The 72,089-nt window shown below is 35.0% G+C and overlaps 1 protein-coding gene across 3 annotated transcripts; it reads left to right on the plus strand.

Moving 5' to 3' along the window:
• The first annotated feature begins 2,944 nt into the window (after positions 1-2,944).
• VGLL3 (vestigial like family member 3) lies at positions 2,945-49,788 on the plus strand. 3 transcript variants are annotated; one of them, XM_016145821.2, is made up of 4 exons: positions 2,945-3,102; positions 14,813-15,092; positions 23,755-24,288; positions 43,767-49,788. In XM_016145821.2, the coding sequence occupies exons 1-4, from the start codon at positions 2,977-2,979 to the stop codon at positions 43,808-43,810; spliced, it is 984 nt and encodes a 327-aa protein (XP_016001307.1). In that variant the 5' UTR covers positions 2,945-2,976; the 3' UTR covers positions 43,811-49,788. The 3 variants fall into 3 exon arrangements, with proteins under 3 accessions (XP_016001307.1, XP_016001308.1, XP_016001309.1); XM_016145822.2 differs by having other exon boundaries at positions 14,816-15,092; XM_016145823.2 differs by having other exon boundaries at positions 14,975-15,092.
• Positions 49,789-72,089: the final 22,301 nt, after the last annotated feature.

The following is a 72,089-nucleotide window of genomic DNA, read 5'->3' on the forward strand; positions in this document are numbered from 1 at the left end:
TAAGCTCCTCTGTGAGTTTTTTTCTCCCTTTTTCATGCTTTATTTACTCAATGAATGTTTATTAAGCCAGATATTATATGATTGAGATTCTCAAACAGCCATGGTTATGTTGAGGAAATAAGCAAATAAGCCATTTCAAATCAGGTGGTTGTTTATTAATATGGTGAGAGCAGTATTCATGGGGTGCTGGAGTTGCCGAGTAGGGGCATCGAAGCTGGTCTTCAAAGGCTGCTGTGCAAGAGAACAAGGAGTTAACAAGTGAAGAAGCTGGAGAGAGGGGTATTAGTGCAGATGTTCTGGTCCTGTGTCAAAAGGCATGGGAAGAACAGACACCATGCTCTTCCCTAGAAAGGGGGTTCTCAATTCAGATGGCTGAATGGACAGTTGCGAGAGATAGTGACATAGGCAGGGCCAGAATTTGAAGGTTGAGACTTCAGACTGTGGGGGGCTACTGTAAAATTTTTTAAAGAGTGAAGCATCATGGATCTGTTGGATTTGCAGTGGCTAGGACAGAAAAGAGTAGAAAGATATGTTGTAAAGAATGAATCAGAGGAGGGCTCAACTCGAGGCCTAGAAATTGGGTAGCAGCCTCCTGCAGGAGTCTGAGTATAAGATACTGAGTGAACTAAGGATTATAGCAACAGAAATAATGAGATGAGGGGAGAGAACTAGTAAAAATGTAAACGTTATGATCAAGTGGACTCTAAGATCTGACTGTGGGGACTATGAAAAGAGAGATGGAGTGTTGTATAATTTCCAGAGTTCTAGCTCAACAGCTGGTGAATGGGAGTTTCAATACTTGAGATGTAGGTTAAGAGAAGAGGATCAGGTTGGGAATGTGAGAAAAAATATTAGTGCTGTTATCACTGACATCCCTATGAGATATCTATGTGGAGCATCTAGAGAGAATCTGAATAGATGAATCTGGAACACATGTAAAGGATATAACTGGGGAATGTTAATTTGGGAAAAGGCAGTAATAAACATTTTAAATAAATTCTTATGTATCTGATTAATAGGAATACTGCCCCGCTACAAACGGTACATTTAAATTTCAAACTCTGCCAACCTTTAATATGTGTACTTTTAATGTTCAATGGATGAAAGAAATGAGTGAGTGAATAAGAGCTGTTATGAGTAGCAAAGAGATCCTATCCAATTATTATAGTTTGTGTTTAAGTGTATGAATTTGTGTATGTGTGAGTGTATATGCATTTATGTATGCGTGTATCTGTGTTGTCCTACATACATACTTACATAAAAGTTTGTATTAGTACAATACATCTACATTAGTCTGATAGCACTACCACAATAAAATAACATAGACTGTGAGGCTTAAATAACAGAAATTTACTTTCCCACAATTTTGGAAACTAAAAGTCCAAGATCAAGGTGGCCTCAGATTTGTTTCTGGTAAGACCTCTCTTCTTGGTTTGTAGACTGTGTCTTTTCACTGAATCCTCACAAGGCCTATCCTCTATGCCAGCACAGAGAGAGATCACTGGTGTCTTTGTTTCATAAAGGACACAAGTTCTAGATTAGGAGCTCACTCTATGATTTTATATAAGCTTAATTTTTCTCCTTATAGGCCCTGTTAAACAGTCTCATGGGGGTTAGGGCTTCAACATAGGGATCTGAGGGGGAGGCACGGTTCAGTCCACAACATCAGTCCATTTGACATCCAGATTGACTTTTCCTCTGACAAAGAACAGTCTCTGTGAAAAATAAAGATTATTCTGTCATAAAGGAAGATACCTATATATAGGGAGAAAAATAGTTGTTAAAGGTCAGAGTTGGAGTTCATTTATAAAATAAGTATAAATCCTTTTTCTGCTTTGCCTGACTATGTAGTAACATCTACAACAGATTTCCTTTTTCATTTTAGAGAGGGAGAAAAACCACTTGCTAACAGAGAAACCTTTGAATAGTTTCATGGATTGTTACTGTCTATTGTTCCGTGGAACCAGGCTGGAAAAGCCAGACAAGGTTGACATCCCACAAGAATGTCATATGATGAAGGAGTAAACTTAAAGTGGAGATTGCTTGTAGAAAACTCTATTACATTTCTGGCATGTGCGCACTTACAATAAAGTTAACTTTCACTTAAGGTTATGTAGGGAATATCCCAGTTTATTTTGTGCCTGCTCTGTTTTACCTCTATACACTCGGCTTTCCTTCGCCTCCGTGTCAGTGTTCCCTGTGAAAGCTCCCTGGGGTTGGGAAGCCTCGCCCTGGTAGCCAGGTGACTGAGACAGGGTGGGAACCCGCTGAGCTCTGAGGGCGCGGAGCCTCTCGCATACCATTCCCCTCCCACTACCATCTCAAGGCTGGGAGGCGGAGAGGGCTTCAAACTTCGCTCCAATCCGCAGCCTGCCCTTCCCGGGGTCCCCCTGCTGGGCGACCCGCCCGCCGCGGACAGAGTTAGAGGAACTTTGCAGCGCTCGGCGTCAAAGCCTGGGGAGGCGAAGTGCTCCGGTCCTCCCGGGTCGACCCCTCCCTCTGCCCCTGCCTCCCAGTCGTCGCCCAGCCGGCAGCGCTGGTGATAGGACGAGCCCGGGGCGTGTATTGTGTGTATGCAAAAACCAGAGCTCGGCTCCCCAGGGCGGCCTGACCTGGGCCAGGGCTGCGTCTGTGAGCGGCGCTGCCGTGGGTGCCTCTGCCCCCGCCGGAGCCCGGCACTGCCATGCCTTCGCCTCGCGGGCCGCCGTGTCCCCCAGCCGCTATATGAGCGCGGGCAAGGGGACATCCGGAGGGGCTGAAGATGAAGGTGCTCGCACACGGGCCACCGCTGATTGCCAACCCCTCCCGAGCCCGCGCCCCGCGCGGAGCCCGCGGCCGCCGAGGACCCGCCTTCGCCGCAGTAGCAGCTGGAGCAGAGACAGAGGCGGCAGCTGCGGCGGCAGCGGCGGCGGCGCCGGTCGCGCGAGCGCGTAGAGCGGCGGCGGCAGCTCGGGGGCCGCCGCTGCCCCGGCTGCCATGAGTTGTGCGGAGGTGATGTATCACCCCCAGCCATATGGAGCACCCCAGTATCTGCCCAACCCTGTGGCAGCTGCAACCTGCCCCACAGCCTACTACCACCCGGCGCCCCAACCTGGCCAGCAGGTGAGTCACCGACCCGGCAGCTTGCCGGGGGCGGGGGCGGGGGCGGGGGCGAGGGGCACCGAGAGTATCGGTCTGGGGCTTTGGCGACGTCCCGCCGAGATCTGTGGTACGAGGATGCTCTGGGACCTGAGGAAGTGCCCTTCAGCAGAAAGCCACCAGAGGAGAGGAAGAGAGGCTTCGGGAAAGGACGAGTAGCCGGGTGGATGGGTGGGGATTCGAAGTGAGGAATTACCTGGCTAGGGGCTTCACTGAGCTGCTGCCGCGGGAGCTACCCTCATAGCCATCCTAGCTCTTAGTGCTCAGTTCTCTGAAGCTTACCAAGGGCATCTGTTTTATGAGTCTGTGAGTAAACCAACTTTAAACCAAATATTTTGTTTCCTTCGGAAAGGTAGAGTGTTTCAGAATTTTCTTGATTAAGGGGATGGAATATGTCACTGATATTGGGGAGTCTGCTACCTGGACAGTGAGTTTGTGGAATGACTTCTCTGGGACTTTCATGGTGAAACATGGGTCTAGTGTAACGCCTATCAAACGTTACTAGAACTTCTCTAAAGAGCGTGTCTTTTTAAGACTTTGACTAGAGGACAGGGATTGATCCCAAAGTTCCTCATTCACTTTTTTTTTAAGTTAAATTTATTGGTGGTAACATTATTTGATAACATTCATATAAGTTTCAGGTGTATAATTCGGTAATACATCTTCTGTATATTACATTGTGTGCTCCCCACCCAAAGTCTAGTCTCCTTCCCTCGCCATGTATTTAACACCCTTTACCCTCTTCAGCCTTCCCTCACCCTCATTCCCTTTTAATTCCATCAAAACTCAGGTGTTACAGTTCAGTCTGTTGGCAGTGGTGTGTGTGTGTGTGTGTGTGTGTGTGTGTGTGTGTGTGTCCGTCCCCTTCTGGCCAAGAGGTAATCTTTGATCAGAGGATACTGGGTCTCCACCATGCCAAGAGCAACTGAAAATACTTTTGATAAAAAGGGTTGGGGAATCAGGGAGATGATATAGTTTCTTCAGAAGGAAGAGTAGAGTTCTGGAGTATTTGGCACTAGGTACCCCTGTGCATTCCTCCCTGGACATCAACGGAGTGGAGTGTGTATCAAGGCTTAGTTAGCTCTACATAAAACACATATGTGAGTATGTGGCACTGGGTTGTACCAAAATAGGGTCCTCAGACTCTGGGAATTAGAGTGGGTTGATTCGGTGAGATTTAAAAATTACACTTATGGAGACATTTGTCAGAGAACTAGAATTTATTGAACTTATTATTTATTTATTTATTTTTAGTTTGTTAGGAACCCTATGTTTTATGATGGTCTTAAGAGATTGGCTCTTTAATTAATCTGGCCTTTTAATTCCTATATTTTCTTTGTGTCTTCTCTAGATTTATAGCACTACTCTTTGGAAAGAAATGATAACTTCTGTTTAGAATCTAAGGACTGTGAAATTCATCTGATTTTGAAAGAGTACATTCCTCAGATTTATCTGCTGAACAGTATAGCTTAACTAGGACTAACTAGGCAAAAGAGGAAGAAACCCCACTTTCTTGCTACTATTATTATTATTATCATTATGATTACTTAATATTCAGCAGTTAAAGCATTTTAAAGAAAATTTACCTTTGGAGAGGGGAATGGGTAAACATTTTGTAGTTAGTGGTCTGGAGTGACAGATTAAATAATTTGGTTATGTTTTTTGCTTTTCTTTGGCTTTAAATATAAAAGATATAAGTAATGGAGAAAACCATGTAGGTATAAGTTAGTCAAGTGAGGCAAAGAGATGCTTGAAATCAGTTTATGTGTTTTATAAACACTGTGTCCCAGATGAAACACCCTTTCCTCATTTCATTTCTTCTATCTCAGAGACTGCAGAGGCCTTCAATTACCAATTGGAATGTTGTCGAGCAACAGACTCAAATTTTACTAAACGTTCAGAAAGGTGCTTTTCCCCTTAAAAAATAACTTGAATAATAGAAGTTGTGGATAATTCTAGAGTTGTAAAAATAAGTCCATTAAAATATAAATGTGTGGTGGGCTTTAGCATTGTAATACTTTTTTTTTTTTTTTGTATTTTTCGAGCTAGAAAATAAGATCCAGGATCAGAAAAATTATAAGACACTACTCATAAAATTTAGTTTTTAATAAGAAACAACTCCAATCCTTTATCTAACATTTGCAATAGCTCCGACTCAGTACCCAAATTTTATTCTTTTGCTAAGACTATCAACAAACTGAAGAGTGAGCTTTCTTTTTTACTGGATTTGTACACATGGATGAGTGGCACATATTAGTAAATAATGATCAGCTTCTACTATACTTTGAATTTCTGTGGATATGGTTTGAGTAGATACTAGGCTGTGTTGACCTTAATAACTTAGTTGAGAGGCGTGCTTGGAAATTTTCATGTTGCTTTTACCAAAATGGCTTGTTCAAGATTACTTTTTTTTTTTTTCAATCAAGTAAAGAAACTATTTGACTATAATTGGCCAGCAAATTAAAGAGACTCGATAGGGTAACTACTGTTCTATAACTGTTCGAAGTTTATTGTGATAACCTATATTTTCTATTGAAAAAAAGTAAATCAGGAAATTCTTATCAGGCTGACAGCATTTTTAGACTGTGCGGTGCGTGGGTGAAGTGGGACTAATATTGACTTGGCCTTAATGCAGTCATCTGAGAATACATATTTTGGTTGTTTTTGCATTCCATAAGGTTTTATCATTATTATCCATGAAGATTGTTTTCTCCGTACATGGGAAGTGACCCTTAATAGCATCTTGCCTGGGAGATAAAAATAAGGGCTACAAATTCTACTGCATTTGAGAAATTAAAAAGGTACATGCCTCAGATTTATCTGCTAAACAGTATAGAATAAAAGAAAAGAAGCAGAAAAAATGATAGAGTTATAAAGATGATTTAATGGTAATTTATAAAATGTTAGAAAAGAGAGCACTAAAGTTTTGTATTAACTTCTGTATTCAGTTGTAGTAGTGTACCTTTGAACTGATTTTTTCCTGAAATCTGTATAGCTCTGAAGTCCTTGTAATTTCGGTATATTAAAATGGTTCATTATGATGAATTTTAAACAAATATATTTTTCCTCAATGTATATAGCTGACAATTCTTTTTGAAATAACAGAACTTCATACTCCAGGCACGTGTACTCTCCTCTAAATGCACAAATGTACACTTGAAGTTTAGTTTTTTATTAAACATGTTATACATTGTGGGTGGGTAATAGGTTAGTGTCCTAAAAACATAGTTAGCTACATATAAATCAGGCTGCACTGCAATGTGTTACTTAGGCATACAGTGAACTAAATGAATTAAAGTAATGTAAATATGCCTGAAGAGGAAATTTTATAGTTTCTGACATTAATTCCTAGAAATTGCATGGCTATGCATAAATCTTACAGTGTGCTCTATGGAGTCAGGATTTGCTAAGGGATGCTAAGTTATCTGGTCCCAAAGCCCACCGTCACTTCATAGCCGTAATATATCAATCAGTCCCTAACGTCTCCTCAGGAGAACTCTTGACTCGGTCTCTCAGCACATGCTCTGAAGGCATGATGATACTGTAGAACATGTGCAGAAAGGAATGTACTTGTGTTCTAAAAGTGACAGTAGGAACCAAGAAAAATTTTTTTTTGAAATATGTGTCAGGAAAAAATTTTTTTTGAAATATGAGGGGAATAATATGAAATCATAGATTCCCTTCATACTCAATGGATTTCTCATCATAAATGCAGACAGTCTGTTACTGTCTAACTGCACCTCCCCATATATTCATAATGTTAAATGTTAGGAAGAAACTTAAAATGAAGCTCTTAGAATTGTGTAATTCATAGATGAGGTGGTAAAAGCAGAGAATAATCACTAGGTTTTTTTTTTTTTAAACTGCGCATAGGAGTTTTTAACAATCACACTTTGGGCTTCATATAAATTAGAGCAAGTTATAAATTTGTAAAGAGTTTTTTCAAACTCTCTGGACTGTGCCACCTTGATTAGGTCATAAAACCTCTCTCACATTCTGTTTGTTAGGGAAAAAAAAAAAAAAAACTAGGAAAACATGCCTCAAGCCCTCCTTTTACAAAAGGGAAAATAGATAGTCATAAGGAAGAAATGCCTGGCTAAAGATCTCAAAACTAATTGATGGCAAAATTAGAGCCATTAGCATCCCCTGCTCCCCTATGTAGCATCTTTCCACCATGCCATGCCGTCTCCTAAGCTTTTTTTTTTCCCTTGGTATTGCACAATAAGCTTATTTTTGTCTTTCGTGCTCCAAATCAACTTTTTGATAAAGAAGATTAATATGCAGTAGATTCTTTGGCCTTAGAGCTTGAAATTCTTTCCAAGTCCTTGGTAGTGTACTTTTTTAGTTTAGGCATTCCAAAGTCCTTTTGCAAGCATTTGTATTATGCTAATGACTTTTGCTATCCATATTGCATCCTTTGTTGATGAGGCAGAATATTCACTTAGCAAATGAACATTTATTTATTTAAAATAATATGCAGGAAGTGGTATTAACAGTCAGCTTTAAGTGCCTCATTTATCATTGCTAGTCCAACATAAGTTTTGATTTATTAAGAAGAAAGAATACAATTATACCTTAGATAGTTTCAATACACAATCAACTTATTTAAGGTGAAGGATCTAATTTTCTTGCAACCCTAAGTAAAGACTTAAGTGTGTTTATAAGAATTCATACAGGACTTCTTTGAGAAAGAACAGCCCCTATAATTCCACACTACACAAATTAACTTGACTGCAAAGACTTGGAAGCTTTAAGTGCCTCACAGTTTTATGCTCCCGATAACTTTTCAGCCAAAAGGTTCAAAGCTAGAGAAAAAAATTAAAGTTTAAAATAACTTAACTGAACAGTGTTCTCTGACAGCCAACTAACTAGAAAGGAGATTACAATAATGATAGTAAGGGCAGGCTTGAAATCTATAAAATCATGCACTGTGAGGATATGTTCACCAGGAAACCAAATGCCATGACTAGGTAACACTCATTGGAAATTTAAATGAAGAGTATTTTAGATAAATGCAAGGAAGCCCTACTTCACTGAGCACTTATTAAGCTGGGGATGGCAGAGACATGTCCCTTAGTACAGGAAATGAGGGTTTTCAAAGTGTAGAACCATACAAGCAGTGACTCTTTGGGCAATTACGGAAAAGATGCTGAGCTGACCCCATTGGGCTGTATGTATATTTCTGTCATATGTACATATATTTCTGTGCAAAGAGAATTTTCAGTGAGAATGAAAACATTATGCTCAGGATACTTACAGCAGTTCCTAAAACGAATTTGTGAGTTAGGTGACTGTCATTCTAAAACCTGGGTGTTTAGCTTGGATTCCATTCTATAGGCACTGTTTTCAGTTAGCATTTAAAATTTTGTCAAAGCTAATACATCTGGTAATAGATAATAACTTAAGGTATTATTTCCAGTAAAACATTTTCATTGAATAAACAAAGGCTCTCTAATACTTGAATATCAGTCTTAGCCGAGACAGTGAAGAAAATAATTTGGGGCAAAATTATTCCCTGAATCTTTCAAAAAACATCTTTAAGCAGCTGTTTTTGTGCTTTAGCTATTCATTTAAGAAGACCATAAGAGTACCTTGAACCATTGGACCCAAACATCTGCTTCTAGAAAGAAGTCATAAATGCCATATTTCAGTGGATATCAGATTTATGCCAGTAATTTACAAGTGTGGTCTGAACTGAGGTAACTGAACTATTTTTCACTTGCCTCGTACTTGAGTAGAGAAAAAAAATGAAAAAAAAAATTTTTTTAAATGACCTAGAGTAAACAGGTGTTCTTTTTCTCTTAAAAATATTGTTTTAGTAGCCCAAAACACTTGTCCATGTGGGATTTAGTGGGGGAACCCAAAGCATGCATCCTTTCTTGTTATTGTGAAGGTAGATAAAGGAATTACCAAAAGTAATTCTTAAGAATTGGGCTAGATGACCCATGTCTGGGAATGAATTAGTCTTCAATGGTCTGTAGGGTTTTTTTTGGCTAGTTTCCTGCAAAATCAGAAGAGCCAGCCAATGGAAGGAACAAAATTAAGTGTGAATTTTTCTAGAGCTCCAGCATGTTGCTTATTAGGATACAGAATTGGATAAGACCTTTGAGATAATCAACTCAAAATTCCTCATTTTCAGAAGAGGAAGCTGAGGGCCAGAGAGTTACTCAGACTCATGGACTAATATTGGTTAAATCTTCTCTCTTGTTCCAGTTCTCTTTCTAATACGTTCACTTCCCATCTCATTTGCCTTAGAAAACAAGAAAATAATTATCAATTTACCTAACATTGCCTACTTACTATTTTTATTTTTAAATTTTTGAATATTAGCTACTTGGAGAAATAAAACAGTCATATGGATAATCCATGAAGTTCCCTTTACTTTCTATTGCCCTTACAATGCTTTTCCCAACTAACTACCAGCACTTTGAGTTTTGGGACAGACTATGACTTTCAATGTTGTAGCTCCAAGTCTTTGCACAATTATTGACATGAAATAGGAATTAGTTGACAATTCAATAAATAACATAATTTTTTTGAAAGTGAAATTAATTATACCCTGTTTAGTAATATAATTATATAAACATACCAGAAATTTTTACATTGGAGACTTATTCCATTCAAAGTAGTAAGTTTGATAGAGAACATGTGCCCTTATTATATGATCATCACTTAAAACATTTTGGGAATAAAAATTTTGAAATTCTTTCTAAGCATGTGGCACATTGTTTTCAAAATCCTCAAAACTAGAAAAATTTCATCCCTGGAGGGGATGGGTTTGATTTTTTGATAATGACCAGAATCATTGAGAGGCAACTATTCTCAAAAATAGCTGATTATTTTAAGTAATATTATTTTGGGTTTTCTCCTTCCTGCTTTTAAGAAAAATAAAACCAAACCAAGCAAACAAGCACGGAATCTTAAGATGTGATTCTGTATCACAAATTGGCACTGCTCACATTTCCAAAATAGGGCTTGCAAAAAAAAAAAAAAATGGAAATTGTATTATGTATCAGAATTGCCAAAGGGACAATGCATTTTTAGATATAGCAGTCCAATTTCACCTAGATATACATATATTTTAAAGAGTACTGCATTACTTAATAGCTATAGCTCTAATATATATTTATATATATATATTTTAATGTTATAGATAGCTTTAGACCTCCTTAGTTAGCATGAAATGCCATGCTGACTCTGGGCTTTTGTTTGTATATTCAGTTAAAATAAATATCATATAGAGACTCATTTCCTTTAGTCTATTTTCTTGGCATGTGCTTTGTAGTCAGACAGAAATAGATTCTAATTTCCTCTCTACCATTTACTAGTTAGATGATTCTAGTCAAATAAGTCAGTATTTGCATATGGAAATTAAAAACAATTATTCAAACAAAATATCTGTGTGTGTGAGAATTCATTGAAAAAAATGTGTATATAAAAAAGATATGTGGCACATCTTTCTCATCCTGACCCACCCATCCATAACCTGATTCCTCCTCTTCCAAATAGGCTAAGGATTAAAAATTTAAGTCTGAGATATTTTTTTAAAAATCTGTTATCCAAGTGAATTCACAGAAATATGATCAAAGACCAACGCGTTGTTTTTATGGACTTTACAATTTTGAAACAGTTACTCTTGGCTAGTGGTCTTTTCTTATAGGCTCCAAGCATGTTTAGAACATAGGGAAAAAAAAGGCAAAAAGCTGTTTCCAAATATTCAATGATTCATTAAAATACTTTTGTTTCCTTAGGAAAAAGTTTCCACATATGCACAGTAATCATTTGGCATTTTGTAGGCTTAAGCCTTAGGGAGTTAGTGGTATTTGGCTCCTGACATGGAAGTCTTTCTCTTGTCAGACAAACCCTTTCCCGTGCACATTCCTGTGCGAGTTTGTTTCTGCTGTGCCTGATGGCAGGCTGCGAGGTGGCTGGGTATGGTTCTCACTTCCTTGGCTGCCTCCCTCACACTGACTCCTCCTCTAACCTCTTCCTGAGTTAGTTTTAACTTTGTGGCTTTTAACACACAAAAATTGAGTATCATTTTACCTGGGCAACAGTTGTCACTGCTCTGAGATGGGGATGAGCAGGTTAATGTGCATTACGTAGACCATCTTGTAGTTTTTGAAGTCTCTTTTGATGGCTTCTTCATTTTCATTAACAATTCTTCAGGGTCGCCTAAGAAAAGCATGAACATTTCTGAGTGATTTGAATCTTTTTAGGAAGTGATTGTGCGTTTTGAGAAAAATATGATCTAAATTGCCTTTCGATCTTAATTCAGGAAATCTGGGTTTTGATGATCTGAGATTTATTCTCAATGTTTTGAATTTTCTATATTATTCTCTGGAAAAGAAGATAATACTTGGGAAGTTTCATTCCAAGGAGCTAACATCAAAACAATCCAGAAAAGTGCACATGAGTAACATACTTAGTTTAGAAAAAGGCAAAGAATTGATTTATAGTCACTAAAGCACAGATAACAGAAAGTAGCCAGGGCTTAAGAGTCTTTTAAGATGAATATCAGGATGTTACGAATTACAGCATAAGAATCAATTGCTTTTTAAATTCTGTGTCATATTTTCTTCATGCTCACACTTAATGTTTGAAAAATATATGCAAATTAAGTATTAGCATTTTAGGCGGCTATCAGTTCATTTGGACACTTTAGAATTCCTCCTTTAAAATTGATGTTGATAGTAAGGCTGTGTGTGTGTGTGTGTGTGTGTGTGTGTGTGTGTGTGAGAAATGTAAATATTTAAGCAAGTTCACTATAATTTGGAAAAATTGAACCAACTTTATCTGAAAAAAGTGCATGAGGTAATGAATGATAGGAATGCCTTTTGTCCTGCCTATTGGTAGGTGTATTATAGGCTCCTTTTTCATTTTATTTTTCTGTCTCCAAGCAAACTTATTTAATTAGGAGATAACCTACTTTAAAGAGTTCGGAGAGAGATTAAAAAAAAAAAAAGCTATACTTTATAATTATTTACTTAAATAGAGTAGTCAATATAGGTATTTTTATAGAACCACAAGTGTTTGCATATCAAAAGAAATAATATATCAGTATATATTTATATATATGAAATACAAAGAATATAGGAAGTTAATGCATATATAACAAAAAAGATTTTTAGAAAATAGGTTAATAAAAGATATTTTGATGCAATAGCAGATTTTGTTCATTCTTCCCCTATTTTATATTGGAAACTGTGTAAGTTTTAGATTAATTTATCTATATCTAGCCATTCAACAATGGTTGAAAAAGAATAACATGAAATTATTTCACATTTGGAAAATTGTATAACCTTAATTAGATTGAAAATCTATAGTTTAAATTCAACTGCTATCAATTTAAAAATTAGGATATTTTATTATTGTTAGTGGTCATAATACTATGCTATATTTATATCAAGATTTGTAGTTTATACATTTTTACACATATAAAACTTTAATTTTATTTCATATAATAATTAATTGCTAATTGGGGTAAAATAAAGCATTTCTTTTCTTTGGATAATTAACACAAACAGAGCTTTTTCATTTTAGAATATATACTAAAATTAAACAAATGAAATAATAGTCGCAAAACTCGATTCTCACAAACTGATGCTGAGTTAGAGATTAATAGAAAAATAAAATTGGTTTAATAGATAATAATGAACTCTTAGGGACAGTGAAGCCACTCTGTAGATCAGTTATCATTCCCTTCCCATTTAAAAACAGTGCTTTTTTCTATTATACCAGAGTACTGGGCAGAGAGTATGTGTGTATATGCTTAAAATGGTATGACTTTAAGCAAATACACACGTGTATAGAGAAAGAGTACTGTGATTTAACTAGTGAATTGTAATAGTTGTTTAAGTTTATAATGGAATTTAAAGCTGGGAGTAACTTTAGAGATCATTTAGATCAGTCCCTTCAGTTTATATATAACGTATGTTGCTGGGCCATTTTTCTATTGAGATTAAATATAAATGTTCAAATCTGTGCAAAACAGACTATAAGAAATACAGCTCCTTAGTCATTACAATCACCTATTCATCAGCAAGACATATTTACTCATGAGGAATGAATTATCTATTTATCAACAATGATAATCATATTGACACAAATTATAAATAAAATACATATATATACATATTTATAAATATCAGCCCCTAAATAATAACCAGCAACTCATAATATACCTTACACAAGAACAACATATTCATTGTTGGGGGAAGGGGTTTAATTTATTGAATGATGCATTTATAATTTGGGGCTATAGATTTTCAAGGTAGTACTTATGTTAGAAACGTAAGAGTCTGGGTTATGTGTTTTGATAACATTCGCAAAATTATGTGCTTACTGTGTATTCTAGAATGATTTATTTTTTTCAACTCACAATCATTTTCCATCATGCATTTTTTTTCTGAAATTAAAAAAAAATGGTATGGTAAAGGATTAGGTTGTGCAGGCATACAATGATAGAAAGCTCATTTCACCATTCCATCTTTAAGATAATGAATTTTATAATCTTTAGCATTATCTTCTTATATCTAATTCACATTGGACTTGTGCGCAATGAAAAATGCTTTTTAAATATTGAAAAGCAAGAATCATAAAATAACAGACACAAACTTACCACCTAGAAAAACAATACAAGACATAACATTTTGGTAATTTTTATTCTCACACTCGATACCAACACAGACATGCATGCACATATATACACCTGCGTATTTTTATTATGCATTCTGGCTTACATGCTTTGTGAGCTTTGACAAGTTACTTCGCTTCACTATGCCTTAGTTTCATCATCTTTAAAATATGGATAGTATCAATAACCATGTTATAGAATTGTAAAAATTAAATAAGATAATTAATAAATATAAAGTTTTATAAGACTGGCATAATATATGTATATATTTACTATTATAATTATTGCTATAATCATATGTTTAAAACACATTATAAAATTATGAAAACTTTCTCATTTTTATCTAAAAGTCATACTAGCCATTGCTAGTATTTTGTATTATTTCCTGTAAGCCATAACAATACCTTTTTTCTCTTCTATGATAATGGTGATAAGTGGAACAGTTAAATAATATGTTCCATGCAAAATGGATCTTCACACAGACTTATTTTGTCATTTTAGTTTGATTTTTGAGAAATGAGTTCAACATATCTGCCAAATCATTTTGTAAGATGCTACATTCTTGTTTTTATTTAGTTTATTTCATTTACGAAAAGCTCTTTTCTTCCCTCCCACTCCCTCAGACAATTAGGCCTCCTATTCCACATTTCTCCCTGTCCCAAAGTTTAATGTTGCTGTACATTAAATCTTTAAAACAGAAAAAAATGGGAAGAAAAAATAGAAACGGCTGTCACATTTTTTTAAGTCACTCTCCTTTTGGACTATTTAGATTAAAAAAAAAAAACTTTTCACACTCTGAAAATATACCATCTAATTAAGAGTTGTTGCTAAATTTGAAATAACAGACTTTTTTTTCAGGATGAGAAGGAGAAGTCTGGTTTGGGGAGGGGGAGGAAGATGGAGTAAAGCAGATGAAGAAGGCTCAATTTGCAAACATGTGTTAATATTTATATATATATATATTTTAGTGAAAAGTTAACTAGTTAATGCTTTTTTACAAACAGTCTTTGATACTGTGTTTTGTTTATTCCATCCCAGAAGAAGTTAGCGGTATACAGCAAGATGCAGGACTCTCTGGAAGTCACGCTTCCCAGCAAACAAGAGGAGGAGGAGGAGGAGGAGGATGAGGAGGAGGAGAAAGACCAGCCTGCCGAGATGGAGTACCTTAACTCTCGCTGTGTCCTTTTCACTTATTTCCAGGGAGACATTGGGTCAGTAGTGGATGAACACTTCTCAAGAGCTTTGGGCCAAGCCAGTACCCTCCATCCAGAATCTGCCATTTCAAAAAGCAAGATGGGGCTAACCCCCCTATGGCGAGGTAAGAATTTAAAAGCAGATGCTCTCCGGAGCCCTGTCTCTGTTTCGAAACCGCCTGTACCAGGTTCCAGCTGGAGACTTGCCCCTGAAGGACGGATATCCACTTGCTTTTTAATTTTTAAGGACAGCAAGGAATTTCTTTCAGACAAACAGCTGGATCAGTTTTGTCACATGTGGAATGCAGGGTTGGAAAGGATGCAGTCACACCCCTTAAATTCCTCATGGAAAGTAGTGATGCAACCAGCCGGAGTTTATAGTGGCAGGATCGAGCTGCGAGGCACCATTCCTTAGGGCCCGATGGCCCAATTTGGACCTCTAAATTATAGGCGTGCCTGGATCAGCTTTTAAAAATGAGCTCTTGCTCATTCCACTAGGTGCTACGTGGTGACATAGCAGAGATCTGAGTTTGACCCAGGAATACAAACTTTGAAAGCTTGCTGTGTTCTCTGGATAACTTTCTCTGTTCTGCCTTGTTGCAGTATTAACTCTTTGTAGTATATAATCTCAACATTATTGACTGTATCTACATGGTTTAGACTACTGTTTTTACCTTGGTAATGTAGAACAGTAGATTGGGTGTCTTTTTTATTTCTCTCTATCTAGAGGTCACAGAGGTGTGTTCGAATCCAGTTACTAGCTCACTGAAAATTGTCGGGTGATACCTTAATTGGGATAATTACAAGAGTAGAAAAAAATAATGCATCATTCCAATGATACTTTTAGAGAAATGTGTTATGGATGTTCTTTTCTGAACTCACCAGCTTATATGAAGTATCTAGTAAAATGTTTCTCAACATTTTAAATGTGGTTGCCGGGACTAAGACATCACACAGGAGCTTATTAGAAATGCAAATTCTTAAGCCACACCCAGACTTACTGAATCAGAAATTTAGGGGTAGAGTAATCTGTGTTTTAACTAGTTCCTTACAGTGTGATTCAAATGCAGGCTCAGGTTTGATAGTCATTGATCTAGTGCCCTTAAAAACACAGATTGCAGGTCCTTTAACTCAGATGTACTAAATCAGAGTCTTTAAAGGAAGGCTCTGGGAATCACACTTTAACAAGTGGCCCAGGTGAGCCTATGGTGAGGAAAGGCTGCTCACCTGTATGCTACCTGTGGTAGAGGGCACGTGAGAAGCAGATAGATGGTCTGTCCCCTCTTAGTATCAGAGAAACGGTTCAGCTTCATTTTATGAGAGGTCTTGGCCTTATGAAATTTCTAGGTTTTCCTTCTTTCTTTTTAGTAAATAGGAAAAACACTGAGATAAGTAGTGACTATAAAGGAGAAGGTGGGATAAAGACTCAAATGACTGAGACCTTGATAGAAGTAAATTGGGCGTTATTTGATTAGTACATGTTATGGAGTTCCCTCAGGAACTGAGAACTTAGTCCTTTGAAACCTAAGGTATTATGGAATCAACCAATATCCTATTTAATTGTACATGGTGAATACATTTAATAACTTTTAAAGGGTGAAAATAGGAAAATTTCGGTAAATTAGCTAGCTTTAATAAATAGTTTGGCGTATCAATAGTAAATCCTATGAGGATACTTTATCCTAGTGTCACCATTGGGGCAGATCAGAGTTTGGTGTTGGCCCAACAGCAGGGAGGAGGGAGAGGGATAATGGCACAGACGTGTAGTTAGTGTTTTCCCTCGATTCTTCCTCAAATGACACAGCAAAGAATCACAGGTCATTGAGATTTAGAAAAGATTTATATAAAATATTTGATTAAAATTTAAAAGAAGAATCAAAAATATTTTAGAAATACTTGGGAATGTCTACCTTTTATTTGAGTTGTGATGGGGTGGTTTCAAAGGCATTCCTAGGTACTTGGCAAGTGAGCTCATTTTGACTGACACCTGAGTACTATATAAATCTGTGCCTAGTGCTCATGTGTGTACCCAGAATACACTCTGTTATGATTAGATTCATGAACTTCCAGGCATAAACATAGTATTATAATGAAGCTTAAATTGTAGGGAAATTAAGTTCGTACCTCCAGAGCAGGTGTCAGTAGCCATATTAGGCCAGCTAAGACTCTGACCCTCCTGTCCTTTGTATATTCTTTGGCCATCTCTACGCTGGGCCCCTATTCCTTTGTTCCCCCTGCCACTCATGTCTGACTAGCTACCTAACACTAGGACGGTATTAAATGCAATACCTCCTTCTTTTAGCATAGTGACATAGGCAACCTAGTAATCATTTAACTTGGAATATAGGAACAAGGACCTAAAATTATAGCTAGATGTGAGAGCAATTTGGCTATAGAATCTTAACCAGCATCATTTTAAGTGAGATGTTGTATATATGCAAAAACTCAGCAATTGTGTTTTTTTTTTTTTTTTTTTTTTTTTTATAATCTACATGACTGAATAGAGAAAACTCCTAAAGGAGATAAGAGTGCTCCTCATCATATGAATATTTAGGGGAAATTATTTTCAATGCAGAGGGAGCAGCCAGTACAAAGTCCCTGAGTAAGGACTGAGCTTAGAACATTTAATGAGGAGCAAAAATTCTAGCACGTCCTATGGAGTGAAACGAAGAGTCATAGGCAGAAATGAGAACTTTTAGAGCTTCGTATGTCACTTTAGTTTATTAGAGTAGCCCAAGTAAACACATGTGCTCTTTAATTTCCATCACTTACTCTCCTACTAAGACCACATGTATCTAGTTATCTCAAATAATTTTTCCTAATACTCAGAATAATGCATTTCTATATGAAGATCTGAAATAAATATGAATTGAATGATTGAGTGACTGAATTAGATAAACTAAGTTCATATCATATACCTGGGATTAGAAAACAAAAAAATCCTTAATGGAGAATTTACTAGCAATAAGTTTTATGAAATCATCATTATTGCTTTCTTATTTATAAAATAAGTATATTAAGTGATTATTGAAATCTTTTCTCTGTAAAGTTCTGTGATTACAAATGTATTATTTACTTTCCATTTGTGAATAGACTTAGCCGTAATTGTTTCTAGTTGTAAATCAGTCAGGTTTAGGTGAACATATATAACTTGGATACAGTCCATAGGTTCACAAAATTTAGATAGTAATGTCTTAGAAGTATAACAAATTGATATTTCCATGTCTAGTGAAGAGAGTTATTGGGAATTTTGTATTAATTGCTGGAGCAAAACAAATACACATTTAGATAATGTAGTCTTTGGATTCTCTTTGTTTGGGGTTCAAGTTTGGGCCTTATTACTGTCTGGTTACTACACGATTGGAGATTACTTAAAATCTCTTGGGCTCAACTTCAACTATATAATGTGTTTATTGATGCCCACCTTCCTGGGGTTATTGTAAAATTTTTAAATAATATATATGAATAATTTGGCATATGGCTTGATACAAGGTGTTAAATCAAGGTCAGATGCCTTTTCTCTCTTCCATAAGTAAGTTTCCACTCACTTTGTACATAGAAAACCACCTTTGGGTCTGTATACAGAGGCATTGTGTTTTTACAATTTGTATTTCTGGCAAAAACACAGTGTCTCGGACCTATAGGTACTTGAGGCTATTGACAATGTTGATGGTCATGGCAATAATACTTTATGCAGGAGCTCCTGACCAGCTGTATTAAATTAAAGAGTCTGATTTATGGCGTGACATTTTTATAAACTATGCAAGTGCTGCAGTGCTACAAAGGAATTTAAAATTGAATTATGTTTGATTGCAGAATATATTTACACGGTAAATCTTTAGATAAGAATAGATGTCAGCTAATAATAGAATAATGGTCATACTTTGAGTGTGTATCTTGATGATGTGAGGAAAATCCTCTTTACATGTTTTGCAGCTGTTAGTCAAACAATTGACAAGAAATATTTGTACTTAGATACAATATAACATCAGTTACCTCTTATTGGAATTGAATAGGTCTTAAGACAACCTTATGAATTTGATTGCCACCTTATCCACACCAAATGGAAAAGTCAGCTTCAAATATGGCCATGCATTGATCTGGATACTCACACATTACTACGAAAGTGTGTGTGTGTGTGTGTGTGTGTGTGTGTGTAGTAAATAAGTTGAGCCATGGCAAAATATAGCACTGACTTAAAAACCATTGAAGAATAGTAAGTAAACTTACATTTTTTCTTATGAAATGGCAAAATAATCATTGCTTGTTTGATCTACATAGTGTCTGCTAACTCATCCTCACTCAAAATTAGCACTAATTTAAAGAAGCAAATAAGGGAAAGGAAAGGAGGGCCAGTCTCTTGAGCTGGCCGAGACCGGGAAGGAGAGAGTTGACTGACATCTCCAGGTAGCACTGCTGGGAGAATCACCGCTGGAAAGTTTCGAACAGACACAGGGAAGGAAAGTGAGGCCTGACTTGCCTGCCTCCACGGAGTGTGGGCATCTGATTTTGTCCCATTTTGAGCAAATCTAAAACAAAGTAACTCGCCAGAAATCGTAGGACGTAAAGGTAATGCCTAATTCCTTAGTAACAGAAAACATTGGGGCACACATCCTTTCACCTCTGACTCAATGATTTATTTTCATGAGAAGTAGAACAAAAGGATGGGAATTAAATTAGCATGGGCCCTTTAGGCTAAGAATGCAGTAACATTTTTCTCAATGAGGTTAATAAAAGGGTAAATGTTATCTTTTAACATTGATGCTTTCAATCAACATTCTAAGAATTCGTTTTCTGGAGATTTTTGAGATAACAAGATAGAGGTTCTATACCATTTTATCATCCCATTTTTCCTTTTAAAATCATAGTTTTCAAAATTAAGTAATATAATTTTTATTTTTTTAATTAAGTGTTGATTTTTATCTTGCTAAATTATTTGCTGCCAGATTTTATTTTTAGAGATATTTAGAGTTAATATAAAAAGTACCCCAGCTACTGTGAATTGAAAGAACCACTTGATGCTCTTTGTTAAACTCTTCTATATCTCAAAAGGATATTGTTGGTATAAATTAAGCAGTGAGGGTGCTGGGTATGCTTTGGCTGGGTTATAGTGGACAATGCATCAATTTTGCCATTTTTTGTTGTTGCTTAAAAATAAGGGGCATGTGTGTATAATGTTTTTTAATCCCAAATGCAAACTGAATCAAAATATATTCAGATCTTTTGTACGTCAGACTGTCAGTGTTAACATCATCCAACTATCAAGTAACATTGAGCCCAAGTCACCATGGAGTGTTAACATTATACGATTCTGAGTTGCCTCCACTAACTTGAAAAGTAATATTGCAAGGAAATAGCTCATGCTCAGTTTTTCATATGCTTTTTCATCCAGCAAATATGGCTGTGATTAAGTACTCGTAAGCAAAGATTCATGTAATGAAAAAATTTACATACATATGAAATAAGTATACTGATTCCCAGGCATGAAAAAAAGCATATCATCTGGTTCTTTGTATCAAGATTTTTTTTAACAATAAAGATACAATATAGCAGTTTTGAAGTTTAGACTTGTCCATAAACATATTTTCTATTCGGTATCATTTCATTTACTTGTAAAATGCAACATTGTTTCTGAAAGGGCTGCATAGATCTCTGCAAAGTCTGTATTAATTTCAGGAACATACCGACTGGGAAAATATTAAGTTGCTTCTAATTTTATTTTTTCTCTGGGGTATTTTAAAGCTTTGTTCAGACTTTATGAAGTACATTTTTAAAAATAGATTTCCACTTGCAATGATAATGTGTTCACTAATCACAATACAATACTTCATAAATAGGACAAGATTTTTGATAAGGAATTTGTCATTATTTCATTATTCACATTTGTGTCTGCATTTCTAAAGTGCTTAAGCATCTATAAAATAAAATAGGATCCATGTACATATAAACAAAAAGAAATGAATGGAAAGCATCCAAAGAAATTACATATACTCTCTATACTTTTGAAATTTTAATGGGCAATTTTAATAAGGGAAGTGCTGCATCTCTGGCATACACCTGTGGGTTGGGTTCAGCAGATTCTGGCCCCACCAGGAGGTGAAAGTTATGAGTAGAATGAAGGGTTTGATACCATAGATTGGATCTGTGAGAGCAAGTGGCAGATTGGTGATGGCAAAGCTGCACTATATGATATAAGAAGTCTTTATGAACTCCTTGTCTGGGTTTTAAACTTTAAACATTGACCCCTTTCATTGTTGAGTGTGACAGAAATGTTCTGCAATGGCCATCACAGATTTTCTTCTCACAGCTTACACAATTTTCTTTCCTGTCATTAGCAGTCATTTTTCATGTTTCAAAGGAAGACAACCCTGAAATAAAACATATTTGCCCCAATGCTACTGAGTTTAATTTTAAGTGCTATTTTCTGATGGGTTGTGATTGTGACAAAACAAAGTCACGCAATAAAAAGGTTGCCAGGACTTGAAGAACAGTGTACACTTTCATCCTTTGCCTCTTGAAAAACATCATTTCCTACATTTCCCCACAGGGTTTTGAGCTCCACAGAGATTCACTGGAGGAGAGAAACTTGACTATGAGACTGAACAGCTTTCTCTTCATAGAATGAATAGTTGGTGGATGCTAGCAGCTCTGGTAGGGAGAGAATGGAAGAGTTTGCAGTGCTGGTACCACAGCTATTAAGGAAGCTAGAGAAAAAAAAAATGTTCAAACACCACAGTTATATCCTATTTATGTTAGTTAAGTTACATATGTGGTGGTTGGTTCAAGTTATATAAGCTTTCCCTGAGGTTTAAAAAAAAAAAATGTCCTGGAAAATTATGAAGTGAGAACATGGATATGTCAGACTTCTGAATACTTTCATTTCAGAGTACTTCTTAGGATATCCTTTGTTCAGTGGAAAAATCTAGCAAGGTTCTATGCGTGGAACCCAGTATGAAAATAGTATTTCACTGTACATGCATGACTAATGGGTTAAGCAACCTTATCTTTATCTATAGATAGAAATAATTCATAGGCCATTTTTCAAAATGAGAGAAGTATGGAGCTAGAAGATATTTGGAACTTTAATTCAAATGACTCATTTTTAATGGAAGAAACTGAGCTATGAGGAGGTCAACAGATTTATTTGGGGGTCATAAAATAAGCTCGGGTAAGAGCTGGGTGTGCTAGTTCTCTGGTTGAGCATGCTACACTCCCAGTCCAGTGCTCACTCAGTTATACCACACCATGGCCACAGACTAGTGCTAGTGGGACTGAACTTTCTAAACAGTGATCTAACTTTATCATTCCATAGATTAAAACCCTTCAAAGCTCGCTGGGACCTTCTCAGGACAAGACTCACATTCAATATGTGGTTGGCAAGGCTGTTGTTACCCATCAGGGTCCCTCTTGGACCCTAGACCAAATTTTTGCTACCTTTTGCCCACCGAACTCTTTTTAATCCCTCAAATGCTGTGTATTGGGGGGGGGGAGGGGATTTTTTTTTACATGTTTTTTTATTTGTCTAAAACACTCTTCCCTACCTCTTCACAAGGCTAGCCCTACTTCACAAGGCTACCCTTTCAATTTAGCTTTCACTTTCTTAAGCTGCTTCCGTGCTCTCTCTCTGTGCTTCCCCTTATGAGAACACTTACCATGTCATATTGCACATGTCTATTTACTTGTCTCCTATCAAATTGTGATTGAAAGTAACATCTTTTTGGTTATCCCTGACCACCGTATGTCTGGTACATAACAGGTCATCTATAAATGTTATGCAGGTGAAGTGGAGAGATTGAATTGAAGCAGAATTGGGGAGAATTCTCCCTCTTTATTTATCTATGAGTACTGTTCTTTGATATTGTTCCCCCCTTCCCAAATACCTCCTCAAACTTATTACCCCTACTTGAATCTCTTCCACTCGCAATTTCCACAGAATCTTCACCAAATTCTGACATTCAGGTTATAGTTACAATTGTGCCCTCTGGTGGCACGGTTATGAAGAGTGCCGCCATTGTGGCAGGCTACCTGTCTTCAAACTCAGTTTCCTACTTGCGTGCTGTGAAGTCTTGGGCTTCTTCCCTGCTTTGGTTTCTACATTGATAAAATGGAGATAATAATAAAACCTACTTCATAGAACTAGAGTAAGGATCTGTTAAAATCATCTCTGAAAAAACCCTGACCTAGTATTGTGCATTTAGTCACTGTCATTAAATGTTAACTATTATTAGTCTTAGTCCAAAGATTCCCAGACCTCTACAGAAAAAAATAAGCTTGGAATACACTTTTCTTGATGGAAAATGAGTGTTGATGAGAATAATTAAGTACAATCTTCCATTTATTACTTTTGGCATTAAAATGTTTTGTTTGAATGGAAATTATATTTGCATTGAAAAGAAATTAGTGAATATCATCTCCAACCTACTTGAACCATATCTATGGCCTAAACTTTCTTTACCAGTGATGCAGGGACCTATGACCTCTGCTCAGATGTGATGGCAGCAAGATACCCAGGAAAAAACGAAGCTTTTCAGTCCCAACTTGCAAACCTCATCATAGACTGTGACTGCATATGCTACACAAACAAGGAGGGGGACCCATTCAGCATCTTGAACCCTGTGCATTGACTTAGCACATGAGCTCAGAGGCTAACCTGGTCTCGATTCGCCTCTGTGTGGGGAGAAAAAGAGTGCATACCAGTTAACCTGCTTGTAAAATATTGGACAAGTAGAGGCAAGTCTATCCCAGACTGAATCTCATGTAAATAATTTATTTTTTCTGTCTTCTCAGACAGCTCGACTCTCTCAAGTCAGAGGAGTAGTTTCCCGACTTCTTTTTGGACCAGCTCTTACCAAGCCCCACCTGCACCCTGTTTGGGGGCAGTTCATCCTGACTTCCAGGTCACTGCACCCCCTGGCACCTTTGCTGCAGCCGACTCCAGCCCCTGGCCAGGACACGGCCTGCACCAGACTGGCTCAGCCCCTCCCCCTCCCGTGTCCGAGTCCTGGCACTATCCTTTGGCATCTCAGGTGAGCCCATCCTACAGCCACATGCACGATGTCTACATGCGGCACCACCATCCCCATGCTCACATGCACCACCGGCACCACCACCACCACCATCACCACCACCCTTCTGCTGGCTCTGCCCTGGATCCATCCTATGGGCACCTGCTGGTGCCATCAGTGCGTGCAGCCAGGATTCCTGCTCCTCAGTGTGACATCACAAAGACAGATCCAACGACAGTCACCACTGCTACCTCAGCGTGGGCCGGAGCCTTTCACGGAACTGTGGACATAGTGCCAAGTGTGGGGTTTGATACAGGTGAGCTGGGAGATTTCCTTCTTTTTGAAAAAGAAGAAAAAAATAAGAAAAATATTTTAAAATGGGGGACGTTCTATATACCTTGAGATTTTTTTCTCTTATATGTAAAGTTAAGCTTCGCCTCTGTGTTTATAGAACCTAATGATTTTGCAATAATTTCTACATTCCTGCAGAAACTGGTATGATTAGCTCACAAAGTACAGCCTGAGAAAGTCTTGGAACTTTTCTCCCATTTCCTAAGCTCATAACCCATTCCTTGGACTGGAATCTCTGGTACCTTATGTTTATAAAGCATTGAGCATCCTCTTTATAGCTCCTCTGTCTCTGTGCTCTATACTATGAGTAATGCCTAATAGAAGTCATTAAATAGTGTGCTTTGGTAATTTTTTCTTCTCTCCTTTTTGCTAGGTCTTATGATTTATAAAACAAACTGCTTTCTGAAATGTGGTTCATGGTCTACTCTTTGAAAAGAATTAGAAAATGTGTTTTAAAAAATCGTTGGATTTCCCTTTCCTCCTTCTCTCCTTCCTTTGCCTTCTCTTTTTTAACTCTCCCTCCCTTTTCCTTCCCCACTTCCTCCTCCTTCCTCTATCTCTTTCTCTCTGTTTTAAATAACATTGGACTTAAACAAACAAACAAAAACTACTATAAAGTTTATATTTAACAGATTTATAAAAAATGGTAAGGGACATATTTATTCACAGAGCATTCAACTCCTCTTTGGAATTCACTAGTTCTGAAGGTCATGATGTTAAATGTTTGAGCTTGGTTTTTGGACCAGAATAGTCATATTTATGGTATTAATAGTTCTGAGTTCATGAAATCACAGACATCAGAAGCTAAAAAGACAAATCAAGTCAATGATTACATCCCCAGAGTCTACATTCCAAAATCTCCCGCCTTCACCTCCAATTCTAGGTTCTTTTCCTGGAACGTTTTGTGACATATTAGAATTTTTTCCCCCCAGAAGTTTAAAGAAACTCATTCTTTTCTTAGTTTTTCTATAGTGTGCAAAATCTTTAATCTGAATGGAAGGTCACAGAAGAGAACTCCCCAGAGTAATAAGTGCTTAGCATCAAGTGGCATTCACCCTCATACGAATGGAACATTTTTATCTTGGTTATTGGTTCTGTACGGAGCTTTCCAATGTTGGTCATTGACTGGCCTCGCCCTTTTCAGACTCCTGTTGGGGCTCTGAGTTCAAACTGTTTTTCTAAACAAACTATCAAGAAGCTTGGTTTTCTCTCCCTAGAAGAGCATATGATGGGGCTAACCACTACAGGCTTCTCTTTTTAATTTGCCACATATGAACAGAAAAGAAGGCAACTCTTGAGTTGTTTGATTCCTGGTGCCAGATCTGAGTAGAGTGCCAATTTGGGTAGCTACCATTATGAATAGCCAGTTTCTGGATGTTCTTTCCTATTTCCATCCCATGGTACCTATGTGGTCAGAGTTCACAGGCGGAGGGAATGTTCTCTCCTTTCTTAGTCACTTTGAACTGCTATAGAAGAATATCATACACGGGGTGGCTTAAACAACAAACTTTAGTTCTTATAGTTTTAGAGGCTGGAAACTCCAGGATCAAGGTGCTGGTACTTTCAGTGTCTGATGAAGGACTGCTTCCTGGTTCCTAGGCACTGTCTTCTCAATGTGTTCCCACATGGTACAAGGGACAAGGGAGCTCTCTGGAATCTCTTTTGTAAGGGGACTAATTCCATTCATGAGGATTCTGCCCTCATGACCTAATTACCTACCAAAGGCCCCACCTTCTAATACTATCACATTGGGCATTAGGATTTAACATATGAATTTTAGGGGGACAAAAACATTCAGTCTAAAGCATCCCCTCTGTGCATTCTCTAATATACAGGGCGAATGGACATGACTGCTTGTTGTTGCTCTCTGTTTCTAATTCTCTGTCACCTGTTAGCTACTTTTGTACTTGTCAGTTTTGGTGTGAACCTAATTTACTGTCATTGTTCAGAATTTCAGTTTTAAATAATCTCTTAGGAATAAAAATCAATCTTCTACCTTTTGGCACTAGAGAAGATAGGATTTTTGTTCTCTGAGAAATCTAGAGAGGACCCATTTGGGTATATTATATAATAATTTTTGCTACTTATTGAGCTATAAATGAACATTTATTGAATATCTACTATGTAAGATAATTCCAGAGATACTTAATGTGTATTATTGCTGTTGATTCTTAAACTAAATTTGAAACAGTTCTTAGATTCATTTAGAAATAAGGAGATAGGCTCAGTTTTTCTATTTGAAAATTGCTTGTCTGAGTCTCAAGTCCTCAAGCTGGATTTGACCTACGACTTGCCTCTCTCTAAGGAGTTGCTGCGGTGTATATGCATACATACATACTATTAATATGACTATTAATTTGGATTGTTAAATTGGGCTATTAATGGTTAATAATGAGGAATAAAGATTTACCTATTGGATATATGTAATGCTACTCTTTTATCATTATGGCCTTAGGATGATGATCGTGATTCATCTATGTCTTATAATTTTGACCCAAATAAGAAAACAAAGACAAAGGAATAAAGCAAAGATCAAATTATTAGCATAATCATTGATCAGGCAAAATTGGAAATCCTAGATTTAGGCTTACTACCATAACTTGACTAAATTTAGATTCTTAGGCTAAATTTAGATTCTGGGAGATCCAACTCTAGAGAGAATCCAGAGCTCATAGAAGATTCCCATAGATGTTTTCTTTGTCACACAATTTAGAGCCTCATTACTGTAAAATGAGATTGATGTTTGCTCAAATGTGCCTCTGAGAAGCATTGGCTGAAGCATGACCCTGGCATGCTTCCCATACAAAAGGGAGTAGCAGGTGGAACATGCATCTCTGTATGGCCCAAAAAGAGAGGTGAAGTGGCTGAGCCACGTGTGCTCTTTTCTTCTCCTACACTCAGGCATCGTATCAAATATCACATCTCTTTTCCTTTGGGAAGAATTAGAAAGGAGTATTTTAGGTCAATTTCCCAAAGAAACAGACTCTCAAGTGCAGATTTGATTGTAAGACAGTTTATGGGGTAGTGTTCTCAGGGTAACAACTTCGTGAGATGTGAGAAGAATTGGGCTGGAGTGGTCTCACTATGATTAAGTTTAACTGAGCCTTAGTGGATTCCACAGGGAGCCCTGGAGCTCAGATGGCCCCTTATAATTGTCTAGCCTTAAGTCAAGGTGGATGGGCTTTTATATTCCTACACTGACCAGTTATTAGATGGATTTGCCTATGGAAACAGAACATAACATTAGGCAAGAAACTTTGTTCAGCTGAAGAAGACAGAAAGCCAAAGAGAGAAACAACTGAAAGTCATGAGCTGCCAATAGCAGGGGAAGGAGTGAATGGACATGGAATGGGAAAGGATCAGTGGCCCATACAATATTCACTACAAGGAGACAATAAAAGTGTAGCTCCTCTTTCACTTTTCTAACTACTTATAAAAAACCTAGAAGTTTCTGTGTAATGGGCCCATGTAAGAAAGGTAGGGTAGTTGAAAAGATTGGGAGATACATTCCTCTCTTCAATCTATGCAACATTGACCTGACAGTGTAACCCAAAAGGGTAGCTCAGCTCAGGACTCAGAATCAGTATTGAGTGGCTACTGAGCAGTTGAGGGAAGAGCCTGCATTCAAATGAGACAGATATGAAACTTCTCAAAGTCCAAGTACATGGGCCACCAAAATGTAGGTCATTTTCACATTCCATTATTAAACTAATAATTAATGCAACCCTTTTGAGAGTAACTTTGTAAAGTATATGACATTTGCATCAGCAGGGAAAAAGGTTTAGTAATTTTAGGTGCATTTTTATTTTGCAGCCATCTGTAGGAAATCCTGAAGGTTGAACATTATATAAAGTTTAATGACCAAAGAAAGTTTTAGAGTATCATGTATGGTATATTCTGGGAGTCGGCAATTTTTTCTGTAAAGGGACTGATAAAAATATTCAATATTTTGTGGGTTCATACTCTCTGTTATCACTATCCAACTCTGCCTTTATAGTATAGAAGCGGTCACTGAGAAAACTTAAATGAATGAAGATAGCTGTGTCTCAGTAAAATGTTACCGATGGACACTAAAATTGAAATTTTCTGTACTTTTCATGTGTCATGAAATGCTACCCTCTTTTATTTCCTTTTTCTCAATAGTTTAAAGATATAAAACTCATTTTTTCCTTATTCTTGGCTCATGGGCTATGTATAAACAATGGGCCTGATTTGGCCTATGAACTATAGTTTTCTGACTCCTGGTATAGCCCCATGTGTATAATTTTTATTCACACATACACTCATACACACATATGTTCACCTGCATTTCCTCAATGAAAATTATCTAGAAGTATATACCCCAACTTTTTATGATGATTACTCCTGGGCCTTGAAGACAGATTGTCTGATTTTATGAGCCCATCTTTGTCACTTATTAGCTGCAGAACTTTGTACAAAGTACTTAACACCCTGAATGCCTCGCCTTATCTTTAAAAAATGTCTCTGGGTTATTTGGAGGATTAAATGAGTTAATGAAGTAAAACATTTACAAATGCACTCTGCACATAATAGATATTCTATAAATTCTAGCTATAAAAAGGAAGGTGGACAGACTCATTTTTTTAGCTTTTAAATTATTATTATTGAGCTATATTTCCTATGTTATATACTACACCATTTTAAAATGTACAATTTAGTGGCTTTAGTATGTTCGCAATATTATGCAACCATTCCCACTATCTAATTTCAGAACATTTCCATCACCTCAACAAGAACTTCCATATCTTTTAGGAGGCACTCCACATTTCCTCCCTCCACCTTGTAAGACCTGGCAACCACTAATCTACTTTCTGCCTGTATGAATTTTCCTCCTTTGGACAGCTCATATAAATGGAGTCATATGTGTGGTATTTTTTGTGTCTGCTTTCTTTCATTTAACCTGTGTTTTCAAGATTCACCCATATAGCATGTATAAGAATTTTATTCCTTTTTTTTAGGGGTGGATATGAATGCCACATTTTGTTTATCTATTCGCTAGTTCATTTGTTTCTACTTTTGGCTAATAAGAATAATGCTACAGTGGACACGTGTACAAGTTTTGTGTGAATATGTTTCAGTTCTCTTAAGTATACACCTACGAGTAGAATTGTGGAGTTGAGAGAACCTCACTTTTTCTTTTATAGACTTCTATATTTTTTGAAATTTTTTCAAAGAGCATTCACTATATCTATTAATTAAAAAAAAAAAAAAAGATTACAGACTATAGTAACAGAGCAGAGTTCTGAGATTTCATAGGCAAAATTCTTCCATAAGAATGAAGTGAGGTGGTCCGACTTTTCTGAGGAGCCCAAGCTGGGGTAAAGAGAATGAGGTGCCTTAGGCACAAAATCTAAATAAATACTCATTCTCAGAGTCATGTGTGTAAATACTTTCTTGAATTTTTCACCCAGGGTGCCTCACTTTCCTTACTCTTGTTCTGGCCCTACTTTCCTGTCATGCGTGGTTTGCTTTCACTCATTGCTTCCTCTGTTGAATAGATATTGCATACAGATACCTCAGGATGGTCATGAGTTGATATGATTATAGGGCTTCTGTATCTGCCATCCTCTGAAAATACCCATCTTTACCAAAGTGCTATTATCTCAGATCCCACATTAGACTTTCTCTCTTTCCTTTACCATTCTCAATAATAGATTCCATGGGAACAACCGTTTCAACATGTGATAATAATGGCTTAATTGAACAAAAAAGAAAAGGTCTGTGGTGAAATTAATTTGTTAACATTACCTACCACTCACCTCTCTTTGAGATTACAATTTGCTTTAGCACATAAAAGGCTATTATAAATTCTTTAGTAAAGAAACATGTTAAATTTTAATAGGAGATTTTTCCACTCTGATTTTCTTATGGGCACATTTTTGTTTTTAGCATACTTATTAACTTCTCATGGAATGTTCTTTGGGAAATGCCATTTAGCTTAGTTTTTTTATTTTTTCTTTTTTGCCATAATAAAAGCTATAGTTTTCAAAATGTATCAGTAACTTTCACCTTTCTAAACTGCCGTAGAGAGGTGTAGATTAAGAAGGGTAGGTGAGGCCAAAGATAAAGGCCTAGCAAGGTAAGATGAAGAAGGGAGGATCTCAGCATATGGAGAACTGGCTTTAGTAAGCTTAGAACATTGTAATGGAACTCTTTGTGTGACAGGAAGAAGAAAGTTAAATGTGGACATATTTGTGATTACGATACAACATATTATTAGATAAGCATATATGAAATCAGGAATATGTCTGTTCATACCATAAATGCATTTCATGGAGTGCTGTAATTCTCATTTCCTGTTATTGCCAATGATTTACCCTAAATAAGACATGCAATATTGTATATTCCAGCCAGTTTCAATTAATATTTTAAGTAAAGATTTGTTAATGAAATGTTTTTACTGAAGTACAGGACTGACTTTATTTATTTATAATTTCCACTTCATCCACTGTGTTTAAATTTACCAAAAGAAAAAAGGAGTTATGCTTTGTGGTAAGACTTCTTTATAAACACAAGCTGCTCATGGCTAAGATTGTTTTCATCTCTAGATCCACATATTTATTTTTTTTAGGGTCCCTCATGTTATTTTAGCTATAATTTTGTTATAAAATTATTATTTTTTACTTTGATGAATGTCACAATTACTCAATATAAAATGTACATAAACAGTTGAGAATTGAGGTACACATAATCTTTTTGCTATGATACAGTTAGGTAAGCTGGAATTAAAAACCAAAACAAAACATTTCATATTACATTACAAGTTCAGGAAATCTGGAGATAAAAGGGAATTAACATGTTGGTGTACCTTGTGCTTGTCAAAAACATTGTCATATAAACATTAACTATATATTTGTACTGAGTGGATCATGATTCTGCCCCAAATGATGGTTAGAGCCAGATATTAAATATTACCTGGTTCATCTCTCACTAACATATCTTCAGTTATTAAAATTAATTGTTATATATCATAGAATTATATATCATAGAATGGGACACCGGTTCTTGCTAGACAGAGAAAGCAATACTACAATAACTACTATATCTACAACTTACTTACTAAATGTAGATTGTAAACATTTTCATAAGTACAAGAAGCTGTATTTCTGGTGTTCTCTCAGGTTGAGGCATAAACTGAATTATTTCTGAAGAAACTTTTATACCAATGGGCTTGATTAACCTGTGAATAAACTTGTTAAGAAACCTGGAAAAAAATTTTTTGAGGACTTAATAATAAATAGAGAACACTGGGAACTGATGGGGAAGTTTGAAGTATGAGTACAAAGATGTCCTCCTTATCTATTTTTTTCTCTTCACAGACCCTTTGTCTGATAATACCATAAAGGTAAAATCAACTTAAATGGTTTTCTGAATTTTTATAGTATAAGCAAACTACATTTTTTTAAAAAAATTCTGGCTTAATCTCAATCTTTTAATCTACATATTTCATGAAGGGTCCTCATTTACAAATTATGAAAATTATATTTTAATGAAATTTAAGTTATTTTTGGTCAAAATTGTTATATTTGCTTTGAAATAGGTGAATTAAACTACTTTAGTTGTTGAGATACTGGTGGTCAGTCTTGATCAATACTATACAGATGCTTTACATTACTGTCTATTTGTAGAAACATATATATTTTGTGTTATCAAATACAGGAAATAAAAAAGCAGAGTGAAGAATAACTATGCATTAGAGAAGCAAATGGAGAGGCAGTTTCTCTCCATGAAAGAGGGATAAACATCAAGTTACCACACACTTTTTTATTCAACCTGTAGTGTGCCATCTCACCAAATCTCATCTCAAGACCGATGACTTTTTGTAACTGATCTGGTGCTGACGAGTCCGGGCATAGAAAAGATTCTGATTGCATGAAGTTCTTAGGATAACCATGCTAAACTATTTTAACATCCCCTTTTAAAATGTTACTAATTTTTAAATTTCATTGAGGATGCTAAGGGGATTAAAATCATGGAAATTTATATCTAATAACCTCTTGGAAATGATTTTCCTCTCTCAACATATATAGTTGCAAAATAGACTAAAAGAAGCCAAGAGTTACCAACCTAAGATATTTGAATATTTACTTCATATGATAATGCTTCCATTCCAGGCTTTACAAAGAGAGAGAAATGGTAAATTTGGAGGGAAATCAGTGGAGACTCACAGTAATAATTAACATGATAGTATAATTTATATAAAATATTAAAGCAGTGAGGCACTTTTCATCCTAAAGAAGAAAGGACGTCAAGTAACATATGTTGAAGGTGGTCAACTAAAAACATTTTTCCTCCTGTCCATTTCATCTCTTCTCATAGAGCATACATATTAGTTGTCAGAATGCTGAAGGTTATGGGGTTAGTGATTCACTGAAATCTACCCTGAAATTATTAGTAATTTTGTAAATGATGAGGAAATTAGGAAATTTTTTCTAGTGGTGTTGTGAAATAAATAGGCATAGAAGTTTACTTCTAATCATTTGATTTTAGCAGGTAGACGAATTAAATGATATTTTTTATGGAAGCCAGTTTTAGGACTCTGATTTTTCAGCGGTAATTGTGTTGTTCAGTAAGATTTATAGATTTCTGGTTACTCACCTTGAAGATATTATCTCAATTAGAATAGTTAAAATGTCACAAGGCAATAGTTGCAGATTAAAAAAATAAAATACCAGGCAGAATGTTTATGAACTAATACTTTCTTTAAACTTTTTTAAAAGTTTATTATGATTTGGTAGCAATAAAGACTCTAGTAATTAACAACTACTGCTTCATACTTTCTACATAACTTTTTATTTTTCTTTGGCTTATATCACAAGCTTATTTTTCACTGGGAGAAAAAAACAAAACACTAAAGGTATGTTAAAATATTTATGCACTCTTGAATGGCATCAGTTATATAGGGCACGTGTCCAGAATGACAATTTCGTGACCAGAAGGGTAATGGGAACCATCTTGAAATGCATGCAGGGTGCCAGGAGATCCTAGCCAGAGAGTGAGATCTGCATGAAAAGGACCTGGATGGTGAATCAGAGGGAGAAATGCATTCCAGAGCACTGCTGTCAGTGTTGAGTATCTGTGGCTGGATTCTGCAGGACCTTAATGAAATTCCACCACTTTCCCAGAGCCATGTCGATTTTGTCCAGGCTCTCTCTGGGCCTTCATTCGTATAATGGTGCCCTATGTCACAATGCCCAATGTATGGGGATTTTCTCTCGCAGATCCTCCATCTACTTTACAGGGCATCTTCAGGAAACTTTTGAAAGGAATCTGTATGTTTTAGGCTGCATTTCCTTGATAATATGAATAAGTATGTATGCACATACATGTTTGTGTGTGTGGATACATGTGTGTATCAGTTTGAATCCTTGTAAAATACATCTTGGTTCAGGGAAAATGTATGCTATTTCTCACACATTGCTGGTAGAAAATTAAGAAGTTGTCAGCTTTTTAAATAAGTAAACTAGAAATTGTATTACAGTTTACTCAAATTCTTACTCCTGTGAATCTATGCCACATAAATATAAGCAGCAGCATATGAGAATATATATACAAAAAATGTTTATTGTGACAGTGTTCACAGTAGCAAAAACTGGAATTGGGTGATTGCCACTAAGAGAAGTATCTTTGAGTGAATTATGTTACACGTGATAATTGCTGATTGAAAAAAAAAAGATGCAAAAGAGCTTAGATATGCATTTCTGGTAAAAAACGAATGATGAGAAATCCTATGTGGGTGTATTTGTGCAGTATATGCATGCACATATAATTCAGTGAAAGCAAAAAAAACTAGTTTGTCAACATGTGTTTCCTTTTAGGGCTGTACGTACTAGAGTCACTAATTTGAATTTAAGGAGGAGAGTTTAGAAGAGAAATATATATTTATATGTATGTATGTATGTATGTATGTATGTATGTGTGTGCATACATATGTGTGTGAAACAGAGGAAAAAGGGAGGAGAGAGGGAGATTGATTTTATTAATAATTTATTCTCACTTCCAAATCATTTAGGAGCTCATAAAAATGATGATCAATGGACTCTTTGCACAACATAGAAATGTGTGTCCAGGGATGTGTATGGGAAGAGCAGAGGACCAAAACAGTAGATTCTGGGACTCATATCACCACTTAACTATATTATGTTAAATAAGTCTCATAATTTCCCAGCTTCTCCTCTTTCTTAGATGCGAAATAGAAATTATACATCTTATTCTGACACAACTGGAAGATTCCAGTGAACTAATGAACTAAAACTCGTTTGTATTTTCTAGGTGATCATACATGATACAGAACTAAAATTCTCATTATTCTTAATAAGTATGGTGCATTTCGAGTAGAAAAAGAAATTCACACTGGAGATGTTAAGCAATGTGAATAATTGAGATACCAGCTTAAATGCCTTTGCCATTTTCTGACTGTATCTAACTTAATCCATTTATATTCTTGAAGAATACCTGTGATATTTGTTGGAACTAATTTTCCCAGTAGTGGTATTTGCTAATATTGGCCTTACAATGAAAACTGGGCACTTTTTATTTGTTGGGCAGACAATAGGAGATGTGAAATAAAGAATAAAGATAAAGGATTAAGAGTTATCAGGATGTACAACTTCAAGACATTTTTAAATGTAGTTTTCTCTGTATAGAACTGCCATGTGGAATGAAAGGGTACTAAAAATATATATGTATTTATACACATCGTATCCCATTGCTTATGTTTTGAGGAGATGTTTGTTCTTGTCATTCATAAAGATCCAAAAAAAAATGTTTATGTGCAGGACAAGGAAGTTAGATTATGCATATAATTAAACTTACCAAAACTCAATTAATACATGCTAATTTTTAAAAGTTGTGAACTAAAACTGATTCATTTTCCATTTGAGTATTAACTTTATGAACACATTTTTATGGATAGCTATATAAACTAGGTAGTATCTCTTTTGTTCTGAAATGTTTTCTTAAAAATCGCAAGCAAAATTGGGCAATGTCGTCATTTTTTGATTGTTTCTTAAAGGAGTTGTCATCAACTAGATGTGGTTGTGATTGGGGACTTTTTCAAAATATCATGTCTTCCCAAGAGAGATTTATGTGCTCACCTGAGAGGGACGATTTAGAACAGCAGTCCCCAGCCGTTTTTGCCACCAGGGACCGGTGCTCCTATTAGAGTCTAATGCCTGAGGTGAAGCTGAGATGGTGATGCTGGTGCGAGGAAGCGGCTGTAAATACAGATAAAGCTTCACGTACTTGCCGCCACTCACCTCCACTTGTGCGGCCTGGTTCCTAACAGGACGTGATCTGGTACTGGTCCATGGCCCGTGGGTTGGGGACCCCTGCTACAGAGATTGAAAAAAACCTGAGTAATTCTAGTGTGACTCCGAAGGAGAATCACTCAAAGCATTAAAAGACCTGTTTTTAAAGTATTAAAAACATTTCAGAGGTCAGTGTCTTTTGTATCAGCAAATTAATTATCTTTTCATCAATACTTTGCTATTTCTCATATCACATATAAGGACACATTTAAAAGAAACAGCTGAAAAGAAGAAACCTGTTTTAGAACTTGACCCTAATTTAACATTAGCTTTCAAACAAGTATAAAAATTATATACAATTCTGTATGGCCTTTGGAATTTATAGATTCTCTTTATTCTCTTTCAGGCTGCCTCACTCTTATTGTTTTATTTATCAAAAATATAAGATTTCACAAACAGTTGTCTGTGGCCAACATGTTCTAAATTCCTTGGCAAAAAGATGACCAAAAAGAGTCTTGCAAGAGACCAATGAGAGGCAAAATATGCCATTTTTCATTTGGATGCAGCCTGATGTAGTGGAGATTTCACTTCATAATTTTTGTCGACCACAAGCATGTGTCATAATACTTATTTTCGTGGTTGCTTTGTTCAAGCAGTATCAGATGATACTTAGCATCTTCATGATCATTGAAGTTCTATTTATGTTTTCTTGTATTAAACAGACTTGTCTGGAAAATGTCAGAGAGAAAACTTGTGTTCATGGCACATATAAGTGAGATAAAAATTACTGATGTCAATGTTGAATTGATGTATATGCAACATATCTCATTCTTACTGAATATTTTCCAATATGTTTTGATTTAACAGAGAGATTGATTACTTAAACCAAGTGGGCATAAACAGAGATTTGTATTTCTGCAGTTCTAAAGTAATTTATCAAATTTTTGTATCTTTATATAATTTGTACTCCCAGGTACAGTGTTTCCTGTGTTAGTGTTGTGTCCCTAATTATGTTTCTGTGGGTAAGCAATGGATCCTGATTAGCTCTTCCTCTGGTTGGATTATCTACTTTCTGGATCATAAAGCTGTCACTGCATAACCTAGAAACCTCTTTAAAGATGCATGTTTGGCTGCATTTGTTATCCAACAGATGTCTGGATAGTTAGAATCTCTTGAGAGTACTATAACTTGTGGTTTCAGTTACAATAAGTGATCCAAGCTTTTTTTTTTTTTTTTTTGGATTTGTTTCTCTCCAGTTCTGGGAGAAAATCTGTAGAAGAAATTACAGAGGGTGTTCCATTTCACTCTACCCCAATCCCTTTTTGCTTTATTCTTTGTCTCTGTCTTCATAGTCTCTTTATATCTGCTTTTGAAATTGAAGTCACTGAGTTGGTGAGCAGTGTCTACATTCCATAGTGCACCTCTTGGTCCCCAGATTCTCTCACCAAAGAAGTTACCACATTGACATTTAAATTTTGAGCATGGTAAATTACCACTGTGATCAAAAACTGCCTAACTCTGTGATTCATATTTTATATTTGCCCACATGGTCAGTTTTAAAATGACTGATTCAGATTTGTTACTCCATATATTGAGGCTCAAAGTACTTGCCGGATTCCCTTCCAGCGAGGCATTTTAACAGGCACAAGTCTAAAGAAATGGATGTCGCTAAAGGCAAAGGCTGAAGATTCTGTGCATGGGAGGGTTTGTGGTTTTTGGAGGAGGAAAGTTCTGTGAGTGCAGACAGACTAAGGTGGCTTGCTGTCTGGGTCTGGAAAAACAGGAGCAGCAGGAAACACCTGGGCACTAAACTGCTTGTCACCTGCAGTGTTTGCCTCAGGTGTGCAGGTGGTGGGCTTCTTACAATAACTTAGTAAATTATGGTCTACTAGTAATGTCACTTCTGAGGGTTTTACATTTCTACTCCTCTTTTGAATCTGAATTTAAGATATTTTGACAAGTTCAGACAGTTTTCACCTCATTGTTTCTGACAGTACTGCCACATGGAGTTTTTAAGTCAATTCTAAATGTGCCTCAAAGAAACATCTTCATATACAGGAAAAAAAAAAAAACCCTTTGCTAATAAATCATTATGCTGTCATAGTTAGGAATTTTTTACTATTGCTTCACTGTGTAAGAGTTGTAATGATAAGGGTAATTGTAATTCAGGTGTATAATTAATTTAATCTTTGTTCTGGTTCAAGAATCCATCTTATTTGGGATGACTTTAAAAAAATTATGTTCAACATTTAATTCCTAAGTATGGAGGTGCCCTTAGTACTCATTACCATGGGAAAACTGTTTGTGATATATGAGAAAAAAATGTTAATATACTTAATATACAAAAAGCAGTTAAAAATCAATGGGAGAATTACTTTCCTAAAAGCATAGAAAACTGGCCAAAGATAAAACACAGAGGAAGAAATGCCGTCACATAATGTTCAACTTCATTAATACTGAAAGAAATGAACATTGAAACAATTAGATACTTTTAATCTGCATTAAATAATAATAAATACTAAAAAATTATGAATATTGGTACAAACTTTCTGAAAGAGTTTTCACAATGAAATATGTAAATGTAAATGTATAAACGTGCATAAATGCTTGGGTTAAGAAATTATGCAAAATATTTTTAGGAATTTGTCTTATCTACCAAAATAGTCACATAAGTAACACGTACATTTGTGCACTGTAAGTGTGTATATCAAAGGGATGTACATCTGTAGAGAACTGGAAATTAAAGGTAAAGGGTAAAATGGTGGTTGTGCAAGCTTCCAAAAGGTCTGATCTACATATATGAATAAAGAATGATTTTCTAAGATAATATTGCTGGTGAAATAAACATGGTGTTGTGCAATAGAAGTAATGGTGTGCGTAGGTATGCACGCCCGAAGTGTACTCAGAAAGTTGAGTGATGACAGGAGATATTATGTAGAACTTTAACTTTCTGAATTCCTCATAACTTGATTTTTAAATAAGAAATCTATGATGTTTTGAAATTTTAAAAAGGTATTTTAGAAAAGAATAAGGGAGGTCTCCATGGTGGTTAAATATAATTTGTCTTGATAATCACTTGAAATGAAATCATAGTTGCCAAAATAGTTCTAGCTCCTAAAATTGTTCAAGCTCTAATTTTCTCCCCCCATGTTAGTGTTAAGGTGCTACCCCCATGAAGATCTTATTTAGAAATTCTTAACTAGCATTTAAACCAACAGACAAATGCAGTTGTATGATCATTATCAGTGATGATTTTATAATGTAAGAGAGGATTATATGAATGTCTCTAACATCACTTTGTGATCATTTCTAGTGTGTCAATGTTCGAGGTCAAGATGTTGATGAAGGTTGGATATTCTGATACAGCATAGAACACAGGGTTGTATATATTTATATTTGTAATGAATATGGCTTACCTTTATTAAATCAGGGATAAAGCAGGGAATTAATTTTTTTTAATGTAGTAATAAGCTACCAGCTTCTTTAGTCTAAAATAAGCATTATGATTCAAAAAGGTTTCTAGATAATATCGATGAAATGAAAAGTTTATATTTATTCATTTAGATACTTTCTTTACTTTTAGGTTATAAAACATTCTACCTAACTTACAGGTTTTATGTTACTATTATTCTTCTCTTTTTATCAACAACAGCATGTTCCCCAGTGTACGGTAACCACATTACCTTTTTTATCTCTAGCAATAAAATTAATTGGAAGCATATTCAACTTAAGAGCTATAGTCAATGGTGTTGTCAAGTGATTATGCTTCCTTAAAAATAGGACATGCTTTTCTGGTGGATATGATGTTGACAATCAGACCGTTCCCAAAACTCAGATGTTCCAGAGTGTAAATTTTTCAGTAGCCCAATTTATTATTTATTTCAATGGCAGGAAACTTAGCCTCAACAATTCTGAGTATTCCTAGCTCAACCCAATGATATACCCATTGCGCTCAGTTTAAAACCATTTCCCATTTTGAGATGAAACTTCTCAGATTCTTCCATAAGTTTCTTTCTAGGCTCATCTCTGTACTCCTAGAGTTAGTCACATCAAAAAAATTGTGAATTAAAAAGTTGCCATCTGGTCTCGTCACTTCAATCCTACCCTGGCCTTTGTTTCCAAACATATTTCCTCCTCCTACTCTGCCTCTCCTGCATTCTCCATATAGTGGTCCCCTGATAATGACCTATTTAACTTGAGCTTAGCTTCCTAGTATTTGTGACCCCTCCACGATTCTCAAGTGGTATGGCCCATCCCATTTCATCTGTCTGGGGGTCCCCACATCATAGCTATTCAGGATATGCTAGCAGGCCCATCAGAATTCTCTCTAAGCTAATTTATGTACCCTACTTGGGGGACCCATGGGGACTTTAAGATCTTTTCAGAAGACACTTAGGAGTTAAGAGAAACTAGGAAGAAGGAAGTCTCCATGATTTTCATGCTTAAACATACTCTATTGCAATCTCTACTTTCTTATTCCCAGAACCCTTGGCAAAAGGGAAAGCTATGAAGCTGTTGTTTCCCCAAAATCTCAGCTAGAAAATGAGGAAATGAGTTATGGTACCTTGTTATTAAGACAGGTTTTTCAAATTTTAAAAGGAAATCATATTATGATTTTCCTTGACCAAGACTTCTCCTCTAATTATCCTAAATTTCTTTTCTATGTTCATGCTTCCTTTGTGTTTTTCCTTTTTTTTTTTTTTTATGGTGGTCAGGTGGAGTGGTGGTAGAGTTGAAGTGAGAGACTGGGTCTGTGTGCTGATATTTCTTTTTAGGTTTTCTTCCTAATTAAATCCCAGACTCTTAGACTCCAAAGCCAACAATGTGATGTCTTTGTTCTTGGGTCTATTTATGACAAACCACCTCATAGGCCAAATGGCTATCCTGTGTCTTCAGTGTGCACATTGGGGAGGTTTGTGGCGGGGATGGGAATGGGGGGTTGGAAGGCAAGGAGGGATGGCTATGTATCAAAAAACACATCAGTTAATACAGCATATGCTATTACATGATCAAAGTAAGTAGTCTTCATCCAAAGTATAACAAACTATTGTGTAATCATTTACTGTGTTAGGAAGAACATTGCAGATGTATAGTTTAAAAAAAAAAATCACTAAGAGCTTTTTTGTTAAGCCTGATATTCTGTTACATCAAGGTGTTTCTAAACAGTGCAAAAAGAATATAAAAATGCATTCACATTTCCTTAAATTGATTTTATCAAAGAATTTTGACTTGGGGAGTTAGAAAATATAGGCTAGTGACACAGCCTATAACCTCTCTAGCCATATGCATTTTGTTTAAGATCATCGATGCTGACATCAGACTACTTTGTTTTCAATCCTAGCTCTACTGCTTGACAGTTGCTTAACTTCTCTTAGTCTCAATTTTCTCATTTGTAGGATGGATATAATTGTAGCATATGGGGGACATTAAATGAGATATTTCATGTAAAGCACTGAGTACAGTGACTGGCATATTTGGCCCTTAAGAAAATGTTCACTAACATCATTAATTGATGTTTTTTTTTTTTTTTCTATTGACAGTCTCATGGACTAAATAAAACCAAAATTGAATCACTAATATCAAGAAGATAAATATGGCGATTTTAAATAGCCACCGGGAAAACTTCAGGTTTTGTTATGAACTTATTCACATAAGTTTAAGAAATGAGAAGACAATCAATCAATCAATCAATAAAAAGCCAGAATAGGAACAAAATTATAGGGGTGAATTTTATGTTCTGGTAAGGAAATTTAGGGAAGTCTCATACATAAGAGTCATGGACTTTTGATTTTGTCCCCTTTAACCCTTGTTGGAAAAACTAATGTACTGGTGACTCTTAAATATTCTGATCTATCTTCTTCAACTGTCAAATAAGAAAAATCAGCCCTACTTTTTCCTTGCAACTTATTAGTAGCAGGGTCTTTCCTTGTGGTTGTTCATTTTCTTATGCTTTACTTAGCTTATTTTGAAACTTACAGGTATGAATACCTGAAAATTAAAGCTAATGTTTGACTTATGTGTCTTTATCAAGAAAGAGTTAAACCACAAGGACCACATTAAATATTTAATGCCTTTCAGGCCATAGGGGAATTGATTGTTTTAAGGTTTGCATTGGAGTAATATAAAGACTTGGAAACAAACAAAAAATTGAAGAGATGAAGTTATAATGAGAAAATGACTTTTGTTTTTCTGGTTGGAAAATTTAGGACTATGTTAAGTAATTCAACTCTTGTCCTCAGAAAAAGACTAACACAATTTGAAGGAATCACATGTCTTTGCAAAGCAAACTAAGGATTGCCTTTATTTAAAGAGAAAAAGACACTCAAACCACATGATGATTCCAACACTATTCATGACTTGCAGTGCTGACATTATATAGATTAATGTAGTTTTCAAGTGTGAAAATGCTGAGTCATATAGAAGATGAGACATTTTAATAATGAAAAAAATATTTATGCAGCCAGCAGATTGTCAGTTAAGGTGGTTTAGATTATAAGAGTCACCCAACACAGACTCTTTTAGGTTGTAAATTATTCTAACTACACAATCACTTGAAAATGAATAAAGCAAACTTAGAGTAAATTGGTATACACCAAACCCTTTTATTTCTTCTTCTTCCCCTTCTTTCTCCTTTCTCCTCCTCCTCTTCTTTTGGAATGGTGAAGGAAAACTATTGATTTTATCTAAACATAATACTAGTACACATGAGAAAAAAAAAATAGTAAGATGGAACTAATCTTTCTTTAGGAAGAGTTGCTTCTTCCAGCACACAAATGCTGTAGAGACTAGTCAGTTGTGGTTCTGTGAGTTACTTCTTTACCTCCTATTTATTTTCTCTCCCTTTGTTTAGTGTTTCGTAGATTGTCTTAATGTCTCCCATCAACGACTAATTGTGTCTGTTTTGTAATGATACCCACAGTTTTATAAAAATTTTTGACAAGTTGGAGGGACAAAAAATGAAATCACTACAGCTGTTTTAGTAACTATTACAGTTTAAAACCATACTGGCTCATTTAACTATTGTATTTCTGACATCCAGCCCAGACTTACAACAGTTTTAGATCAAAGATCAAGAAGACAGCCTGCAATCCTAGCACCCCCATAATAGCAATCAGGCTGCATTTCTACCCACTTATTTAATAGCCTTACCTTCATGTTTTGGTATTTGGTTTTAAACAATTTAAGAGCAGCCGTTATTCTGAGTCTTTACTCTTCCAAACAATTATGCCTTAGGACAAAAATAAAGGAAACTGAAGAAAGTGACTTGAAGAGGGTGTAGGCTGAAGGAGCTATGCTAATTGCCCATATCAGAATTAGTCAATTAACTGTATTAGAACCAAATCAGAGCCACATTTTTAATGTTTCCTCTTTTATAATCATCTTCCTAATCATTTTAGCTTTGAGTCAGAATTCATACATGTTTACATATTTTCCTTTTGTTACTATTCTTTTAAATGTACCTATAAATTTTATTTATTTATTTATTTTTGCTAGGAAGTATAGTTTTTTTATAAACCATTTTAAATATTTTCTGGACGAAGATGTGATTAAAAAATAAGTAAATTTATAAATAGAATATCGATTTTTGTTGTTTTCCGTGGACCAGCTATATCTGTATTAATAACAATACTAATCAGTTTTTAAGCATATCTAATTGCTCACCATAATTTATAGCAATTTCAAAATAGAATAAATTTCAAAGTACCACTAGAATTTATTCACTTTAGTCAGAAAAGTATCATCTTTGTTGCTGAAAAGTATTAACTGAAGTACCGCCAAAATGCTCCAAATATTGGTTACATTGTTTTCTCCCAATATAGCTCCTTTTGAAATTAGAAATAGAAGTTTTTTATTTTATTTTATTTATTTTATTATTTATTTTATTTTTAGTTATCATTCACTCATACTCCAAGGAAATAAAAACCACAGTAAAGAATTTGTACTGTAGAAATAGCATACTCTAGTTTTTGTCGCTTACTGTGTTGGTTGGCTTTTTGAAACTATAAGCTCAAGCACAGACTTTCTTTCCTTTAAGATCGGCTGGTCTTTTAGGCCATACCTCATGGTTGCCTAGATGCCCTTTTGGTTTCTGTATCCGGTGTAGATTATGCCCATTTTTTTAAGGGTTACATATATTAATGCTTTTTGTTTTTCTCGTTGTCATCTTTTCAAGGTCTACAGCATCAAGACAAGAGCAAGGAATCGCCATGGTACTGAAACACAGTATTAGCAAGTCAGGTTGGAGTGTGAATCCACGAGCCCACTGAAAAAGATGCTGCCAGGATTTTCCATTTTGTGATGGGACACAATAGACATGGAAGAAGAAGAAGAAGTGTCAGCTAGCTGACTGTGGTTTGGAACGTTTTCTTGAGAAAGAAGAGTGGGTCTTAGACATTGAAGAAAAGCATTTTTGTTTTTTTTTTGTTTTTTGTTTTCCCTCATCTGAGCCTTTGCCAACTGTGCAACTTTCTTTTTTTTTTTTTTTTCGTCTTGCTTTTATCAATACATGGTTTAATTTTTCATTTTGATTTTTTTTTTTTAACCAACCACTTTGTCAGGAAAAGATGAACCACAAATGAAAATGCTCATTCTTTCAGGAATACAATTTTGTAGCTCTAGGTGCATCTATTTTTGTAGAAATACAGAAGTTTGATTTAGCATCAATGGAGTATTTTTGAGGGATGTGTGTTTTTAAATATTGTAAACATTGTTAAGTTCTGTTTAAAGAACTTGCTCTCAGAGAAGCACTGGCAAAATGTTTAAAATGCTTGTCTTTAAGATGTCTGTGATATGCTCTGTGCTTTCTAGGTTACCTCAAGTGTTTGATACTTTCTCTTTTTTATAAAAATAGCACCATAGCCAAGCCAATATAATATTGTATTACATTAAATCTCAGTGAAGATTTAATTCCATGCTAGCTTACTTAGCTTTGGGTCATATGAATAGCTTGAAAAGGAAGTTTTAATGACCACAGTAAAGAAAGAATATTTCATTACTTTGATTTCTCCCAAAGAGGTTGATTAAGGAAGTCTTGCATCAACTTTCAATCAGATGGACAATTTGCTAAGAGTATATAATTTTTTTTCTCATCCATCCAACTTTGATAAATAAGACCAGAGCTTTATCCAACTCTTGGAAAAAAAATATTTAACCATGTTACCTTTGAGTGCCAGTGACTTCTTTCACATGTTCCTAATTATTCATTCATGGCTATTTTTAAGGTCACATTTTAAGTGGATTTTTTTTTTCCTGGAAATAGTTTGAAGTGATAATATTTGGGAAGGTACTAGATGCATCACAAAGCCTTTGTTTCAATGGCTGTTTCTAATAATGTTAGCTTTCATTGTAATTTGAAAACTAATATATTGTATATATACTATTTTAAACATAGATTTTTACAAGTTTTTTTTGTTTGTTTAAATCTGGTTTTAGTTGATTTAATTCTTTTTAAGGAAAAAAATTAGGAAAAAATGAAATTTAAATTTGGATTTATGCCATGATTACTAAAATTAGATTAATGAATCTATAGTTTATTATCTGAAATTTATTATTAAAGGCCCCAGATTCAACTTGACATGGCCTTCAGAGTCTAAATAAGGCAAAGTTGCAATTATTATTGAGACCCTGTTAGGAAATGGTTAGAATTATGAAAGTAGCGGTTAATGATATTTTAAGGACTTTTAAGGCAAAGTACATTTTTCTTTCAACTGCTTTCAGAAATGGGTCATGTTAAAAAGTTAATGTTATATAGAAGTTTCATTTGATAAGAAACTTTCTCGAATTTTTTTCATCCCTGTCCTCAGCCATGTGAATTACACCATTTAGTGAAATACCACTTTCCATCTTAAATTGTGTATATCATGTATGTGAACATTTTAGACATAAGAACAGCATGACCTCCACTTAGCTAGTCAGAGTTCTCATAAATAACTTTCAAATATTTCCCTTAACTCTACTTTATGTACTAGTTTTCTTTCCTGGTACATCGCATGAGTTATAAATCTATATACTGTCTCATTGTATTCTCATCACACCATACATTACTTCTTCTTAACCAGACTCTCCTTAACATAATATACCCATTTGTACCTAATGTGAGGTCCAAAGTTAAGGTGTCTTCTTCCCTTTACTAATGATATCAACTTAAATTTCTAGGGCCTGCCTTAGTTAAATTATTCACGTTTTGATTTACAATTTGATTTGAAACAATTGTTTGTAATTTACCCAAATCTGTGAAGCACAGAGCTGAACGAGTCTATAAAATTGGTTTCATCTTGTGTCCTCCTGAGTTTTTGAAAACAAGTATTTGGAGGTTTCCATGGGATGACTCACTGGGGATTATATGTTTTCTCATCTTCCCTTGTCACCTATTAACCTCCTTTGCAGTTTCTCTTAGAATGGTGTTTTATTCCAACTCATTCAGATCATTCAATTGTATTTCCCCAGTTACGAGAAGAAAAGTATCAACTCTCTGCTCCTTTCCTTATTCTCCACTGGATTGAATTGAAGGAGAGAACAGATGATTAGATAGCTTTACCCTGATTTGAGACTGCTCTGTGCTACTCTTGGTAACTATAGGATAGTATATTCCTTTACTCTGGTGGCCCAAGAAAATTTGGGAACTTGAATTCTGCTATACACAGTAAAGATTTATAAGTGGACTCTCCTGCTGAGAACAGGCCTGGGCATTGTTGGCATAATGGAAGGGTTAGATCCTTGCATATACAAGGAGTGGATCAAAATCTAAGTCAAAAGAGAGTGAGTGCCTGTCTCTCTATAATTGTCTGGCAGCCCCTTGTTGTGGTCATATTGCTGTTACCACCAGAAGTTATGAAGGAGGGTGAGTTGTAATTTAGCAATGATATTCTGAATTTAAATTTAAAATGCTGTCACTCACTGGTCTGGTTTTCTCACATCAAAATGATGCTGTTTAACTTAGAGTCTTCCAAACTGCTTTACTGAGGGCTACTGCTCCCTCCCTAGTTTCATTTGGAACCACTTCACCTTTGACAGTTTTACAAATCAGACTTTATTCAAGCTTTCTAAAGGTTTGTGAGCTAGACTCTAGAAAATCATCTCATTTATTTGACATCTAATTTGACCACTAAACTATCATGAGCTAAGAAACAATGTAATAATGACAACTTAGATCCTAACAGGTTATTGGTCCATCACTATTTATTTGAAAAGTCTCTAATTTTTTTTAAAAACTAATGTTTCTTCTTAAAAAGGTTAATGATCCTCCCTAACTTCTCCTTCTAATTTTTCTTTTTCCTTTTAAAATTATTTACATGATGATCTCAAGCAAAAATGACCAGGATTGCTCTAAATTTTGCAAGTAAGAAACAGTAGATTTCAAATAATTGAGAAATTAATTTCTTTAACTTTATAATAAACTTAAAAAAAATTCTAGGCACTGGCATAAAACATACCCTTGAGGAGTTTGTTGTTTATTTTGCAAATAATAATTGCCCATTCCTACTCTAAGACATGTAGAATTTATGACAATCTATTTAGCTTTTACATATATTATGGTTTAATGTTACATCTGTAGTTTAAAGTGGTGATCAGAAATTACATTTCAAGAAACTGCATTCTATTCCTTACTGAGCGTTGCTTTGTTATATAATATTTACCAATTCAAGTCAATGAGGCAGTGTCATTAAGTGGTGGAAAAGGAAAGTATTTATGTTGGAGTTCTGACTGGGAGTTGAATACAGAAACAGAATGAATTAATGAAAAGGAGCATTGGCTTGGGCATTAGCTCATTCTCTGAATTCTAGCTTAGCCATAGTTAGATGTGTGTGATTTGGGGTTTAATTTATTTGTCTCGTGAATGAGTTGGATACTAATACCTAACTGTCAGTCTGTGAAGGTTGGAAATCATACATATAATCAATCATCTATCTGTTTCATAGAAGATGTTCAATAAATGACAGCTAACACAAAAGTCTATTGGTTGAATGAGTAGATCATAAAATTGAGCTCCCAAAATGTCCCTTCTTCTTAATTTTTATATACATTTCTGCAGTAGTCAATATACGTACTTTTCAGTAACAAATTATTGCAAGAGAGTTTTTGCCCTCCACTGGGTGTTGAAGATAGAAGGTAAATTTATTAATTATCTGTAATATCTTGGTGTTCCATTTACGAAGGAAAATAAGTTAACTTCTTAGTAGATGTAGTCCAACTCTGAGTTTTCTTGTATATTCCAAAATTTTATTCATCTAGGACTGTATGGATTATTTTCTTTAAAATTAAAGCAACGGTTTCATTAAGTCACCAAAGTTTATATTTTTTAGTTATATTTTGGATTTCCTTAGCACCTGGAATAAAAACAACTCTTTCAAAGTTATCCAATTTTTTTTTTTTACTTGCTTTGGAGGAAAAATTGCAAAATATGGTGGAAAAAAATCTGCATGAAAACAGGAGAAAAAAAAATACAAATCTTTACAATCTCAGTCAGCAGATTTACTCTACTTGAGAAAAAAAGAAACAACTTTATTGGAAGCAGATGTTGACACTGTGGCAGTTATTGAAGATGGAAAGAGTCTAGTTGAACCATTGCAGTTACAAAGGGGTATTGATGGCAGTTAGAATTCCTGTGATTGATCACCTTTATATAAGGCAGAAGGATAGCAGAAAGCAGAAACTGAAACCAAGACTGAAATCAGCCTGTTGATTTTAATATGTAGGACCTTAAGGACACAGCTTTGTTTTCTTTTGTTCTGTTGTTTTGCTTTTCTTTCATCCAGGATAAAAGACACATCTTTCAGAAAATGTAAGGCTTGTTTGAGAGAGAAATTGAAATTTATTTCCTAAAATCATGGCCCAAGAGCCCTTTAAATCTAGTATTAAACCATTAAAACTATTATTAAAGTTGTTTTAGAAAATTTAGGTTAAAGTTTTATTCAGTAGTGAATGTTAAAGATGAATATCTAAACTACAAGAAAGTGGATGACTAGAGACTGAGGTGTGGACAGGGCCTGCAAGGAAACCTCATTCTCAGTATCTTCAAAATGTCAATTACCTTGGTAACTTGATCATGGAGATTGGTCACAGAACAAACTTTCGAATTTTTCTGTAAGTGTTTTTACTTTTAGTTCTTTCTGGGAATTTTACCCTATATACTTTTCTAAAGTATAGAAATAGTCATTATTATTAAAATATCTTATTTTCTTATTTCTTTTATCATCTACTGTGCTTTTTGTTTGTTTGAAAAATATTTATATAATTTCAAATAATTGATCCAACTAGTTCTCTTGAAATTCCAAATTAATTTGAATTCCCTTGTAAAATTCCAAGAAATAATAATTTAAGTGTAACTTGCCAGTTTCATTGTATAAGTAAGCAATGACATTTTTAGAAAAGGGTGTGTCACCATAATTAGCTTCCTTTTTAACAGTTTCAGGACTACTAAATTTTGGCCTAAGAATAATTCTTAGAATACAAGATTCTTTAGCTTTTTGGGTGTATGGATAAGATGTGAACTTTTCTAATATCTCTTTATACTAATAGAGGTGTACATTTTTTCCATGCTCTGGCTAGGGCAAAAAATTAATAATGATTATTTACATACTTGATTTAATTTCTTAGGATATTTACAATCTTGGATATTATATCTGATTTAAAAATACTATTTCATACATTTTTTTCTGGATATACAATATAGGGAAAGGTTTTCATGTGAACTCTGTCATTTTAAAGTGCATATATTGAAAGAAAAACATGGATTTAATTTGTTTTCCTCATATAAATCTAGGTAAGACGATATACTTTTATATACAAAAATACATAGTATGGTGAACTTTATATTTGTCACTTGATTAGGTGAGCAAATCTAATGATAGAAATATCTTACAATATTGAACTACAATGAAATTCCAGATTTATTAGTTTTTTGAGCAATTTTATGCTATTTTAATTTTACATTTTCGGAAGGACAAAGTAATCTTAGCTATGCTGTCATTCTTGATTTACAAAAAATACATAATTCATAAAACTTTTAGCTTTACGAGCTAATTATAAAATCATTTTTTTTCTTGAGGGTTGGGGAAGAGACATTTTCATATTTCTATTCACTTTTCAAATGCAGGTCTTATAACTGTGTCAATGATATAAAATAATGGAGGACTTTGTAATAAAAACAGATGTCATCTTCAATTTCTTCAATAAATAATTTAATGTGAACTTAATGTTTATATTTAATGTAGCTTTTCTTGACAATTAACCTAAAGCTCTTTGTTTTCTTATTTAATTAAGCAACTTATAGATATCTTTGGAAATTAAAACATCATAGGCTTATTCCTTAATTAGTTAATTTCTAGGTTAAAAAACTGTATTGTCACAGTGAAGAATGGGTTATAAAACAAGTATTTATAATGAATTGCAAGTGAAATAGGCTATATTAATTACACAACAGGAAGCTTATAAATGTTTTTAATACCATGCTTCTAAAATTATCAATTGACTCTTTGGGAAAGGTATATTTTGTTTCATTTTTACATTTGTTGATATAGAACTTAACTATAAGAAGTATGGAAAAACAAAGGAAACTTTCCTGACGATTCATTGACATTGAAAAGGTGTACCTAGAAAGTAGTCCAAGACTTTATATTTTAAAAGGAAACTAGAGTTTTCCTACTTGGGTCTACTACTTTTTTATTAAATAAATCTTGAATGTGAAAATGCAAAGCCTGGAAGTCAGTAGACCCTCCAGCATTATAGGTGAAATAATTTAGCACAAGCTTCTGAATGGTCTGCCGTATTTAAACTAGTGTTATGAGTTTTTATGGGTGCTGTAAAAAATGACCACAAATTTGATGGCTTAAAACAACATAAATGTTTTGTCTTACAGCTGTGTAGGTCAGACATTCTGTCCTGGTCTCAGGGGCTAAAAGCAAAGTGCCAGTTGCTTTCCTTCTGGATACTCTAAGCAGGGAGAATCTGTTTCCTTGATGTTTTCAAGATCTAGAGTCCTTGGTTAATACCATCTCCTGCCATCTTCAAAGCCAGCAACTGCTGGTCAAGTCCTTCTTATATGGCATAGCTCTAAATTCTTTCTTTTGCCTCCCTCTTACATGTTTAAAGACCTTCATAATTATATTGGCTCTACCTGGATAATCCAGGGTAATCTCCCAATTTTAAGGTCCCTAATTTAATCACATCTTCAAAATCATTAAATGTTAAGTAACATATTCACAGATTCTGGAGATTAAGATGTAGACATTTTTGTGAGGAGCCATTCTACCTACTATTATACTACACTTACTATCATACTATAGTTACTATTAGATTTCAATATTTTTTTTTTAATCAACCTTGTAATCTAGGAGGATTTACTGTATCACTGGAACTAGTAAGGCTTGTTCCATGTTTGCATTGCTCATTTATGTAGGATTTATATTCATTCACTTAAATAATTGCATATAAAAGAAATTCTTGTTGCTATTTCAAACATTTTACGTGGTTATAGTGCCTCGGGACCCAAAGGGTTATGTGGTATTTATTTCAGACAGGCACTCAGGGGGGTAGAGAGCAGGACATCTGGTGCAGATTCTTCCTGGCTGAAGTGTGTTTTCTTTGGGGACAATCACTACCATTTAATTGTTTTGCTTCCTTTTTTGGGAACATATGCCTATCCTGTGATGTTCTAAGTCTCCAAGCATCTCATTTGACCTCCTTATACACATTTGCCTAAATATCTATACATAACCACACTGACGTGGTAAAGCTTTTACATTTCTGTCTAGGTTGAATCATTACATCTGTTATCAGTTAAGCAGTGGAAAAACTGTTACAGAAACCAAACATGTTTTGATACATTTAATGAGTATAATAGGTACCTATATTCTAAAATTCTGTTCATCAATAAACGAGCTAGACTTTCTTAAAAACAACATGCAAGCACAACTGTTTTACTTTCCATACCAAGTTTGGCTGTGGCTGAATGAAGAACACCGGCATTGATCTTTGCTTTGCACTTGTACAGGAGACTATTTGCATGAAGCCAAATATAGCAACAGAGAATTTAATATCGTGCCAAAAAATACAAAATCTGTTCCGCTTTAAGCATGACACTCTATCCTTTTCTAGTGGATTGCTAAAAGGAAAATACAGCTTTAAACAACTGCATTCTGCTGGAAGTTTCTTAATCTCTTACAAATGGGCTATGTGTGGTTTTGTGGTATCTTAGGTTTCCAAAAGAAATTGGCTATATGAGAAATCTATTCAGTATGACCATTTTTCTTACAAAAAAACACAAACGAAACTTCCAAATCAAAGATGAGAATCAACAGCAACTAAGAAAATCACACTTCAGTGGCTTCAGGACTAACCAAGGATCACTGGGTGATTACTTGTGTTTCATTTTGTATTGGACCAAAAATAATAATTTCAAAAATTAGCTCCAACCATATAAGTGCTTTCTTTGCCTTAGGACGTGGATGTTTTGGTCTGAATGTTGTCTTATGGGTAAGTGAACTAATCCAGATTTCTCTCTAATGTGGGTACTTACAGTGACTCTTCTGCTCAACTTATAACGTATATACAAAATTTTAAAACAGTTTTGTAAACATCACTAACAAAATAAGCTTTCCACAGTAACAGCTTTACCAGACATCTCTGTGTGAGATTTTAAAACAAACACAAGGCTGTTTGGAAATACTTGGTATATGTAAATATGCAAAATATGCTGAACAGTGCTAACAGCTGTAGGGTGTACTCTCTCATCCTTGAGCAGAATATTTTGATGGCAGTGGTGGTTATTTTTTCCATCTTTGCTTGTCATTCTCCCCCTTTCTTGTCTCCACTCACTCCCCCATCTATGATCTCCTCCAAAAGCACATACTTCACACCCTCCCCCAACTTCCACTCTGTCTCCAGAGGAATTATTTCAGTAGATTCCCACTGGAAAAGGTGGGTGTTGCCTTGAAAGAATGTTTGAGTTACACAATGTTGTAAAGGCTGAGCTTCAGGGAACTTGCTTGCACTTGTTCTGACACCAGCCTCGCACACAGGCCAGACACTCCGCAGGCCAGATTCCATTAAGGGTTGTCATTGCAGGGAAGCAAAAGTCTAGTTGAGAGTGGCCTTTCTGCCACGATGATCCCAAAGATCACAGAGTAATCATTCTAAGTGTATGTTATCAGGTTCTGTAACATCACGGTATTCAGATGCCTTTTCTGCCAAGAGCCAAAAAGGAAGGGAGGACTCAAGAGAAAAATAAATCTTTTCTTACAGGATTTTGACAGGTTGAAGGTTTGGTGAGAAGAAGGTAGTAAATATGAAGAGAGAAATCCCCCTGGGTCCTCAGATCAGTTCCTCTAGAAATTTGTTGATACATTCAGTCTCATATTTTCTGTTTTTTTTTTTTTTTTTTTTTTTTTTTATGCGTCAGATGAAGATCAAATGAAATAAGAAATGTAAACTGCTTTGAGAAAACTAAAAGTACTATATAAATACAAACAGAAAGGACCTGATATTTATTAAAAGTCTTCTATATATCATGAACAATAAATGAATTTAAGGAATCTCACAAATAGCAGTATGCAGATAGCATTATTTGGGAGGCTGTTAGTAATATAAAAAAAAAATGGAGATTTGAGTTTTAGTGATGCTACTTAGAAGCTGTATGTCTTTGAACAATTTCCTTAACCTCTTTAAATCTCAGTGTGTTCATTTGTAAAATAAAGTTGTTAAAGGTAGCTACTTCACAAAGTTGTTACAAGAATTAAAGTATACAAATCATTTACCACTAAGTCAATACTACTGTTTTTATTAATCTTATTTTTTAGCAATTTAGAAAATTGAGGAAATCATCACGTAAGCACTTGCCCAAGGGCATTTGGCTTCAAGTAACAGAGTCAGGATTCATACTCAGATTTAACCAAAAAAAGAATCTTAAAACACCACACTGCTCTCCCACCACACCACAAACTTTTTGTTATTGTTCATCTAAATGTATTTGCTGTGAGCATATTTTAATAATCTTTTAGCCAAAAGAAGTAAAAAAGACGGTAAGAGGAGCTGACAATGGCCAGAAAAGGAAGGGTATTTAGAAGGACAAACAAGAGTAATATGGCTCATATGAGCCAAACAGAGTTATGACAGATTTTATAATTGCAGAACAATCTTCATAATTTGGGGATACAGAATCAATTTATTGAGCGCATTGTTCTGGTCTGAAGAATCATGGTTATTTTTCTACTTGGGTCAACTTCAAATTTTATTAAAATAATGAATAATTATAACTTTTTGTGTTGACAGTTTTATCTGAAAATGCCAACACTCTATTTGGTGATGAGCTCTTGTTTTGCCTGCTTAAAAATCAAGATTACATTTTAGTACTTTTTCTATAATTAAGATAATGTTTGTGAAGTATCCTCATTTCTAATACTCTGAGTGTGTGTAGGGGCAGGAGTAAAAATGATAGAATAAATCATTCAAAAACACTCAATATCTTAACTTTCAGCTTTACCGTCAGAAAGCTAAGACACTACAAGAAAATTTGGTTTTAATCTTCTTACCCATTACTTTTCAGTTGTTTAATGTGGGAAAAAGTACCCTTCCTCATTAATAATAATAATAATAATAAAGTAATATCTACATAGTAGAGTATATATTAGATTAAATGATATAATGTATAAATACCTGATAAATGCTGGACTTCCTAGGAAGTTTGGGATTTGATGTATTAATTACTAATGGCATCAGTTTATTTGGCACCTGTAACAAGAAACTTTACAAAAGTCATCTCCTTGACTCCTCAACACAACTTTTTAAGCGGGGTTTCTTATTTTCACATTACAGATAAGAAAACTGAGCTGCCTAAAGCAGAATCAGGAACAAACACTCAGTCTGTATAACTTCAAAGCTCATGTTTTTTTCCACTATGTCAAGTTGTCTCCCAATCTACTAAACGATTGACATTTCTACCTACTGTTTGCTCACATTCACATATAAAATATAAGTAAGCAAGAGCATAAAGATCCTACTCTGGGTGATTGACTATCTAAACTTCGTGCCTGGCGTCTAAACTTCTTATAACACAAGTGAGCTGTGCTCCTTGAACTAAATTACTGGTCAGCTAATTCCATGACTGAGATATCATGATGGCTAATTGGAAAATCTAGTTCAATTTCTTCATCAGAAATCAAATTATCATAAATTTGTGGACAAAAAAAGATAAACCTCATTTTTTTCTCCTTCCAAATTCCACAAAAATTGAGCAGGATAACTGTCCCTGCTCCTGGAAGCCCGGAACTTAATGTGTATGTGTTCGTATAACATATTTTTTCTTTCCCCATTTATTTTTCCTACAGGGTCAACTATATATCCCAACAGTACTAATACAAGTAAAAAAAAAAAAAAGTTTTTAATTCCTAGGGTTCATGATCTTGAAGTCATATGGATATTAAATCCTTTTCCTTGACAATTGATAGTGGTTATAGTGTCTACTGACTATTGACAAAAAGCCAAACTACCCTCCCAGTGCACATTCATAAAAACAACTCTTAGAAATGTCAGCTTTCTCATAGAAATATTTTTAGATGCAACCACTACTCCTAGTTCTCTGACGTATGTCTGAACCTGTGAGGCTTTTGAACTTGTCTGTTTCCTGGTCACATGATAATTCTTTCAGACCTGTCAACAGAATTCATCTCTGATGATGATCTTTTCATTGCACTTCTCAGAAGAGTTTTATTTTTACCTGCTTTGACTTCTTTTGGTTGCTCATAACAGATCTCTTCTGTCCCAGTCCTACTGAACTCTGGCTCATGGAATAAAGCAGGATCAGGCTTTCCTGACCCTGAAATGATTAACTTGAGAAGTTAATCACCGAAGGAACAGTGGAGGATTTGCCAGGTCTAAAACTTAAAAGAGTTGAGATGGGGGTGCGGGGAACTCTTTTAAAAAAATAATACAAAAAGAATGTTAAATTAGATATAAAAGTAAATACTTATTTAGAATGAGAAATCACAACTAATAAACTTGAAAAAGCTGATGAATAACATAAACAGAAAATTCAAAAAGTTATATAAATTTGTATTGACTACCTAAGACACATGTATGATATAACATGCTACTCTTCCAATAGCTAACTTTTATCTTCACATTTCAAACGTGTTTATTTTTCACTATCCTCTTAATGTTGGTGATAGAACACTCATAGGACCTGTTCAACGAGTATTATGCTCTTAGCCTCTTTTGAATCAGGGCAGTGAGGAGTTCGAATATTCCCAGATGCCATTCATACACTAGGATGTGATTATTTAATTATACCTGGAAGTGTTTGAGAATGGTATTAATCAAACTAGACGTATCTGCCAACTCGATTTTCCTTTAGCTTGATCCACACCACCACATAAGGAAAAAGTGTGATAAGGTTATCTTAGTGAGAGTGTTCTTACTTGATTGTAGTTAAAATAGCTTATTTTTGACAAAAAAAAATTGCTAAGACATATGTTGACAATAATGCTAGGATCTATCTTAAGGCTTTGGATGGGCCCTGTGCAAATAAAGGGTTCTAAAGCTTTAGTCTTATTAGCTTAGGGCAGATCTGCCTATGCACTTGCTGCCTAAACATATCTCATGGTAAAAAAAGGAAGCCCTACCTACAAGAACATTAGCGTATGGCCTTGTATGTATAATTTTCTAGTTTCTACCAGTTGCAATACATTAAGCTACAAATTCAAAGATGATAAGAACATTCCATACTAATAGCTATGATATATATATAAAAGGCTCAGGTTGAGGGAAGGAGGCAGAAGGGAAAGTTGAAAACTTTTGGAAGGAGTTCAATATGGACAAACAAGGGGAAAAAAAAGTTTGTAAAATGATTCCGAACTGAAGAATTTATGCGCAAATAACATAAATCTAAGGAGAGTGAGGAATGAATTACTCCCTGGACAAAGAAGTCTTGTTTTTCTTAATAATAAAGAAAGACTATATGGTGTTTGCAACTCTTTATGACTACACACCAGAACTATATCACATGAATGATATAGTTCTGTGTAAACGAAGCATTCCTGAAAGGATACTTTTTAGGTTATCTGGACAAAATGGAGTACTGACTTAGTTCTCTCATTAACAACCTATATGCTACTGGAAAAAAAAATCACTAAATTTCCTTTGTGTGTTCTTCATCTATAAAATTAGGACAATAAAGCTAGACAATTGTTAAGACTTCTAGTTCTAAATGTGCTGTGATTCTATATTTTCTCTAAATATAATACTATAACTTATTCAAACATCGGAATTAATATTTTCCTAGAGCTATTACACTTTGGAAAGAATAACTATCGAAAAGATTATTTGATAACTTCGGATGTCAATGGCAGTCTGAGCTATAAAGATTCAAAATGACAATGTTGTACAAAGTCGAACAAAGAAAAAGTCCAAAGACTCTCTTTGGAACAAATGCCATTGGTATGTATACAATGAGAAGAAGAAGGAGTAGGAGGAGGGGGAGGAGGAGGGGAAGGAGAAGGGGAAGGAGAAGAAAAAAAAAAAGACGCTATTCCCTTAGGAATTTGAAACTCTGGAATTTGTATTTTTAACACAGTTTATTCCTCAAGGAGACAATAGTTAAGTCTGTGTATAATTTAGACTTTTTGCTCATTTCGTGTGTTCAACATGCTGGTTTGAATTACTCAATGGTGGAAAATAGAAATGTAGGAAAAGAAACACTTTGCACATTCTTATTACAAATTAAGTCCAACACTGTAGATAAAGTTACAGACATATGTCATTAAAGACATTACAACCTTGCGCCCTACTCATTTAACTCAGCACTGTTTTAAAAACAAAATCCTTGTGATTTGTCCAGCTTAATTGTAACAATCCATATTGGCTTCTATGGCTTTTATTGGGAAACTAATACATTAGTAAATTTCAATATCAATGAACATTTGTTGATATTTAATTTAATTATGTTCAAATTTCATGTGATTATCTACAGTCACTCAATCTTTCATCAGGAAGAATAATTTATCACAATAATCTGAAAGTAGTTTCTACCTCCTTATGAAGCCATCTCACGTGTTGAATAAAAAAGTTAAATAGATACAGTCTCTGTGCTCTAAAAGCATCATCCTCAAACTCCTTGGTCTGGCTGCACCATGTGTTTGGTTTTCTATCATGTTGTCTTCTATCAAAAATTTTGCCCAATTTATCATATTTTCTTCCTCCTACTTAATGCCCTAATGCACACTTAGCCTATTCTCCTCCTCCAGATAGCTTTATTATAGGTCCATTGTGGTACTTGGAGCCTGATGCCCTCCTTACTGGGCAGTGGAAGCTGCTTACTGTGCTTAGAGAAATCCACTTGAAGTTAGAGTGAGGAATATTTTCTCCTCTTAGGTAGGGCAACCACATTTGTCTCTTTGTAGGTCTGAGGACTGTTTGCTCTCAGATCCCTTTCTGTATACCTTCCAACCTTATACTCAGTATTGTAGGAAGATTAACCTTTGGCACTCTCAGGAGATTGGTGTGTGAGATCAGGAGGTAGGGAGAGGCCAAAATAGTTCTCCTCTCACTATGTTTTGGACATCTCAGGCAGCAGCTATATCTCCAGTGGTGACTACAGCTTCTCTGTGGCCTTAGCTCCTGCCACACTCCCAGATCCTGCCAGCTACCCTTGGCCTTTGGCTCTCTTAACATAGTTCCTTGTTTTTTAATTCTATGGGAGTGGCTTCCTGATGTTGCTAATCTCTGGTTTGCTTCACCATCTCCTTAACTCTTTTCATCACTGAATAATCAATTTCCTACACAAGACTTACTATTTTAGGTACACAGAGTGATTTCTGTTTGCCTGGTTTAAATGTGGCAGATACATTTTTGCCTAAAAGGAATGATCACAGGAAACAAATCTCCAAGAAAAAAATTGTAGCATAGAGTTGTTCACACAGTAGAGCATAAGTGTAGAAGTGACCCCCTTGGAGGCAGAAAGGGGAATTTTAGTAATCCGTGGTATGTAATGACATCACAACCACCTGAAGTATCAGGGCTCTAAGAAACTAAGTAGTCTGCTGAACTTGGCAGTGACAATGGTTACAAATATTGTACAGGTTGGAAAGTATGTGAGACGACATTGAAAGACTTACCACCCCCACTCCCCCAAAAAAGTCAACAACGTTTTAAATTATTGGCTCAAAAACAGAAAGCTTCATGAAAGCTTTAAATGAAAATTTTAAATTCATTATAGAAAATGTAAAAATGGTTGAAGATTAGGACTAAAGTCTTATGGCAGAGTTTGAAGAATTCTGGTGCAGATTGGTCAGACAACTTTGCCAAGATTTTTAGTGAGCAAGGGATGATTTCTTTGACATGGGCAAAAACATTTGGGTGTTCTCAGATGAAGTTGAAAACCCTGATCCTCATAATTAAATGAATCCCACAATTGAATCTCCAAATTCATTTTCCAATTGAAACTTTTTATTTCTGAGAAAACTAGCCTTCTTTCATGATCTACTCATTTTATACCTCACTGCTTCTAGACGCAAAACTAGAGTCAAATTTCAATAAAACCCAGAGGAGAATCACTAGTTATTTTGTGAGAAGACAGCCTACACATTGCAAAGATTGTAATAATTTGCTTCTGTATACCATCTGGAACTTGAGAATCATGTACATCCTAAGAAAATTAGATTAACAAGATGGAATATAAAGTTAAGTTGTCTGTATCTATTGGATGTAAGATTTAATGTATCAAGTTGATCGGCTGAAAATGGCTCTAACATTTTGCTCGATTGACTGACTAAAGCAGGGATTCCATAAAGGGCTATGTTTAATGAGGTCAAGATGTCAGAATTTCCCGGTAATTATTTAGAGGAAGGAATTCAACAGACTTACAAATTTGGTAATGTTAGAATAAAATTATGTGCAACTTGCTTTCTCTTTCTCTGAACAATGTTGCCTAAAAGTTACAGAAAACATTCCCATCCCTGAGGCTTTGAGAAATGTGTTGTGAAGGGAATAGCAGAATCCTTGAAAATTTGGTGTTAGCTGTCATCTGTAGATGGAGGATGATAATGGGAGTCACCATCCTTGATGTAATATACATGATTTTAATGGAAATTGTGAGATCTCAGAGTGACAGAGGCCGGATGTCAGCACTTAACTATCAGTGGTAAGGATGGCTCAGTTTCCCTACTGGCTGTAAGTATTAACTACCATTCTGAGTGTTTTAACCTCCAGGAATCTGGGGCATAGCTAACTGGTTACAAGGTTCTAGGAACAAAATAAACAATCGTAAAATATTACTTGATCTGTATAACAGGAAATAAATTCAATCTGAGGAGCAAAAATTGTTTGAGTCAGTGCCATGAGAAGTCATGGCCTCATACTCAATTCCGACACCCAAACTAGTCCATAAACGTGAAACCCTTGATTGAAGTGGAGACCAGACCCCCATGAGGAAGGCCTTACAGCACTGTCATGTGTACAGACTGTAAATCTTCCTCCAAGCATTCCCTGAAGGGGTATGTGGCTGTTTTGCCTGTGACTCTGCACTGGCTCTGAGTTTGCATTGAGTTATATAAATCTGAAACACCATTATGGCCCACTAAAGCTTATGAGAGTTGGCTGGTGAATGAAATTTGGGCCCAAGTTTATCTCAAAGTAGGTCTATTGGATCCATGGATCCATCCTTTGGCTATTTTCCTAGTTCCTGATTACATAATTGGGTAAAGTAAATTAAGAAACTGACAGAATCTCTGCATTGGCCATTATAATAAGAAGACCCAATGTTAAATAGTAATCCGAAAGCAAAACTTTGGAGGATTAAGGATGAAGAAATAGCACTTCCTAGGACCTCCACATTTAACTCACCTACAAAAAAGCAAGAGGGATTTGAGAGAATGCTTGTAGATCATTTTAAATTTAATCAGATGATGACTCCAATTGTAACTACTGTTCCAATATGTATCCTAAGTACAAGAAATCAAAACAGCCTCTGGAACTTAGCACACAGCTAATGATCTGGCTAGCAAAGTGCATTTTATTCTTTTTCTTCTCCATAATAACTTGAAAGGATGAAAAGAAACAACTCATTTTCACTTGTCAGACATACTGGTGTATTATATGCATATTGTATAAAGTATGGATACTGCCATTATCTTAGGGTTATGTCAGCTGTCCTGATTTCTGTCACAACAGAGTCTTCAGGACCGTGAACAGGATATTCCTAAGAACACTGCACTGGTCCATGACATTGATGCTGTTTGAATCTCGGAGGTGGGGGGGGGAGGAGGGAGTAGCAAAAATGTCCTTAATGCCTAGGTAGTCATTTGCACGTAGGGAGTTGAGGCTAAAAAAATTAAAAGTCCTGGACTCTGCCCTGTCAGTGGGATTTCTGAGGGTATGTTGGAATATTCTCTCTAAGGTAAAAACTAGGCTGTTACAACTTATGCCATGTACCTCACAGAAGGAGAAACAACTTTTGGGGAATAAAATTTATTTTTATAGAAATAGATACATATTTCAGAAATGGCTTTGCCTTACCCATTCACCTTCTTTCTTACTCTAGCACTACAACTCATACAATTACAGAATGCTTTACTCACAGTCATGTTATCCTACAACACATTGCTTCTAACTGAGAAAACCATTTCACAGCCAGAGAAGGGGCCAACGAATCCATATCCATTGAATTTACTTAACTCATGTACCAGCTAATCTGGAGAAATAGTAAGATGGGTAATGATTCAGTTTTGAGGACACCTGGGGCACAACACCCTCTAAGGCTGGTTTTGCAATCTTACAAATGTTGCTGAACTTGCTTTGAAAGAGTGACTAATATGTGGTGCTCTTTTCCGTAGTCAGAATGCACTAATCTGGGAATGAAGTCAGGAAGTAGGTGAGAAGCTTCTCACTGCTATATCTACAAAAGTAATAACAAATCCAGATGACCCTGAAGGCTCACCCACCCTCTTCACTTTTGGTATCTTAGCAGAGAGATGGCTCAGTTATACTAAGGTCCTGCAGAGAGATAAGAAGGTCTTTAATCTGAATTTCTGGCTTGAAGACTTCCCAAGGACACTCAGTATGTAGACCTGGGTGATTGTTAAGCATCCTCTGTAACCTTGTACCTGGGCCCAGAGATGCTTTGATATATTTCTGAATTTTTACTGACATTAGGTGTCTCCTATCCCTTTTTGGGTTAAATAATAAATCTGTAATACAGTGTGGGTTGGGGGCATATTCAATGTCAACTTTTTCAGGTCAGTGAAACAGTGGCCGGTGTGCATTCAGACCATCTCTACTCTGCTTAAGCTGTGGAATAATGAGAATTTAGGAAACAGTGTGTGCTGTATTACTTCTCTATTGTTAATAAACAATAGAGAATAAACCCTACATATGTTTCTCTAATCAACCTTCTATACACACCATAAACACATGTGTTGCTCATGGTGTGAGTTTGGGACTCCCTGGCAATAAATGACCCCCTTTGCAAGTTTCTGCTTTACCTTCCTGCAAACTCGAGCACAGATTTGATAGAAATCTTCATTCCTAATGAAGAAATGGTTTAACTGGGGGATATAAGTGTTTTATCAAATTGGGAGTAAGGGCTAACACCTGGCTATTTTGAGCCACTCCTGCCCCCAAACAATCAGAGATGAAAGGAAGCTATGAAACCAAGGGGAAAATAGATCGCTAATAGTTTGTGTCAAAAAGAAATATGTATGAAATTTAAAGAATTCTTAGTGTGGATCTTATTACTTCCATATTTTATAGTAAAGATCAGTGAAAGATAACAGAAAAACCTATAAAGTCAGGGCCTTGGAATTTAGACCCTTCAGAATCATAGGTTTGATCATCCCAATAGGTAATGAACCAGGCCATTTGAGGTGCAGGCTGAGGGCAAGAGTAACACAGTTTATAAGGGATAAATAACATAGCTCTTGAGCGCTTAAGACACAGTAGCACTAATGCATGTAATGTGCTGAGTGTGTGGAGTTAGTTATTCCTGCTGTTTGTTGGTCCTTGAGGTCAGCTCTCAGAGGAAAGAAATAATTCAATGAATTTATCTCACAGAAGCTCAGAATCCATAAGACAGAAAAATATATTCAATTTTCCGCTCTTTTTATTTTTCAGATCTGTTGTGCCAATGTGGTCATATCGGCATAGTCCCTAAAGAAGCTGCTTTTACTCTATACTATGTAAAATATCTCAAAATCTTACTACTTTTATTAAGACCACCCTAAATGAAGTGATCTCTGACAGAAAACTCACTTCTGCTCCTGATTTTCTAGATACTAAATAATTATTTGTATAGACTTTTATTCTGACTCCATGCTATTACTTTGACTTAGCACACATAATTTTTTCCCAATTATAATTCGATTTTTTTAAAACTAGGATTTATCATCCTCATTTAGGAAAAACATCCTTTCTTTCCGAACCAGATTCTCCTATCAACCCTTGTCTCAAGGGTGGGACTTACATATAAATAAAATTCTCATTTTATTCCCTAAAAAAATTTCACATTTTTGTTCAAGCAGCATCCATTTTGAATTGAGGTTATAAGATCATAGCTCTTTAATATATAAATACACAGGTAAAAGTAGACATATTTTTATCTTTAGATTTTATCTTAACATTTTATTGTTAGTTTTTTTTTTTTTTTTTTAAAGAAGAGGATTCTGTTAAATTTTTTCTTTTAAATCTTTATGCATGAACCCTGTGCCTTCATGACTTACTGGTTGTGTATGCTTAGTATAATTCCCCCAATTAATAATTAATTCATGTTCCACATTTTGGAGATTCTAAAATGCTCTGTTTATGAAAACTGTTATTTCTTCAGACAGAATCTTCAAATTGTGACCTAATTAATGAGTGCATCTTACCTAGAACTAACCACATTCATTGCCTACACAAGTCATCCTGGCTTTTGATTTTTGTCTTTAAAGTCTAATTTTTTGCTAATTCTTCTAACTTATGGGATCAAACTTATGGTCAAAGATATTTTATTCATGAAATCTGTTTGCAGATCTTATTTAAAGTAACTTTGGTTTTGCTTGTCTCAAAGGATTTTTTTTTTTCTTTGTTATTTAGCTTTGGAAACTCCACTGCTATTGTAAAGAGAGTCAAGATTGTATTTGAAACATTTTATAAAAGGAAGATGTCACCTTTTAATTGAACATTTCTTAATTATATATGCTGTTTTAGTTCTTCATTCCTATTGTTATTACTAATATAGGTAATTTTTATTGAAAACAACTTCCCACGACCAGCTAGATTATTGCTAACCAAAGTTAATAAATTACTTTGAATTATTTTTTTTTCACTAAGATCTAGTATGAGTATTATTATATTTCAGAATTACAATTTCTAGAAAGTATAAGGAGTTAGTGTGTTTTTGGATTTTTTCCCTTATATTTAATATACTCTTTTTAAACTTAAAGAAAAATTCACTCTTTGGAGATTAAAAAGAATTTATATTGCCTCTTCTTCAATTTTTGTAAATGTTTGAGAAAAATAGATATTAAATTACCTTTGAATGCTTGGTAGAATTCACTAGTGAAGCCTTGTGGTCCTGGACTTTTCTTTTTTGGGAAGTTTTTGATGATTGTTTAAAATTCCATACTGTTGATCAATCTATATATATTTTCCAGTTCTTTGTGATTCAGTATAGGAAGGAGAAGACATAGAACTTATATACATGGAGTATCACTCAACCATAAGAAAAGATAAAATACTGTCACTTGTAACAACATGGATGGATTTTGAGATAATCATGCTAAGCAAAATAACATGACAGAAAAAGTAGAGAACAATATGATTTCACTCATATGGAATAGAAAACTGAAAGCAGCAAATAAACAAGACAAACAAAAACTCATACACACAGACAACAGTTTAGAGATTGCCAGAGGGAAAGTGGGGAGAGTAGAAAAGGTGGGTAGTTAAGGGTACAAGGGTCAAATATATGGTGACAGAAGGAAATTTAACTTTGGGTGGTGAACACATAATGTAATATGCATATGACATATTATTGAATCGTATACTTGAAAACCATATAATTTTATTAACCAGTGTCGCCCCAGTAAATTTAATTAAAAAATAATTTCTACTTTTAATGAGAAAATCTGTGGTTTACACAGTTTAAGATATTAAACCTATTGACAATTATCTAATATTCTAATATGTCCCAGTTATAGTTATATATATTACTAGTATTAGAGTTATATAAATTGCTTTACTGGTACTTGAACAACTCTTCTAAGTATCATCAGAGATGATTGAAACTATTTTTCTTCAAACTCATTTTAGAGTCATTTCAATATCTAAACATCCTGATGATTGAAGGATACTGGTCTTCAGATTCTGACAGAATCTTGATTCTGTAATGATGTCTGAATAATAGTGGAAATGGTATTTCAACTCTCTGAAACTAATTTGTAAATTTGTACTATAAAAGGGTTTATCTTAAATATAAAAATGTGTCTTGTAACTATAAATATTAAACTCATTTAATACATAGTTACTTGTCTCTTTAAAATTAATTAAACATACTATAAAGAGTTTCAGAATGGATATTATCTAAAGTAAAAAGTATATAAATTTCCTGACATCAAATTTTAAAAGCCAATGTATAAATAAAATATTAAAAAGAGAAGACACTCTTTGGTCTCCTTATAGATTACGTATATAATTTAATATAATTTACTTAATATAATGGTTGGAGTCTCTAGCTATTTAAGAATATCACTGATTATTTTTATTAAATGGCAAGCATGGTGTATCCCTATTTAGATAGAATAGAAAAGTTAGGCTGAGATTACAATCATCGAACTTTAGAGATTTAATACAAGAAACATTTATTTCACACTCATATACTACAGAGCTTGGCAGAGGCCTCTACTCCACTTGGCCACTCCATAACCCAGAATAAGGAAAGCTTTGTATCTTAAAATCACAACATCTAGAATGATTAATCTTTTCACTTTCTACCTTATTTTTTTTTTACACATTCATTTTGGATGTTTAAAATATATATATGCTCAAACTATTCACATAGTCTTATCTAGCTCTAAAAACATGAAGAAATGTGGGCAAGACATGTTCATTGAACATTTTTTCTGCTACAGTTGTGGTACCTTATTACATTTGTAGGTTGATGGTGTATTGGTCAGTATTCACCAGAAAAACAGACAATAGGATGTATGTGTGTATGTATGTATGCATTCATTTGTTAATTCATCATTTACTCATTCATTGGGTAAGTCCAGAAACAGCAGGGATAGGCTGGCAGACAGGAGATCCAGGAAAGAGCTGACATTGCAGTTCAAGTTTAAAGGCAGACTGCAGGCAGAATTTCCTCTTCCTTGAGGGATGTCAGTCTTTTTTTCTCGTAAGACCTGTTTAAGGTAGGATAGAAGAGTTAGACTGAGATTACAATCACCAAACCTCAGGTGCTTAATGCAAGAAACATATATTCCAAATGTGGAATCCATCCACATTATGAAGGTAATCTGTTTTCCTCACAGTCTACTGATTTGAATGTTAACCTCATCTAAAAAAATACTTTCACAGCAACATCTAGACCAGTGTTTGATCACATTCTTGGGTACCACAGCCTAGCTAAATTGATGCATAAAATCCACCATCACAGATCAGAAAGCTCTGGTAAAGTACTTAGAAAATTACTTAAAGAAATGTTTTTTACCCTCACATATTAAATAACTGAACTTCTAATGTAAAATTTGTTTTACATTAGAATAAGTGCATGAACTCTCAAATGTTTTTCCAGACTCATTTTACATTTAAATATGTTTTAATATCCACAATTAAGCTCAAGTCAATAAAACTCTTACTGACAATGGGCAGGCAACATTGTTCATTTACCTCTCTCCTCTTAGTGGAGCTGCTCAATGAAACTCAACAAATGGACCTTCTGAAAGACAATGACAAGCCCTATTCTCTCCTATATCTGCTGTGTTATTCAGTTTCTATCATATATACTGCTTTACAGATTTCATTTTATTTTCACTTGCATAGACCTTGATTTCCCAAAATAATTTTCCTGGAGAATGATATGCTTCTCAACATAATGGGTTGTGTCTTTTACTGGAAGGTTCTATAACACTGGGCACAAAGCAAGTGATCTAAGTCTAAACTCATGCTTTGTTATGTTAAAATAAAATCCCTTCTATTTCAGAGATTTTCAGTTAGAGGGGAATAAAATCATTACAAAAAACTGACAAGAAGGATGACTTATGTGTGAGCTAGGTGTCAGAATGACATCTTGGAAAAAGTTTGGTTGAAAGAGTATTGAATTTGGCATCAGGAAAACTGGCATCTTCTTCTGGCTCAGTTGCAAACAAAAGGAGTGACTTAGGACATGTCAACCCTCCTGGCACCTGAGCTCACTGCCTGGCAAAGGAGAGACTTTAAGGCTATAAAGATTCTCAGATTCTATAATTCTTTGAAATATTCTAAGACTCTATTCACATTTTTGTTTCTCCTAAATTAGCCTGGTCATGTTATTCATACTGAGATAACCTCCTTAAAGTATAATGAACATTTAATTTTATTTAATGTGCAATTAGTTAATCTGTGCCCAGATTTCTGACCTACAGAAACTGTGATATAATAAAGTGTTGTTTAAGCCTTTAAGAAAAAGTATAGTATTAAAATAATACCTTTAAACTGTTTTGTAGTTCTCAAGAGAAAAATCTCATAGAAAGAATTATATAATTAATAAAGGAAATCCAGATGGTACATAATAAACAGAAACATTCTGGTGTTGTATCATCCTGTTGTAGTTAAAAGATATTTTGAAAAAGAAAATAAAAGCAGTGCTAAAGGTTTTGAAAGGACCAATTTCCTTCAGCATTATGGCTGACATTTCTGACTATTTTCTATGTCATTATGATTGGCAGTTTGAATAAATTTAAATGAAATATTAGTGATCCAGCCCAAATTAATGTCAAAACCTCCATGTCCAGAATGAATGTCAAACTCCCAACATAATCCTCAATTACAAGACTCCTGCAAATCATAATCCTGTCATTTTTTATGGGAAATCTACAAGCATAGTAATTGCTTCTTGGTAGGATACTTTTTTGTTGTTGTTGAGGAGTCAAATTTAAACCATCTGCAGACAGACGGAAGGGAAACAGGAATTAGGGCTGTTACCAAAATCTTCTGCAGCTGTCAGGTTATGTTTGAGGCAGTCCTAATGGTTCATTAGCGACAGGCAATACTACCTTCTGAGACAAAGAAGCAGGACCTGTGGGGAGAGTGGATGTCCTTCACATGGTTGGTTGTTTTGGCAAACGCAAACAAATGATGGTTGGACTCATGGTTGCAGAATGCTGCTCTCATGGGCCTGGACTGCAAAATCTATTCAAAGTCTTTAGTGTCCTTTCTGGTCATCAGGCCATTGTGACTTCCAGTCATTCAAAGGAGAACCATCTCAGGCCCTGAGCATTGATTTTCCACACCACTCACATTCTTCCTCTTATGATCATTACCCAATTGCTTTTGCTAGTTTTAACTTTTGAAGAGAAGGAGGAAAAAGACAAGGAGTCCAGTACACCACAGAGCTTGGTCATTTCATGAAATACAACAAATCTAACTGTACAGTAGAAATAGGGTCTTCTGGAGACACTGGCATTCATTTCATATTAGGGACACCACCCAAGCTCTTTTCAGTTTTTAGCTTCTTCAAGTGACAGTTATTCTAGATTTTTGTTTGTTTGTTATTTTCTATTTTTGTTTGTTTGTTTCATGTAGAAAATTAAAAACATTCTTCATTGGTGTCTCATATAGCCTGCCAAAGTCAAATGGAGTTTAGAACATTAAAAAGGAAGGGGTAAGGAGAAAAGACATACAAAATAAATATTTGTTTACAACAAGAAGACTATTTGACTAACAGCCATCATGAATATTGTGTTTTTATTGCTCTTTTTTTTTTTTATTCTTCTCTTCCGAACTCTTTGTATCTTTTACTAGATAGAAAAAAAGATTTCATATTAATATTTCTCACAATGGCCAAACTGTCCTACTATTTTTCAGATATGTCACATGCCTTCTAGACTCCACAATATTTGCTCACTACAAATCTTCTGGTGAAGAAACTTGATTATACTCACTTCCCTTATTTCAAACTTACTCATCTTTTAAGACACTTTAAAGCCATATTCTTTTCTCTGTGTAGCTTTATACCTGTTGCAATTATAAATCACACAGTATATCTTACCTGGGAACATAATCTTTCTGTGCTAGTGCAGTTTCCCCAAGTAGACTCTTAACCTCTGTGGACAAGATGCTGTAATATACTTCTTAATGTTTACACAGAGTAGGAGTTCCTGTGATAATGGTGATGGTAATAATTTGAGGTCCCATCTGTAATGGTACATTTGGAATAGGAAAACTTAAAAAAAAATACTTGTGGAGATAATTGCATCATAGAATAGTCTCAAGATGTTAGGGTAAAACTATGTTCAAAGATAAAATTTCACCATTTATCATGACTCAGTAATATTCAGTTTACCTTTCACTTAAGGGAAGAACAATACAATTCTTGGAACAAGAATGAGAAAGTAGTTTAACCCTTACAACTTTGAAAATAAAAACAAAGGTCATTACTAGAAATGTAGGCAGAAATAAGACGGGAACCCAAATATGAAAGAAAGAGCTTGCAAATAAAAAGCATGTGGTTGGGTTCATATATGTCTTTGGGGCACAGGGTTCAGATCTACCTCTGTACTAAAGAAGCTATAGCAGAAGCAGCTAAGTAGTGTCTGACTTTCTCCATCGGGTCATTTGAGTAGAGAATGAGTTGGCAATGTTGTTGGCTATCCAACAATATCACTGAAGTACTTCAAGTGTCAATCATTTTCATGATTACCCAAACAAAAAGCAAAGTAATAATTAATATGAGAGCTACTTATATCACTAAATTGATGCACTGAATGGATAACTCTTCATTTATGCCTGGAAGGAAGGGAGACAAGAGACTGCAGGTAACAAAACTTTTAGAGTTTACTTATCTTGCCTTCCTTCATAGGGTTTTAACATATATTGACCCTCCTAATTCTCATAATAACCTTAAGAGATGTGTGCTATAATTATCTTGATTGTTTAGAAGGAAAACAGAGGCTTAGAAAAGTTAACATGTTCAAGCTTTCATATGGCTAGTGAGTAGAGGTAATAGAATTCAAATGCAGACAGTCTGGATCCAAAGGGCAAGCTTATAACCACCATAGTAAATTACCTCACGTGTCATTGAATATTTCAAATAGTTGTGTAACAAGGATTGGGCAAGGATGAGACAGATTCTAAGTGTACAGTTGATAAATTGAATAAAATGACTGGACATTGAGAGCAGTTGATGAACATGGAGAACCAGTACATTTGTTACCCAGTGGTTTTTCTTGGTCCTAAAAGATGGCACCTATCTGTGGATAAATTTTGAAACATCCTTATATCCTTGCTTGATAATATCATAGCTTCTTGTTTATTAGTGGGCTGGATGCTGGATGCTTTTCCAAAAACAATCCAGGAAGTCACAGTGTCCTCTACATTGCTTGTTTTAGCACAGTTGCAGTTCTAATGATATGAAGTTATTTTCCACAGTGGTTCCCTCTTCAAGCAGTTAGTGTCACTTGATTGACTCCTGTAGTGGGGAAGAGAGTACTAAGTAAAGGTCGAGGCACATCCCAAGTTTAACAAATTCCATACCTGCAATGTAGAAACACCACACTGCTTATGCTTATTAGATGGTAAAAATACCCATTACATTCGTGTATCACATTTTGATACTTTGTTGAATGCTTAACACAGAATGTGAACTATTACATAACTCAAATCAATTTGTTTGGATTAAAATTTATATCTTTAAATATTTCTTAACACTGCAAAATATTAAAAGCCTAAATATTGACCATCTCAGTTCCACATAAGTTCATGCTCTAAGTTTAGTTCCTTGCTTGGCAGTTACATTAAGTGGGTCTCTATTCCTTAATGTACTGCCTTGTATTTGTTTCTCTTCCTACCATTCTTATATAAAGAAATCAGTTTAACTTTCATTTGAAGTGCAATTTTTTTTCAAACATTCCAGATTTCTGTCCACTTACACAGAGAATGCCTCTCTTGGGGCATTGTTTTTTGTCGTTGTTGTTCTTACCCATTCCTTCTACTCATTTGCCTTTGTAATTGCCATTATTTCTCTTCCTGGAGATGCTTTTCTTTAGGCTTTTCTAATAATTTCATCCATCCATCACAGAAGTTCTTTTACTATTTGTGAACCAATGTTAAACTAAAATTCATGCTCATAGAACTTTCAGCTTAAGTTGTAACACGGAGCACACATATTTATCTCACTGAATTCTAGAAAGAAAATTCAGTGAAAGGACAACAGAGAAGTACAAATGACAAAAAACAAACAAACAAACAAACAAACAAACAAACAAAACTGCAGAATGAAGTGAGGCAATCTTCAGAGCAAATATTTAGTTAATTTCTGAATAATGAAATTTAGATGGAATTATTCAAAAGATAAATTACATGAATGACACCCAAGTTTAGAGCTGATACAGAAGATAACTTCATAAAATATAATGGGTTGCTATGAATTTTAAAAAAATCACCAATGCTAAAAATTGAGTTGAAGGTAAAGTTTAGAAAATTATCAGACCATTCATTCACAAAAAGAGAAAGAGATAAAAGTACAATAAAACAGAATTAGAGGTCTAAATAAATAATCATTCTCGGAAGTTTAACATTTATGAAATAAGAATTCTAGAAAGGTAGAGGAAAAAATGGTAGGTATAGTAAATAGAGTAGTGGTTCCCAAAGACATCTGTTTTAATCCCCAGAATTTGTAAATATGTACCCTTATCTGGCTAAAGAGAATTTGTAGATGTGATTAAATTAGAACCTTAAAATGGGAAGATTGTCCTGAATTATCCAGGTGGGTTCAATGTAATCACAAGAGTCTCTATAAGAGGAAGGTAGGAAGGTCAGATTATGAGAGTGTGACAACAGGCATAAATCTGAATGACTTGAGGAAGAAGCCAAGAGCAAGGAAGGCAGGCAGCCTCTGGAAGCTGGAGAAAACAAAGAAAATATTTTTTTACGATATTCAGAACAAATGTAGTATTTTGGACACCTTAATTTTAGGACTTCTGGTCTTCATAACTGTAAGATAATAACTTTGTATTGTTTTAAGCCACTGAGTTTGTGAATTTGTTACAGCAGCAGTGGGAAATTAATAAAGAGAGAATAAAATAATCAAGGAAAAAAATAGAGTGAAATTTCCTGAAAGCAAAAAGAACAGTACTTTAAAGATTGCACAAATACTTTAAGTACAAATAATCAATGAAAAGGAGAAAAACACCAGAAACATCACAAGATTTAGGAAAAAAGACTTTAAAAGTTACTAGCAGGAAGATTCAAAACAAAAGCTAGGGCTAAACTCAACAGCTCCTTACAAAGGATCAATTTTAAAATGTGCATTATATTATAAGTGATGGAATAATTATTA

This window comes from Rousettus aegyptiacus, unplaced genomic scaffold, assembly GCF_014176215.1.
Source record: "Rousettus aegyptiacus isolate mRouAeg1 unplaced genomic scaffold, mRouAeg1.p scaffold_m13_p_4, whole genome shotgun sequence".
NCBI lineage: Eukaryota > Metazoa > Chordata > Mammalia > Chiroptera > Pteropodidae > Rousettus > Rousettus aegyptiacus.

Excerpts from the sequence above, each read along its gene's own strand:
- VGLL3 (XM_016145821.2), top strand. The coding sequence starts at position 2,977 with ATGAGTTGTGCGGAGGTGATGTATCACCCCCAGCCATATGGAGCACCC. Across the intron at positions 15,093-23,754 it reads GCTAACCCCCCTATGGCGAG|ACAGCTCGACTCTCTCAAGT; the intron begins GTAAGAATTTAA and ends CTGTCTTCTCAG. Across the intron at positions 24,289-43,766 it reads AAGTGTGGGGTTTGATACAG|GTCTACAGCATCAAGACAAG; the intron begins GTGAGCTGGGAG and ends CATCTTTTCAAG.